This window comes from Miscanthus floridulus, unplaced genomic scaffold (genome assembly GCF_019320115.1).
Source record: "Miscanthus floridulus cultivar M001 unplaced genomic scaffold, ASM1932011v1 os_1020_3_4, whole genome shotgun sequence".
Classification (NCBI taxonomy): Eukaryota; Viridiplantae; Streptophyta; class Magnoliopsida; order Poales; family Poaceae; genus Miscanthus; species Miscanthus floridulus.
In genome coordinates, this window is record NW_027097474.1 from 1 (window position 1) to 60,000 (window position 60,000).

Consider the following 60,000-nt stretch of genomic DNA (forward strand, 5'->3'; position numbering starts at 1 on the left):
TAGATAATGACCTCTTCATTGTCCAATACTTGCCGCTCTACCTCGCGGAGAGCGCTTGAGCCTGGCTCGAGCACCTCCCCGCAGACAGCATCCACTCATGGACGGACCTCAAATGCATCTTCGTAGGGAATTTTCAAGGCATGTACGTGCGTTTTGGAAACTCCTAGGATCTCAAGGCCTGTAGGCCTGGCCCGAATCAAATCTCTCCTTGGGCTAGTTTGTGTACTTTGGGGTTGGGATTGGATTCTTCTCTCCTCCCAGACAAAACAGAGGCGGATAGACACCGACTTGGGTGGCACCATGCACAGTGCCGACCAGAGTCAGCGCCTCATAGTATCATGGGCCTGTCCAGCATCCTGGGGCGTCTCCGCATGGCTCCATCCTAGGCCCATCCTGGCCATGCGGCGTCCTCGGATTTTCCTGCTTGCGTCCACATGGTGAGCATTGTTCTGGCCGCACGTAAAAGTGAAAGAGAAGAAATAGAACAAAATAAAAGCAAAATAATATGTGATATTAGTTGAACACATGATCTTATATGGTTTAAGGTATATTTTGTTAAAAATTATTATTTAGTGATCAATTAGGGATTAATCCAAGGGGTGTCTTTTCACCCCTCTCTCATTCTGACTTGTAACCACCCATATAGGCCTAGTATATATGTATACACTAATCATTGGGAATACAACTAAGAATTTTTTTTCATCAACTCGCTTTGTCTCGTCGCTCTCTATTCTAACATGTTATCACGCACTTCGTTCTCCAGTGAGCAACTGCCGAGAAGAACAGGAGGCTACCGAGGCCATGCATCTGTTCTCACCAGTGACAACAGCGGACGTCCACACATACTACAACGCTGCTGGCCTGCCCTAGGCTAGCATCGTCAGTTGCATCCTGCATGAAGAAACAAAGATGGTGGACTGCATCAGCGATATGAACCGAACTACTGAAGCATCAGACTAGAATAAAATGCCACGGTGTCTTCGTCGAGGAAGGAATACAATAAGAAATCATGGTTATTCATTAATCTACGATGTTCTAACTTTCTAAGAAATCCAAGATTATTTCTTGTGGCAGAATCGCCCGAAATAACACACTTACGGAGTCGCTTGTACTAGACACTAAGCACCCCGAGAGCGAGCTATATCGGGCGGATTCTATCGAGCACACCCCAAGGGAGAGCCCAAATAATCCACATTGTCCCTTAGGATCCAATAATAAGAACGAGTTTACATTACTTAGTCCATTTCATACATCCAGAGTTCATTGAAATACATTATTATAGGACCAAATTCAGAGTGTGGAAATGAAACAACGGAATGAAAAGAAACATCTATCGACAGTATACAAGGATCTGTCTGTGCCCACCAGAAGAATCCTTCACACAACGGTTACTCCTCAAGTTGTACCTACAACAGGGGTAAATAAACCCTGAGTACACAATGTACTCGCAAGACTTATTCGACTAGTGGGAATAATTTTCTGACTCCAAGGGATGATAAGTTTTATGGTTTGTTGGGTTTCCTTTTTGCGGAAAGCAATACTAATAGTGAATCCTTATGTATGTTTATTATTAGCAGTCATGATTAGTTTATTATCTAACCATTCTATGTAAGCACCTATTCTACATTCAAGCAAGAGTTGAGCAAATAGTTTTATTTCACCACCACTCATCTTTCAGTTCTTACTATGATGCTAGACTGTAGACAAACCGTACAGAATCGCCCGGCGATTCACGAATTAATGTGCCCAGCTGGGTGTGGGGGTATTAACCCCTATACCCTTACGGCTAAGCTTGGGCTGGCCCGGATCGATGGGTTCAGTCCACCCGAAAAACGACGTGCGGCTCGGTCCACCTGATCGGAGTCCCGCACAAGGAATCAAGACGGATTTGGCGACCAAGCAGGATCCTGGTCGATTAGAATAGGAATCCTTGTCCGGCCACATATGGCAATTGTAACTGACTAGGATTAGTTTCCAGATCTGTAACCCTGCCCCCCGGACTATATAAGGCGGGCAGGGGACCCCTCTAAAAATCATCTCTCATTGACATACAGCAATACAAATCAGACGCAGGACGTAGGTATTACGCCTTCTTGGCGGCCGAACCTGGATAAAACCTCGTGTCTGTCTTGCGTCACCGTCTTGTTTGGGACTTGCGCATCTGTCTGCCGATAATCTACTACCTTGGGCATACCCCTAGGTAGACTGCCGACCATATTTCGTCGACAGTGGCGCGCCAGGTAGGGGGTGTGCGTACTGCTCTCCAAGCAAACAAGATGGTCATCATCTCCGGCTCCATGGCTACGCCCAACGGCCTCACGTTCACCGTCGGCCAGATCACCTGGACCACCGGCCCCGACGTTTCCATCGCCATGACCGCGGAGGAGGCGTGGATTCAACCCGCGCCGACGACTACTTCACCTGCATCGGCTACGGCTCCGACCACGGTGGACGCGGCTCCGACCACGAATAACGTGGCTCCGACCACGATGGATCTGGCTCCGACCACGGTACATCTGGCTCCGACCACGATTACAGCCACGCCGACAACCCGTCGTCCGCTTCCCCGCTACAAAGGAAAGCAGATCGACGACACCGACTTGCTCGACTCCATCGATCGGGTCGGCATCAAACTCGCTGAAACCCTAGCTCTGGTAAGTACGATTCAAAGTCAACCTAATGAGCAGGTAACATCTCCCCGCAACAGATCTATCCGACCAGCTCGGACCAGTCGTCCTGCACGACTTGGAACAGATCTTGTGGTCGTATCTACCCCTGAGGGGCGCTCCGCTCGTCGCCAGCCAGCCTTCGCGACGGGTCTCCGACTCTGCGAGTACGAGGTCCCGAAGGAGAACCACCAGGTCCAGCCCTACGGCCTGCGAAACGCTGCCTCCAGCTACGCGTACAACCTACGACGCCGCTCGGATCTGTGTCCTATACACCGATCTCGGCCGAAGCCATGCAACATCGTCAACATGGTCCGGATCGAAGATTATCAAGAAGGATCCGTCCACACAGTCCGAGAGGGTGATTCCAGCTCCTCATCCGGCATTGCTTCCAACGCATCGGTCCACACCGAGCTTCAGCGTCACGAAGATGAAGGCGTCAAATACGATCTGGATCTACCAGACCACGCCCCGGGTTTCCCCCAATTTCCGTCTTTCCCGCCAAGACGAGGGGATTTAATCCATGTTGTCAGCAACGACGAGCCGCCAGCGGTTGGCGAAACAGAACAAGAAAAGACTGCACGCGAAGCACGCAATATTGACCGGTTTAATCGCCGGCAAACCGAAGCTGGAGCAGACCAGGAGGCACGACGCATAAGGGTCCAGCCACGTGACCTCAACAATGCTTTCGACAGGGTGGGGGACAAACAAGTCTTCAAGACCCCAAGCGCCAACGTAGCCGTCGCTATGGCGACAATGCAGCGGCTGCCCAACACTCCCGAGACTCAAGTAATCCGTGATGACATACAAGCTTATCTGACGGCTGCTATGGCTCAAACCGCAGAGATGAACCAAGCCCGGGCTCCATCCGTTTCTGTCGAATCAAGCCACAGCCGCCAATACTCAAGTCGCTCACAGCCACTCAACCAACGTGGCTCGCGCAATAATGACCCATCAGACAACCGTCAAGGCGGAAACGGTGGTCGTGATGGTGGTCGGGACGACAACCGCCGCCGGGAGGATAACCGCCACGACGTTCGAGGCGACAACCGCCGAGATAACCGCGACAATCGCCGTGATAACCACGGTCGCAGGGCCAACCCAGATGGCAATCGAGATCGCCGCGATGGCAATAACGATCTCCGCCATCACCTCGGTGGACGTGATCTACGCGCTCGCATCAACCAGAGAGCCGACGATCGTGCATCCCATGAAAGCTATCGCCGTATGGAGTATGACACCGCCCACGGTCCGCCCGGCCTGAAGCAGTTCACTCCACACCTGCGCCAAGTCATATGGCCCAAGAATTTCAAGCTCGAGAAGCTTCAGAAGTACGACGGCAAGGAAAACCCCGAATTATGGGTCATGCTCTACGAAACTGCGTGCCGCTCAGCCATGGCCGACGAGCACGTCATGTCTAACTACTTCCCAGTCGCTGTTGGTCATGCAGGTCACCAATGGCTGGTTAGCTTGCCAGCGAACTATTTTGACTCTTGGCAGGAGCTCAGGCAGGCCTTCATCGACAACTTCATCGCTACTTGTGAACAACTCGGCAACAAGTACGATCTGCAGCGGATCCGAGATCGAAAGGATGAACCACTGCGCGAGTACGTTCGGCGTTTCTCGGAGATGCGCATCAAGGTCCCATCAATATCCGACAACGAAGCAATCGAGGCTTTCGTCACCGGCCTCCGTTTCCACGACGCCCTAAGAGACAAGCTCCTCCGGAAGAGACCCGAATCGGTCACAGCGCTTTTGGCCACCGCTAAGAAATATGCGGACGCTGACGACGCTAAAAAGATAATCGTTGAAGAAGCAGCGAGGGTTCCACGCTCCGACCACCCTCCACACCGCGACGATTACCGCAGTAATTGTGGTCGGAACGACAATTTTGACCGCCGCAACCAGCGCAACGACTCCCGCGACCACCGTGATCAACGTAATCAGCGGCGCAACCGCCGTGGCGATTACAGAAACAAGCGCGCTCGGGAAGACGACGGCGAGGTCAATACCGTGAAAAAGGGCGGCGGACGTCGTAACTACGAGGACGACTACGCCAAAGCATTGAAGGGGCCCTGCCAGCTCCATCCTAAGTCGAACCACACCATGGAGAATTGCCGCGTCCTCAAGACTATCTACACGGGTCAACAGGCTCCGGATACGTCCGACAAGCCTAACGACGCGGGGGAACAGCGCAACGAGGACAACGACGACGACGATGCAGACCCTCGTCACAAATACGTCAAGCCGACTGATCGCGTACACACCATCATCGGCGGCAAGGTGTCCATCGAAACCAAACGAGAACGCAAGCTGCTCGCCCGCGCTTGCATGAACGTGGCAAACACCGACAACCTTCTCACCGATCCACGGCTTCCTCCGTGGTCTCACCGTGAAATCTACTTCAGCAGGAAGGACCAATGGGCCGCCATACCCGAGCCAGGGCGTTTTCCCCTGGTCCTCGATCCTTGTATCAACAAGGTTCAATTCGACAGGGTACTGATCGACGGCGGCAGCTCCATTGATATACTGTTCAAGAACAGCCTGCCCGCTCTGAAAATAGCCCAGGCAGACCTGAAGCCGTATGAGGCACAGTTCTGGGGCGTTCTCCCCGGACAGAGCTCCACACCTCTCGGGCAGATCACGCTACCTGTGCAGTTTGGGACTCCGGACCACTTCCGCACCGACTACGTCAACTTCGTGGTCGCTGACTTCGACGGCACCTACCATGCTATTCTTGGTCGACCGTCGCTCACCAAGTTCATGGCCATACCTCATTACAGGTATCTGGTGCTCAAGATGCCTACTGAGAAAGGAGTTTTAACCCTCAGGGGCAACGTATACGCAGCTTATACCTGCGAGGACGACAGCTTCAAAATCGCAGAGGCCCACGACCTCTCTATTCGCATGGCCGAGACCATGCTCGACGCTAAGAAGACCCCGGCCGACCACCTGGAGATCCCAGAGCTCGAGGCTCCGCGCAAGAACATCAGATCCAAGGAGCACAAGACGATCCAGCTGGTCGAAGGCGATCCCAGCAAAACGGCCCTTATCGGGGCCGACCTGGATCCCAAATAGGAAGACGCGCTCGTCAGGTTCTTGAGGGGCAACGTGGGTGTGTTTGCATGGAAACCTTCCGACATGCCCGGTGTACCTCGGGACTTGATCGAGCACTCCTTAAATGTCAACAGCAAGGCCAAACCAATCAAGCAGAAGCTACGATGGTTCGCTCGCGACAAAAAGGAGGCGATTAGGGTAGAAGTTACGCGGCTTTTGGCAGCCGGATTTATCAAAGAAGTGTATCATCCGGAATGGTTAGCCAACCCGGTTCTTGTACGCAAAAAGAATAATGAATGGAGAATGTGCGTTGATTACACTGATCTCAACAAACACTGCCCTAAGGACCCCTTTGGTTTACCTCGCATAGACGAGGTCGTAGATTCAACCGCCGGTTGCGAGCTGCTTTCCTTTCTCGATTGCTACTCTGGTTATCACCAGATCGCTCTCAAAAAAGACGACCAGATCAAGACATCTTTCATCACGCCTTTCGGCGCCTACTGCTACACGACTATGTCGTTCGGGCTCAAAAACGCCGGTGCTACCTACCAACGCGCTGTACAGGCCTGCCTCAACGACGAGATAAAAGACGGCCTCGTCGAGGCTTATGTCGACGACGTAGTTGTCAAAACCAAGGAAGCTCATACCCTTGTTGACAATCTAGAACGCACCTTCGCAGCCCTTAATACGTTCCAATGGAAATTAAACCCAAAGAAGTGCATCTTTGGTGTCCCTTCTGGCATATTGCTCGGCAACATCGTCAGTTACGACGGCATACGCCCTAACCCGGAGAAAGTCAAAGCTGTCTTAGACATGAAGCCCCCGAGAAAGGTGAAGGATGTCCAGAAGCTTACCGGCTGCATGGCTGCTCTAAGCCGTTTCATATCAAGGTTAGGAGAAAAAGGACTACCGTTCTTCAAACTGCTCAAAGCGTCCGAGAAGTTTGAGTGGTCGGAGGAAGCAGACGCTGCCTTCACGCAGCTGAAGCAATACCTCACGTCACCTCCGGTACTTACTGCTCCCAGAGAAGACGAAACTCTCCTACTTTACATTGCGGCAACCGATCGGGTGGTTTCCACTACACTGGTGGTCGAGCGCGACGAGCCGGGCCACGCCTACAAGGTACAGCGGCCAATTTATTTCATTAGTGAGGTACTCAACGAATCCAAAACCAGGTACCCACAGATTCAGAAATTGCTCTACGCCATACTGATAACATCCCGAAAGTTGAGACATTACTTCGACGGATATCGTGTGGTAGTCATGACCGAGTATCCTTTGGGGGACATCATTCGCAATAAGGACGCGAACAGGCGCATCGTCAAATGGGCAATGGAGCTATGCCCCCTTTCCTTGGAATTTGCAAGCCGTACTACAATCAAGTCTCAGGCACTCGTCGATTTCATCGTCGAGTGGACAGACTTAAGCACGCCTGCCTCTCCGGGATCCGACGAATATTGGACGATGTACTTCGATGGTTCTCTCAACATTGACGGTGCGGGAGCAGGAGTTCTTTTCGTGTCACCATCCAAGGAGCAGCTCCGGTACGTCCTCAGGATTTATTTCCCAGCATCTAATAATGCCGCCGAGTATGAAGCATGCCTGCATGGTCTACGCATCGCGATTGAGCTTGGGGTTAAACGCATCCCAAAACACATGCCCCGCTTGTACTCCAGGCACAAGTAGGACCAACCCACCACTCTTCTGTCATAGGGTCCAGGTCCCCGGAAAACTTGGACTCCAAGCCCCCGCTCCTAAGTCCCAGACTCAGTGCGGTGCTTAGACCTCCACCATCCCTGCCTCCAATCAGTAGGTCCAGAAAGTGCCAGAACCCATGATAAGAGAGCACCAAGCCTTCCCTGCACCCATACAAAAGTATGTGCTCGGGATAATAAGTCTATGACTTGCCTAGAACCCAATGAAACGGCCGGTCCTTAACCGACATAGACAGAAAAATAGTATAACCAAGCTATGCTACATTGGCCGCAGGACACAACCTCTTATACCCACCAATACCCAAACCATATCCATGCCCGGTCTCTATTTTTTCTTTCACCATTTTTATCATGCGTGATAATAATAAGCACCTATTGTGAGTAACGGTAGGTTACTCATGCTACAAAATCTTGAGCATAGCAACTACTCGACCTATTCTAGTAGGACTCATGGGTAGACATATCTATGCATGTAGTTTCCATAAAATGCCTATAACGTAAATGCACATCACATATATATATTCAGATATAATTCAAAATAAGGGCTATGCACCGGGGCTTGCCTTGGGCAGGCGGGGTATCAACAAAGTCAGCAACTGAAGGCTCTAGGGCTCCCTCCTGTATGAGAATCTCCAGTTGCCTATCATTTCCACTAAACAGGTATGAAACATTTCATGTATTAACTTAGCAACTAAAGGCATTCTTACTCTTAATATCGATTTACTCTATACATGATAAAAACAAGGAGTACTAGCTACTCTATTTATCATCCTATTCTAAGGATACAAAAATTACAGTGAGCACATAATAATCTAATAGACCTACTGTAAAATTTTCATATCCAAAGCTATTACCAATTTGCCACAAGAATTCCTTCAATTATTAATCTAAATGATATTAGCACTTCCAAATGCTTTAATGGACCTTAGCATCCACACAGATATATATAAACTAACCATACTATCAGATAGGCAATATTTTTAGGAACTCAACATAATTTATTTCACAATTTTTAGATAATTATATGAATTGATATTAATTTCTAAAGTTCAACTTAGAATGAAAAATACAAAGCTATTTCTATCTTCTATAAATTGAAAAGTGAATTTAACCTACGTGGCCCATGAGCAAGCAACGCAGCCCACTCCCACGTAGCGTGCGTGCACGTGACCCGTCGGCGCAGCCCAACCGTGCGACAATGGCCCGCGACGGGGACGCTCGTGCGCACCGGGCACTTATGCGAAAACTCCCCCAAACAAACCGCTATTCCCCTGACTACTATGCGCCCTATTCCTACAATTGGGACTTAAGCAAACTAGCCCTCAGAATAATCCCTCTTTACAACGGCCATGTCCTCGAGCCACCCGCGCGTGCACCAGCGCGGCAACGACGACACTAGACCACCACGCCGGCCAACCAAGACCCGCTCCACCCTAGATAGCGAGCTGAACAACACCTACAACCCTAGAGCCTACCCTAGCCGAGTTTACAGGGGCAATGGAGTTTGTGGAAGTAGCGGCCACAACGCGCGGCCATGCATGACGGTGGCACGAGCACGTCAGCCACCCTAAGCCACCATGGGAAGAGTTGGCTAACTCTAAAGCTCCACTAACATACCCTGGTTGCTGCTGTGGTGATGGTTTGGCCAGGGATTCCTCGAACCGAGCTGACCACGTGCGACGATGGGATGCGGCGGCGCACTATGGTGACACCATCGCATCAGCGACCAAGGCAGGCTGGTAGCAGCAAGGCTGAGGTGCGCGGGGTGGAGGAAGGACCTAAGCGAAGGTAATGGTGCAGCTAATTGGCTAGCGAGCAATGGGCGAGCGAGCAGTCTGCGCCCACGGCCAAGCGTGGCCTTAACAGCTCGCCGACGTAGAAATGCCAAATTGGCACCCGACCGACCATCATCAAGGCTACGAGTGGCATAGGTGGTGAGAGGACAAGAGAGCATAGGTGTGGACGAGGCGAATTGAAGAGGGGTGACTTCTTTCTAGCGCGCTCGCAGGCATAAGGTGACGGTAGCGGCAGAGAGAGAAGTAGGGGCACGCGGGCAGATGGGACTGTTGCCGGACCCATTAGCCTTCTACTAGGGCGCGTCTTGGTGGGGTGCGGGTGCCGTGGCCAAGGGATCCTCACCCCAAACGCATTGGATGAGCGAGCACGTCGCGCGATAGGCCGTGGCCCACGCGCTGTGGTGCCATTAATGGCGTCGCGACGGCGTGCAAGGCCACGCGGACGTCACCCACCCCGTCAGACAGGAACAGTGCAGCGTAGCACAGACATGACGTGATGCAACATAAGGTAGCAACATGGCGAAGCAGAGTGGCTAGGCGGCAGCGGATTGGCCAGGGCATCGGGCCCTCGACGGCAACGACAGGGCACGGCGGGGCAGAGCGGCTAGGCCAAATGGGCCCCCAGCGTCCTGCCGAGCGTGGCCATGCCCGTGCGTGCGTCCGTGCACGTGTGCGTCGGATGGTCAACGCTGTGACACTGAGTGCCTGAGGCACAGTGACCGCGCCCACGTGATGAAACCGGCCGGGAATGTGCCACGCACACTTTTTAAAGCGTCCTAAAAATCCAATTTGATGATTCAATTACCAAATCACATATGCTGTACTTAAGAGGGCATGTTAGGCAACTAAAACAAGCCCTAATACCCCATCACTCCTTAACCTGATTGCTCTACAAAAATTGCCAAACTTAGCCTTGTCAAACCATTTTTCAGACTTACGAAATTGACTAAGTCTTGATCGGATTCGCATCACATTCGATTTCCAAGCTATTAGGTATGTTAGCTAGTGAATTCATTATTCGACCGCAGGTATTTCATCATCATCTATAAGGATCATACTTCCAACTTTACTAAAGTTCCATATATAAGTTCTATAGTGTTTTCGTTCAATAAAAATTCGCGAACATCCGTACTTGATAATTTTATACGCCACGAATTTCCTTTCGTTAAGCATTTCCATTGGTCGTTTTAAGTTATGTAAATTGATTCACACACTATATTACATACATTGACATATAACTATGATGCTCATGACATGTTTTAGCAAAATATTTTATAGTGTAACACCAAGGGTGTTACATTTCTTCCAACTCTTTTGCCGGCGAGGTCTGCTGTGGCAGCGTTCATGAGCCCCAGGTTGTTGGCCACGGTGCTTGCTGGGCCACGTGCGCCAGGCTAGTGGCAATGCTCCTATAATTGGCGCTCGTCGGCAGTGGCCGCCGATGGTTGCAGTGACCGCGTGCGCCCAGCCAGCGGGGGCAGTGGCTCCCATGTGCCTATGTGCAAGGCCAGAAATGGTGGCAGCGCACCTGGCCTAAGGCCAGCAGTGGTGCTCAGGTGCTCGGCCAGTGGTGGCTCACCTTTGTGGACCAAACTAGTTATGGTGTCCGCATGCCGATCAGCGAGCTCGCTACGAGGCTCGTGCGTCTAAACGAGCATGGTGGAAACAGATGCTGGCGGCATTCGGCACCAAAAATGGCGGTGGTGCCCGCGTCTGGCTAGCAGCGCCCATGGCTGGTGACTCTGCGATCGGTAGCCCTGTGCGGCTCCAAAGGAAGGTGGCCAGGCGACCGGCCTAACAGCAAAGCGGCTTAGAGACGGCCTCCCACGTGGACTCGTCCTCGCGGCAGGTGGCCCAGCATAGCCTGGTACCCACGACCGCCAGTGGTGGCTGGCTGCTTGCCATGGCGTCGACCACGCGACACTCACACCGGTGACAAGTAGCCCGCGTGGCCTCCACACTCACGGCTGGCGGCAGTTGTTGCACTCGTTTGGCCTTGAGGATGAGCAACGGTTTCGCACCGTCCGTGGCTTCGAAGAGAAGAGGATAAGATTGTGCCTTTTTTTGTACATAGACCTTTCCGGTTTCTGTGAATTACATGATAATTCTTATCAATTATTAATGTATTTTCATTCCTATGGTTTAGCCCACTCATTTTTAACGCAAATCACTACTACAATATACTACATTTATATTTGATGATATAAATGCTTGTTTTAGACCTAATGGTTTAAACAAATTATAATGCACATTATTTACTAGTGTAAATAGATTCTTTTTAAGACTTATGAGTCTTTAGAAATTGCATCATAATATTTTATATTGTGAATGATTTTACTATGTTAATGTTTAGACATATTTTCTGTGTCTATGATCTTCTGTTTTAGTCATGGACTCTAATAGTATTAGTATGGTAGAGTTTTTACTCCTATATATTGTTTTGTTTATAGACCAGAAAATTGATCATGCCTAAACATACATAGTTTGTTGTTTTTGTTGTTTGCCAATTACTTTTAATTGCAACAAAATCGTAGCCTCTTAATTAATTGATAGTTAATTAAGGATGGCTGGATTTAGGCTCATATGAGCCTAGTCCGAAAAAGAAAAATGGCAGCTAAACTATTTTGCTAATGGGGCTAACATAGGAAGTGGATTTTTTTCTTTGATCCTACGATTTTTGCATAATTATGCCACTAACCAACTATAGCACAATGTGCTTAGTAAGTTTCCTATTTTAACAGTATTAGTACAGTAGAGTGTTTATTTCTATACTTTGTTGACCTTGTTAATTTAGTAAATTTTCCATAATTTACATCTTAACAATGTAGATCATCTTAATTAAGCATTTCTTAATTAATGATAGATTATACAAAATTATTATATTCATATCTTGGATACATTCAGGATCATAACACAAGTGATGGAGTCCTAGGCATTGGCTACACTTAATTCATCTTGAATTATTCGGTCCAGAGACCATGCCTATGGCAGTGAGTATTCACCCATCGTTGAGAGGTCTACATCATGTTTGTTTAAACTTGATGATTACCTACAATGTGTTGTCCCAAAATAAATGTTTTGAAAATATGAGAATGGTATACCTTTATGGTGACTACCATCATTCATTATTAAAGACTATACATAGGTAGTAGAGTTTTAGGCATTAGCTGTGGTATATTCCTACGAATATATCAGCCTAGAGACCGTGCCTATAGCAGCAATTTATTTGCCTACTACTGAGAGATCTACTCTATGATTCTAACATAGAGATTATCTACAATGTGTGTACCAATATTAATAATGATTGTTTGTGAGGTCTACACATCTTGTGATTACCTCTAATTATTGTAAGGTTTACAGTTTTGTTGACTACCTCCAACAATCCCAAACAAAGTGATAAGATATGGAACCCCCTAAATTTTGCATTAGAGATCACAACATCATTATAGTAATTTTTAATTTACCTTAGGTGTAAATTAATTAAATCAGTGGTATGTCACATGTTGTGGATACTGACTTCAGAGGAGTCTAATGAACTCGCTCTTGATGGCATCAATATCCCACATAGACAATGGACATTGACATTGTTATCCTATGGACTAATGGAAGTATTTAATAAACCTCAATTAGGGGTTGCTTTCATTATAGATCAAAGAAAATGGTGCCTTATTGTTGTTAAGGTACTACATCCATAAATGACATCGATAAGATTATCTTGTGAAAAGAAATGCACATTCTTCGTGGCTCACTCTTTAGGAGTTTTATGAATAATAAATAAACTCATATAGCTTGAGCCTAATCATGAGTGGATCATGTCTCTAGTTTTTCAAACTATTGAAGACTATGATCATATTGCTCATACAATTTGCTTCCACTAGTAAAAGCAAAAGGCCTAATGTGCAATATGAGTGATGGCAATGTGAACCCAAGAATGATAAAGAGCAATGTCATATATGTGGTTGTGTTTAGCATAGCGCTAAACAATGTTGTACTCTTAAATTTGTAGTTGATCTATATCAACATTCTATAAGGGATGAAACAGGAGCTATAGAAATAAGATATGAAGGGTGCTTCAATCTTAAAATCTAGAGCTACATAGGAGGTTGGTTGTTTATGCTGGATCTTATGGGATCATATAACAACACTTCTCCTTTTCTCGTAAAGAGAACATCACACAGATGGACAACATGATCATCGAATATGCTTCGAATGATTTGTTTTGAGATTTAGGATAATCTCATGGTCCGTTGATAATATGTGATAATATCCATCGAAAATGTTGTAATACTTGTGTTGCCAACACATAACTATTGTGGGTATCATATCGATATATTTGATACTCGGTAATATTTATGGATTTCTATATATTAGATGAGAATCTCATTAAACTCTTGTCATATATAGATTGTACGGGACTCCTTCCAATGTGGAATGATATATGCCTAGTGGACATTTGTACCACAAACTCTATAATTAGGGAAGCAAAATGTTCCTGGTTCTTATGACAAGAAGAAGGAATAATTTTGGCCATCGCTGATGCGATGCAATGATAGTTTGGCCAATTTCGCACCATCATTCTTCCTATGGATACTAAGTTAGTGACTAAGGATATTTCTTATGTCCTAATTTACTTGTATCTTACTAAATTATAGAGATATCCAAATGTGTTTTCGTATTGAAACACAAAAGACAACATTGTATATGGCATATAAGTAATGAGATAAGTCTCATTTTGGTTGTATTATGCATACAACCATCCCCTTACAACATGTTGCGTATAAGATAATTTTTCACACTATTGATGCATTCTAGATTTGGAATAATCAGCTTGGCCATCCAAAGGGATGGGTGAAAAATTATTGGCAATTCTTTTGGTCATGATTTTCCCAAAGTATGGCTACGATAAGTGTCGCATGGAAATAGATTTTAAGACCCTCTTATCTTAAAATCAGATTGAATATCTTAGATTCCTTAACCATATTCAAGAGAATATATGTGGGTCCGATACAAAGATTGTATGGACAGTTCAGGCATTTCATGGTTGTGAAGATACATCTATAAGATGATCTAGAGTGTGTGAAGTATCCACACTCAGCCATGCATTCAGTAAATAATGGCTCTTGTTGTAAGCTCATTATCTTGAACACTATTGAACTTTTGTGCCTACAATGATGATTGTTTGGAATATCAAAAGTTTAGTTACATATCCAAAATGACAAATGGAATCTATGGGTATGACATCAAGGTCATAGCAGGACTATTGTTAGTGAATTGCTATTTGCCAACTTTGTGTTGGGGTTAGGTAGATTTACACACTCCTAACTTGTGATTACCTGCATATCCCCTATATGCATTTAGTACGTGGGAATCCATGAAGATTTTCTATTTGCGTAAGATTGGGTTACGTTGTATACGTACCAATCTCACCACCACAGCGTATATTCATGGGCACACATAGGAAACTAGGGATCAATGTGAGATTTCAATCTCCATTAATTGTTAAGTATCTAGGACCTCTTATGGAGGATCTATTTACGGCCTCGTACGCTGGTTGTAGTTAGATAATGAGCATTTTTAGGCATTAGGGGGAGATTTGATGTACCATATATAATGCCAGAAAATTATTTGGAATGCATATGACATTTCAAGCTCAGGATCACATACTAAATGAACTAAATTTTGAGTTCAAAGAATTATTGATTTGCATAATATTGCAAATAAACTGCCAAATACATTTGCTGATTACTAAGGTGCCTTTTAAATTTGTTAATCAGTTGCAAGTATGTGCCAGAAAGAGTGGTGGTACCAAGTAAAACCACTCAACTCCCAATTGTAAATAAGAGGGGAGAAGTATGGCCATAAAGCAGGATTATTCATACTAGTAATAGAAGGTTTTCCTTCTAAGATAGTAAATGCATGTCCACCTATGGTTGGCGACACCTTGTGGGTAAATATTAGTTATTACCTAGTGGATGGATATCATTCACAAACCTAGCTTAGAGGTGCACCTAAATGCTGATGCTAGAATATCGGAAAGCCCTGACTCTCGTTTTGGGAAGTCACAATGAGTCATTCAGAGTATTTTGAGTTTTGATAACCAGAGAATTATATCATAGAAAAGCTACATGTGTCGACATGTACTTCTCTGAATAAATTGTATACAACATTCCAAGTCATCCAGTCAATAAGACCATGGCAGAGTGCTTTGCTCACTCTTACTGAAATTTGTTGAGTGATGTAATACATGTAGAGATAGTCTTGCTCACCAGAAAAGAGGTCCAACACCTCATGGTACCTTTACTGTGGGTACAAAAGTGTTTTCGTCCTAGAATGGATTGAGAACAATGTGGTGGTGAGATCAAAGCAAGACTAGTAGCACAAGGGGTTTACGCAAAGCCCAAACATTGATTTTCAATGCAAATTATTCTCCATAGTAAGTTATAAATTCCGATACTATCTTTTGATTGATAGTACAAAAGCATCTATCATTGCCGTTGATAGTTGATAGATGTAGTGATTGCATATATTTATATGATCACTTGATTTGGTGTATTTGTGAAGCTTCCAGGAAGGAGTTCACATACCCAACCCTCATACATAAAATTGCAACACATATTGTGTATTGCTTAAGTCAATAATGGCTTAAAGCAGTTAAGTCGAATTTGGTACAATCGACTTTGTGTATTCCCTAAACTGAAGGGATACAAGATTGATTACACTTGGTGCTCATTTTGAAGTCTTTGATTGGATTTCATAGTGTTATATGATAGTTAATAATCTTGACATCATTAGTGATTAGTGATAAACACATGTTAATAGCATGTTGTAATTTAAAGACGGAGTTTGAGATGGAAGATACGGACTAAACCAAAATTTCATTTTGTGTTTATAATCCAAGCATCTTCTCTCAGGATTTTGTACAAAAGCTATATCTATATCCAAATCATATTGAGTAATTCAATATGAAGGTATCCTATGGTGGTTCCACCTCATGATAGAGGAAGATTGTTTTATGCCATAATGATTGAGATGAGATAATGGGACATGTGGTCCATTATCTCAGTGTTATTGATGCTCTAATAAATCTTGCAAAAGTTCCTAGCCAGATATTATTTTTGTAATGACTTTCTATCTAGTAGCATCGCTACTCCTACCAAATGTTGGTAGATTAAAGTTAAGAATATCTTTTGATATCTCAAATAGCACATGTGGTCTTGGTGTGGAGATTATGTGGATATAATGATTCTGGTTATCTATAATATCCCCAAATTCTAGATCATCGAAATAGGCTTTACATGAATATAGAAAGACCATTTTGTAATAGTCTTTAAATAGACATTTAATGGTCAATTCCATTAATCATTCTGACATTGTATTGTACAAGACTTCACATGAATGTGCATAGCTTAACAGAATGATATATCACATACTGAAGTTACGTGGTGTTGATTCTATGAATCAATGGTCATTATCTATAAAGGTAATGCAACTTGTGTTGTGTAGATGGAGACAAGTTATACTTAATGCAATATTTTGCACTAAGATGGTTGTGTTCTATAGGTGATATGGGCATATGAATATTTGCAAACTAAGTCTTGTGATAATCTTACAAAGATATTCACATAAATCTACCATACTCCACATTTCTTATGTGTTGAGGGAATTGGTATGAATTTATTTCAAGGTTTGCTTGTATCAGGGGGAGAGTCTCTCTGATTAATAACTTGTTGCAAACATCATATTGCACTCTTTTCTTTGTATGAGCTTTTCCCATTAGGTTTCTCATATAAAGTTTTTAATGAGACAATATCAACATAAGGTTATGTCATATTATCTATTTTTCCCCACATGGATTTTTGGAGGGTGATATTGTGACTATAATGCATTGCACTCTTTTCTTTATGTGAGTTTTCCATTTATGGTTTCTCATATAAAGTTTTTGATGAGGCAATATCAACATAAAGGTATATGTTGTATCATCTATTTTTCCCCACCGAGGTTTTTTAGAAGATGATATTTGAAGCATATTGACACTATGGTCAAGGTGTTTTTAGACTAATGCTTTGGGTTTATCTCGAAGGGTCTAATAACATTGGTGATTGTATATTATTGTGTTTCTCCTTATTTTTTCCACTGAATTTTAAGGAGTTTTGCCTAGTATACCGGTATTACTTTGGTTTTTTCCATAGGGTTTTTCAAAGATTCATAAAGATGCATAATAGACAAATAGTGAAGACTATAAGGAGTTAATTGATCAAGGGGGAGTGTTACAAATTATTATTTAGTGATCAATTAGGGATTAATCCAAGGGGTGTCTTTTCACCCCTCTCTCTCTTTCTCGCTTGTAACTGCCCATATGGGCCTTGTATATATGTATACACTGTTCATTGGGAATACAATAGAGAATTTTTTTGCATCAACTTGCTTTGTCTCGTCGTTCTCTATTCTAACATATTTTACTTACCAATACACCATATAGATGATTTGTGTTAGTTGTAAATTTTTTTATTAAAACTGGACCAAACCATTTAATGGTGAGAAAAAATATCCTATAGAGCATCTCATGGGTACTATATGAATACTCATAAATAATCATGAAACATCTTATTTATACTACATAAACATCCCAAAATACACGGTAGAACATCACATGTACACCACCCGCACATCACGCTTATACCATGGAATATGGGAAATAAGAAAAAGGAAAATAGGAAAAAATAAAATAATTATAGCAAAATAAATAAGAAGAAAAGGTCCAAATATAAAATAATAATAATGTGCTATGAATATATAAAATTAACTAAATAACTTAAATATAAAATAAGTTAATAAAGATTAAACAAAACATAAGGGGAACACAAAAATGAAAAAAAACCCACCAACTTGAACAATCTAAAATATATAGTAGAACATATCATAGATACTATGTGAATACTCCAACATAATAGTATAACATCCCATTTATACTACTAAACATCATAAAATATATCATAAAACATCGCATATATAGTTCATGAACATCATAAGATACATCATAGAACATAATATATACATTACGTGAACATCACATATATCCTATGGAATGTAGAAAATTAAAAAGGTAAAAGCAAAAACAAAAATAAAAATAAACTACTTAATTGAAGCAAAGTAACGAAGAAGAAATCTTGAGAAAAATTAAAACAACATCACATGATATTAATTGAACAATCTAAAATATATTATAGAACATATCACAAGTACTTAAAGATAATTGTAGAACATTCCATATATATATTACTTGAACATATCAAAAATACGTTATAGAACATCACATGTACACTTCGTGAACATCACATACATACTATGTACACATTGTATATATCTCGTGGAATATAAAAACTTAAAAGTCAATCATGGTAAAAATATTAATTAGAATAAAATAAAAAATGAAAATAAGAAAAACTAAAAAACGGTAAAGAAAAGGAAGGGAAAAAATAGAAAACCAGAAAGAAAGTAAAAAAAGAAGAAACTCATTCAGGTTTTAGACGTGAGTGTGGGCTGACAGATCCAACCTTGAGATGGTATATCCCACAAAAACCGAGCAGAAAAAAGATTAACATGAAAAACATGAAACACAGAAAAATAATAATTAGAAAAGAAAAACAAATAAAAGAAAATATAAGAAAGGAAAAGAAAAAATAAAAAGAGAAAACTAGCCTTGCGGACATGTATATATATATAGTAGAAATACTAGCTGTACGTGAACATGGTATGTGTCATAGAAGAATAAAGAGGCGCAGGGAAGAGAAAAGAAAAAGAAAAAGAAAAGGAAAAAGAATATTATATTATATATAAAAGAGAGAAACATGCATGCGCTAACGCTAGCACGCTCCTGTGGCTCGCAGCGCCCGCGCAGGTGGGCCGTGCTCGCTCGCGTACGTGGGCTGCGCGTGGGCCACACTCGTTGCAGCGCCGGTGCTCAAGCTTGCAGCGCGCTGGATTGCAGGTGGTCGGCGGGTGACTCCCTGCCACCTGGTCGGACCGGAAGATCTGCGGGACAGAACGGGCAGAGGGGGCGAGCGCATGGAGAAAAGAGAAGATGAGAGGAAGGGCAGCGGTGGCGCCGCCGGCACCGGCGGCTCGACTCCTGGGGCCAACCTAAGGGACCTGGTGTCGAGGGAATACTACGGCCACAAGAAGAAGGTAACACCTCTCAACGCCTCCGCAATATCCATCATAATTTCTTCTTGAGCCCCTAAAATCCAGAATCTGGCCGGAAGAAAGGTTTCGAAGTTCCTATCCGTAGGGTTGCAGTTCGTAGGGCGACGTCCTAAAATTCCGGCCGTACATGCAGAATGAGGAAACAAGGTGTGGAAGTACCGAAGTAGCAATCTTTGGGCCTTCCAGTTTGGTTCCTGAGAATATAGACGGGATCGTGGCCCTTTCTTGCTTTCGATTCGAAGCTACAAGCGAATTGGAGTGGAGATTTAGCTGTTTCTTCTCCTTATATATAGAACCTGTGAGCAGTCATAATGTTAGAGCTTGATGAAAAGGAAAATATTGCTGCAGCCACAGTTAGTTGCAAAGGAATTTAGTTGTCCTCTGTTGCAGCAAAGGAGCTGTGGTGCCTTTGCTTGCAGGGGGAGCAAGAGCGGTTGCCCTTTGGTTCTAAAAAGAAATTTGACCTTATCTTAGTACATGTTGGAGTATTTCTTTATTGTTAGTTTTTCACCTGTTTATGTTTGTTGTCTTTTGTCAGTGCTGAAAACTGGTTTACACATTACTAAGAAAGAAGATTGTCACTAATGATGACTTCTAGTGCTTTCTAGGGCTGTAAAGTTGCAATGAGGAAAAATAAGAAGGGATAATCTTCCTTTCAGAAGGAATATATGGCATGTTGAGGATTTTTTTTCTTTGTTTCTTACATTATGTTGAATGTGTTGCTTAATTGTCCTCAACTCCTCATAGCGATCTTCAAAGCAAAACCACTCTACCCTAGTACTTCGCAGTACAAAGTTTAGCTTGATTTGTGGGTTCTTGTTTTTGCCTTTTGTTATTCATTTCTCTGGTAATCTTATCACTGTGTTCACCATTCTGATAGTTTTTATCATTAGGTGCACTCTGTAGCATGGAACTGCCTAGGCACAAAGCTTGCTTCAGGATCGATTGATCATACCGCACGTGTCTGGAGCATCGATCCACATGGCCATGTAACTTCCTCTCCTTCTGTCATTGTTACCAAATTTACTTTTACAGAATGGGATATGCTTTTTGTTGTCACCTTCTCAAATCCCCCCTCCCTCTGTTTTTTTATTATGATAAGAGTCATTTTGGTCAATTTTAAAATTCTGCATAATTGGTATATTTCCTATCTTATAGAACTTAGATAACAAGTTATGACCTTGAACTTAAGAAAGCATTAGTTTGTGTGATATGCCAAAGAGAGGTAAATGCTTCACATTTGCACCATTTTAATTTCTAGCTTTGGCTTTTTGTCGCAGGTACTTTACAGTAATTTCCTGTTTCTATAGCTTGTGCACAATAGAATTATCTGTTCAGTTCATTAATTATTGGTGTAACTCAACATATAATGTTCTTAAAGTGCAATGAAGCTTTTACCATAATTAAGACCCCCCTCAAAAACCTTTTACCATAATTTGTAGCATGAAAAGTGGTTTTATTCTGAACAGATGGAATCTTTAGAGTAAGCTATAGAGTTTTGAATAAACTTTTAGCTAGAGTATTTCCTATTCTTAATAATAGCTCTTTCTATGATTTTGTATTTGGTAGCAGGGAGTCTAATTTCATCTTACTATATACCATTGAAAGTTTTAAATTGGAACTTTGGCTAATTTTGTTACAGTCTAAGGTTAAAGATATTGAACTGAAAGGCCACACGGATAGTGTAGATCAGCTTTGCTGGGATCCAAATCATCCTGATACAGTTGCTACTGCAGCTGCTGACAAGTCTATTCGTCTTTGGGATGCTCGAAGTAAGTAGCACACTTCTTCCTTGATGATACTAAAATGCACAGTTTTTTTTTAGCATTTCATAATGCATTTATCATTATCAACAACAACAAAGCCTTTAAGTCCCAAACAAGTTGGGGTAGGCTAGAGTTGAAACCCAACAGAAGCAATCAAGGTTCAGGCACGTGAATAGCTGTCTTCCAAGCACTCCTATCTAAGGCTAAGTCTTTGGGTATATTTCATCCTTTCAAGTCTCCTTTTATTGCCTCTACCCAAGTCAACTTCGGTCTTCCTCTGCCTCTCTTCACGTTACTATCCTGACTTAGGATTCTACTATGCACCGGTGCATCTGGAGGTCTCCGTTGCACATGTCCAAACCATCTCAACCGGTGTTGGACAAGCTTTTCTTCAATTGGCGCTACCCCTAATCTCTCACGTATATCATCGTTCCAAACTCGATCCCTTCTTGTAGGACTGCAAATCCAACGCAACATACGCATTTCCGCGACACTTAGCTGTTGAATATGTCGTCTTTTCGTAGGCCAACATTCTGCACCATACAACATAGCAGGTATAATCGCCGTCCTATAAAATTTGCCTTTTAGCTTCTGTGGTACCCTTTTGTCACATAGGACACCAGACGCTTGCCGCCACTTCATCCACCCTGCTTTGATTCTATGGCTAACATCTTCATCAATATCCCCGTCCCTCTGTAGCATTGATCCTAAATATCGAAAGGTATCCTTCCTCGGCACTACTTGACCTTCCAAACTAACATCTCCCTCCTCCCGAGTAGTAGTGCCGAAGTCACATCTCATATACTCAGTTTTAGTTCTACTAAGTCTAAAACCTTTGGACTCCAAAGTCTCCCACCATAACTTCAGTTTCTGATTCACTCCTGTCCGGCTTTCATCAACTAGCACTACATCGTCCGCGAAAAGCATACACCAAGGGATATCCCCTTGTATGTCCCTTGTGACCTCATCCATCACTAAAGCAAACAAATAAGGGCTCAAAGCTGACCCTTGATGTAGTCCTATCCTAATCGGGAAGTCATCCGTGTCTCCATCACTTGTTCGAACTCTAGTCACAACATTGTTGTACATGTCCTTAATGAGCCCGACGTACTTCGTTGGGACTTTATGTTTGTCCAATGCCCACCACATAACATTTCTTGGTATTTTATCATAAGCCTTCTCCAAGTCAATAAAAACCATGTGTAGGTCCTTCTTCTTCTCCCTATACCGCTCCATAACTTGTCTTATTAAGAAAATGGCTTCCATGGTTGACCTTCCGGGCATGAAACCAAATTGGTTCATAGAGACCCGCGTTATTGCTCTCAAGCGATGCTCGATAACTCTCTCCCATAGCTTCATAGTATGGCTCATCAACTTAATTCCTCGGTAATTTGTACAATTTTGAATATCCCCTTTATTCTTGTAGATCGGTACCAATATACTTCTCCTCCACTCATCAGGCATCTTGTTCGATCGAAAAATATGGTTGAACAGCTTGGTTAACCATACTACAGCTATGTCCCCGAGGCATCTCCACACCTCGATTGGGATACCATCCGGTCCCATCGTCTTACCTCCTTTCATCCTTTTCAACGCCTCTCTGACCTCAGATTCTTGGATTCTCCGCACAAAGCGCCTATTGGTGTCATCAAAAGAGTCATCCAACTGAAAGGTTGTGTCCATATTCTCACCATTGAACAATTTGTCAAAATACTCTTGCCATCGATGTCGGATCTCATCCTCCTTTACCAAGAGATGCTCCCTTTCATCCTTAATGCACTTAACTTGGTTGAAGTCCCGTGTCTTTCTCTCACGAACCCTAGCCATCCTATAAATGTCCTTCTCTCCTTCCTTCGTACTCAAATGTTGGTAAAGATTCTCGTACGCTCTACCCTTTGCCACACTTGCAGCTCGCTTTGCAGTCTTCTTTGCCACCTTATACTTCTCTATGTTGTCCACACTGCTGTCATGGTACAAGCGTCTATAGCATTCTTTCTTCTCCTTAATAGCCCTTTGGACTTCCTCGTTCCACCACCAAGTATCTTTAGCCTCACGTCCCCTTCCTTTGGTTACTCCACACACCTCTGAGGCTACCTTCCGAATGTTGGTTGCCATCTTGTCCCACATATTGTTTATGTCGTCTTCTTCCTTCCAAGAGCCCCCTTTGATAACCCTTTCCCTAAATACCTCTGACGTCTCCCCTTTCAGTTTCCACCACTTTGTTCTTTCAATCTTAGCTTGTTTATTCCTACGGGCACGCATCTGAAAACGAAAATCTGCCACCAAAAGCTTATGTTGAGAAACAACACACTCCCCTGGTATCACCTTGCAATCCAAGCATGCTCGTTTGTCCTTTCTTCTTGCGAGGACAAAGTCAATCTGACTACAGTGTTGTCCGCTACTGAAGGTCACTAGATGAGATTCTCTCTTTCTAAAGAAAGTGTTGGCTATCATCAGGTCAAAAGCTACCGCGAAGTCTAGAGCTTCCTCCCCCTCCTGATTTCTACTACCATACCCAAAACCTCCATGAACTGCCTCGAAACCTGCGCTTGTAGTACCTACATGCCCATTAAGATCTCCTATAAAAAGCTTCTTACTACTAGGTATAGCTCTAACCAGGCCATCTAAGTCTTCCCAGAACTGTCTCTTAGCACTCTCGTCGAGGCCTACTTGGGGGGCATACGCACTAATTACGTTCAAGACCATATCACCAACGACAAGCTTGACTAAGATAATCCTATCTCCTTGCCTTCTCACTCCCACCACACCATTCTTGAGGCTCTTATCAATCAAAACTCCTACTCCATTTCTATTCGCGACTGTCCCTGTATACCAAAGCTTGAAACCTGTATTGTCCACCTCCTTCGCCTTCTGACCCTTCCATTTAGTCTCTTGAACGCATAATATATTTACACGCCTCCTAGTCGCGGTATCAACTAATTCTCTTAACTTACCTGTAAGTGACCCTACATTCCAACTACCTAAACGGATCCTAGTTGGTTCGACTAGCTTCCTTACCCTTCGCACCCGTCGACTCTGATGCGAAGACCCTTGCTCATTTTTCACTACACCCGGGCGCCGATGTAGCGCGCCACTAAGGAAGCGACGACCCGATCCTTGGTTACTTGACACCATGCCCAGATCACGACACGGCGCGTCACGGGGGTGACGACCCGGCCCTTGCCCATTTAACACCATACCCGGGTTCCGATATGGCGCGTCGCTAAGAGGGTTACGCCCCAACGATTTTCTTTCGGGTTTCATCTCCATTTAAGTGGCTAAGTTTTTAAATCTGATATTCTTTCGGCCCTTGCCCATTTATCATTATACCTTTTTAAATCTATGGAATACATTTTTTACTTCAGCTGAGTTTGGATCCATCTAAATTTCCATAAGCTGGTAGAAGCCAAGTTCATTCGGCTTTTGAGATTGCAGAACCTGGCTTTGGAGTTGGTGGGTGTTTGGAGACCATCCTAGCTTCTACAAGCTTGATCCTGAAATCTGATATGATCCAAACAGGCCCTTTGTTCTTTCCTACATTATCCCACATTTACAACAAATTTGATGTGGAAAGATCTCTTATGTAATAACTTTATCTGGAAGCTATTTTGTCGTATGTGACATCTGGCTTTTGGATGATATATGTTGTATTTTTTGTTCTGTCTTGGTGGTAGTTTTTCTGTCAATCAAGTTATAATGTTTTTATCTTTCTTCTCATCAATGCTTCTTTGTGTTTTTTTCAGGTGGAAAATGTCAAGTTGTTGAACTTAGCGGAGAAAACATCAACATCACATATAAACATGATGGCACTCAGATAGCTGTTGGAAACAAGGTTCATACTGCCTAACTTTTCTCTGCTCACGCTAAGAATGGATACATTTATAACAAAACTGACCTATATTAATGTACTTAGGTTTATTTACAGTAAAAAAGATAGGTTACTTTCTTTTGGCTTATACCTTTCTCAGCAAGTACCTTGAAAAATTGCAGCCATATTGCTATTTTGGTGTTTCTTTTTTAGAAGTCCTACAGTTTTGCATTCCTGAATCCTGTATCAGTATCATTGCAATATAGAATGGAATTATGCACCTAAAGATGTACATATAAACATATTAATTAATCAATTAGATGGAGCCGTGACATGTTTTTTTTCTCTGTATGGTTATAGATAAATATTCTTGGCCTTGAGAAAGCAGTGCGAATAATTTATCAAATCAGGCATTTGGGGGGTTGGGGGGGGGGGGGGGGGGGGGGGTAGGGGGAGGGAGGGATGATTCATAAAAACTGTTCTCTATATGATTGTTTACAAATTACTGAAACTCTAATTTTATCAAATTTTTTATTTATGTCTACAATAACAGCTTTTGTAATGGTTTGTAGGAGGATGAGCTGACTATATTGGATGTTAGGACACTTAAAGTTGCTAAGAAACACAAGTCTACTTACGAGGTAATTATGAATTGAAGCTTGGCTATATGAAACATTTTCTAGCAATTCTTTGTTTGATCCAACTGTTCTTTGGATTAGCATGCACATATACATGTCGGTAGAAATAAAATGAGCAGCACTGTCCATGTATGCTTGTCTGAGACAAAATTTGATGTATGAATGTTTTCTATGAGTAAATGGGTACTGCTGTATGAATTGAATTTACCAAATAATTGAACGTATACTTTGTTTTAATCTATGTATTGCTGATTTATGTACCTTTGTGTTTTCAATTTATTGCAGTTCAATTTTTTTTCTTTACATTCTTTGGTGTGTTTTCCTTGGGTCAGTTGTTGCATAATTTGGAAGCATCGTAATGCTTATCTTCTCTAAGGAGCAAAACCAAGTGTCCACAACGTCTTACATCAATGAGGACGCATGGTTTTGGTGCATTGCAGATGCCAAAGGGTTGTTCCTATTGGTAGATTGGTAGAGGGTTTCATCTAGAACTAGAAACTAAGCGCGGCGTTGCCACGCAGCTGCCAGTGTGGCTATCCATACCTATCAGTGAAGGCAGTAAATTGCAACATTCAGAATAATGTAAATGAGTGGTATCCATTATTCTCATAACCAAGAAAAAGGCATTTATCATATTTTGAAATACTACACGTCATTGGTTAATATGGAAGTGATGTTTAGCCAAAAAAAAAAAGGTAAACCAAATGAAGCAAATGGTTCCCTTCACTGCAGCTGCATTGTATTAAGGAATGCATATGTCCCTTAAGAACTACACATTTATTTGATATACAATGCATACCCTGGTTTATTGTTTTCAGTTTGGCTATGAGGATGTTAGCACTTTGAGTAGGCAAAATTGAAATCGATTCAGACAACACAACAGCTGAAGAAAGGTGTGCACAACTGGTTGAAAGAGCCTAAAAGTATTATCCATGAAATATGAAATATGTGCTGAATTAGCTGACAAAAGTCATTCAAACTATTATCCATAACTTCGAAAAAACAAAACGACAGAGATTGTACCTTTACGGTGATTGCATGAACATCGTCATACAGGACGGGTGGATTTATAAGTGAACTCATAGGAAGGATGTCGCTAGAATGAGGTAGTGTACTCATAGCAAGGGTATTGCAGCACACTATCATTCATAGAAGTTTCTGCAAAGAGCATGACAAAGAAAATGATATGTGAATTAGAAGTCGCAGGAATAAAAGAGATTGCTAATTTTAGGAGGCACGACTAAAACCCAAGTACGAAAAGCAACGCTAACGGAGCAGACCTATGGGAAGCAATGGAGCAATGCTTCCTGATTTGTGAATCGTGCAACATTTAAGGCTTACGTTTTTTATGGGCTTCTCCAGTTGGTGCAGCATTTATTTACTGGCTTCGAGAGATCTGATAAAAACGCAGAGTGACTGCATTAGCAACCATGCAATGGTTAGGAAGCAAATAACAATAAAAATAGGTAGTCTGGAACAATAAGTGATATAGATTAGCATATGGCAAACATCAGTATCATTCCATTTGGTCATAAAAGTATTTATGACAATCTCCTTGTGGCCTCAGAAATGCAATTATGCATTTTGCAGGTCTACTTTCTCTGCACAGGTACAGGCAAGGGCTTACAGCAGTAGGTACAACTAAGATTAGAAGGGAATTATATGTTTTCATATGCTCTATTCCAGGAAAAAGGAATACAATGTGTCTCACCGTTTTCCTGTGAGCAAAGACGTGTATTTGTTCAAAAAAAGTCACAAATCACATTAGATATCCGAACTCCCTAGGTCCATAAGCGAGCAGCAACATGGACCATATCAGAGGCCACAATGCATGAAATATAAATAAATAAATTATTTCTTGTAATTGAGTGGTGACATAAAAGAGGTTCTGCTTCATTTGCAACAGTTGGTCCAATGCAACGGCCATCCTGGAGGGGAAAAAAAGATAGATGTGTTTCATGTCAGAAAAGTATGACAACAATTTTGCCTGCATATGGCTGATTGTGATTGAGCTAAAATAAACACATGGTACCAGGCATATGATCCCACATGTAGATTCATAGACAGGTGCAAAGGCCATTTGACTAAGCATTGTGTGGCATCATTCATGCACTAACCGCCTTGGTAAGGTTAGACTGAAATTAAAAATTTAGTGATAGAATGAAACACCACCTGATCAACAGGTATCATCATCAGGGACTTCTGTCTGATCAAAGATTCAAATGCTTCATTTTCCCGTCGAATGGTGGACTCAAATTTTTGCACCCCAGTGGAATATTCATAAAAAAGGAAGTAAACTTTTAACTTCCTTGATGAGCTGACTGAGGCATGGGAAACAAAATAAATACATAAGAAAATTTGACGTTGCCTAGAAACTGGCCAACTGCATTTGTATCAACAAATTGGCTTTTACGTATAGAAGTATGAGCATCGCCATGTTGACTATTGCTGCTGTGTCGGCAGGGGTAGGACCATACAACCTACATGAGAGGGAACAAATACTGAGTGTGGCTCTGTCAAACCTGTAACAGAATACAAGTAAATATATTTATAAGCGAAACCATAGATGATAGCATCTTTCATTGTGTAAAGAAATTGTTGCTCCTATGGTCTGTGGCAGCGGCCATGGTCACCGGCAGGCACATGTACGTAGATATTTCATGCCTGAATTAGTATCCACAATTTATACACAATCTCTTTCTGACCATGCAACATTTTTAACAGGCATCTATATGATGAGAGGAAGAGGTGAGTTAGGATATGTTTGCTGACTCAATTTGGGAAACAGAGAAACATGTTTTTACAGAGGTAGTGTGTCGGCAGGGGTAGGACCATACAACCTACATGAGAGGGAACAAATACTGAGTGTGGCTCTGTCAAACCTGTAACAGAATACAAGTAAATATATTTATAAGTGAAACCATAGATGATAGCATCTTTCATTGTGTAAAGAAATTGTTGCTCCTATGGTCTGTGGCAGCGACCATGGTAACCGGCAGGCACATGTACGTAGATATTTCATGCCTGAATTAGTATCCATAATTTATACATAATCTCTTTTTGACCATGCAACATTTTGAACAGGCATCTATATGATGAGAGGAAGAGGTGACTTAGGATATGTTTGCTGACTCAATTTGGGAAACAGAGAAACATGTTTTTACAGAGGTAGGAAAAAACATAGTTGGCATATCAAAGCTGAGGATATAAAAGCATATGTTTGGGAGAAAAATAAGGGGAGGTAAGCAACCTGGCATGTTGTGGACTAACCTTACTCCAACTTCAAGTGCAGGAATATTCATAGACCCTTTGAAATTGCAACTGTAAGAGGGGGGCATGTGATCCTGACAGCATCTACTATAATCTGAAACATATATAAACTTTGAAGACCATATTTGGATGACCCGGAAAATTGGGAAGGACATTAAAGAATGAAGATGCAAGTAACAGCAAGAGTGGAAACAGAGCCAATGCGGGACATCCGCTGCTCTCCTTCCCCCGACTGTTCATGTGTGCAGACTGCAGACCTGCAAGCAAAAAAGGAGGAGATCGTGAAGGCAAGAGACGGTGGGGCAAGAGACTCAAGAATGGGCAACAACATAGGAGATCTAACCTGGTTCGGTCGGTGCACTCACAGATCGGTCATGGAACCACTGGCCCGGTTGCGGAGGTATTATCGTGGTCAGGCTACACGTGGAAGAAGCACCTGCGATGCAACTCGCCACACATGGTGCTGGGCGACGGCGGCGGAGGAAACCTTGACCGGACGATTGGTGGGCGGCCGGATGTGGGCGGCCGCAGGGAAACCCCACCGCCGGCACAGCCTAGATCGGCGAGGACGGTTCCGTAGCCACCAGGCCTTCCTCCCCACCTGATCGAGCTCCCCACCATGAAAGATGCCTCGACGGGTGCGGAGGCGGCGCTCGGCTGGAAACTGCTCTCCGGGCTGGGAGGGGCCGGGGCCAGTGCGGCGCCCCTCGTAGCGAGCGCGTCAGTGGCGCGACCTCAGCGGGGGCCGGGGTGACGGTCGGCAGCGCGGCCTGGGCGGCGGTTGGGACGGGGGCGGTGCTCGGCGGGGTGGCAGTGGCGGCCGTGGCGAAGGCGCAGCCAGGCCCGGGTCTGCTGGGAGAGGACGTCGGGGCCTCCCGCCGAGGTGGCGCTCGGCGGCGCGGCCTGGGACGGGGACGGCGCTCGGCAGGGACGGGACCGGTGGCGGCGGCGGAGGCAGGAGCGCCAGCGTCGGCCCGGGTTCACGACGATTCGTGGGTGACCAGGTTTGCGGGTTGATGGGCAAGAGGCCCGATCAGACCCGCATCGGACGGTCAGTATTGCGTAACGGGTCGATCGAACGGCTCACAGGTTAACGGGTGACGTGGCCCTAGCGGGTGCCCGCGGTTTGGGTGCAGGATTCCTATAAGAAGATAGATATTAGCTGTCCTTGTTTACTTTTCTGATTTTCTCTTCTGTTACCCCTTGTTTGGTCCTGATTTCGGGGGGGGGGGGGGGGGGGGGGGGGGGGGGAGCTGCTTGGCCATTTTGGCCTCTCCCTCAATGTAATGATACACATTGTGTGTGCTTAAGGAAAAATGTTGCTTTCGTTGTTTAATGTTTGTGAATTGCGTTATTGCTTTGTTCCTCAGGTGAATGAGATTGCTTGGAATAAAGCTGGAGATCTATTCTTCATTACTACTGGGTTAGGTAGGATCTAAGATGCCTTTTCCAAGCTCACATTGATAATACTGAATAAATAAACACGGTATTTACATTTTGGCAGATTTTTGGTGCTACCATATTGTATCAATTAATGTTTCCACATGGTCTGTTGTTCATGCAGGACACGTTGAGGTGGTTAAGGATCTTGAGTTTTTAAAGCCCTGCAAACTGAATGCTCATACAGCAGGGTGTTATTGCATTGCAATGGATCCAGTTGATAGGTATTTTCTATTTTCTATTAAAGGTTCTTTATTTATTTCTCACCCCCTGGTACTTCTCTGGATCCCTTGGATTTGTAATTTATACTACTTCAACTGGGTTATCTGGTCTGCTATTTGACTTAAGATGTAAGAGTGAACTCTATAAATGTTTGACACTGATGCTTGCATGATTAATGACTTCAATTCCAATTAATATTGGCACAACCTATTCACCTATGTTCTCGCTATTAGAATACCAATATTATTTTTCTTTTTGAAAGACCAGACTAATAAGAATTATTGAAATTTTACATCCTAGCTTCATATCTAGGTAAAGAATAAATTGTTAACTAGCAACCTTTGGGTGAGTGATTAACTAGGACATTACCTACCTGTAAGTGAGTTTTAGAAGATATGATTACCTGTTCTGTCCTTACAACTACTGAATTCAGAATTTACAAAGAGGAGCAAATTAGTTTGCCAGTGGACCTAGATTGTTGTCTACGCGAGATATTGTGACCTGCAAACTGTGAGGCCAATATACCATCGCATAGATTGAGGTGGGGAAAATCGCCCGATGTGTGAGTCTAGACCTATATGGCAGCCTCATATCGTATGGTAATGGTATTTTCCAATTAGCCTTCTTTGTGATGATGCCAGGCTACTTAATTCAGAAAGCACTTGTTTTGAAGTTTTGGTCCACAACAATATGCAAGTAAGCATCATACATTTTGTAGTCGTCTTCTGTATATAGTAGTCAGTTGTCTGGTTTCCTGTTAGGCTGTTACTCTGATTTTGAGAGAAACTATAGTTGTTTTGCTGATGACAGTTACAAATTGTTATGATGCTAGGTATTTCGCTGTTGGAAGTGCAGATTCACTTGTCAGTCTTTGGAATGTCAAAGAGTTGTTATGCATTAGAACCTTCACAAAACTTGAGTATGTTCCTTTAGCTTAACTTTACTATGTAACATTGCTATATGGCAATAGTTTTGAATGGCTTTATATTCCTATAAACATGAGTTCTCAGTTGTCATTATTGTTCCTTTGCTGGAAGACTATATTTAAAGGTTTGAGGTTGGGGGGGAGGGGGAGTGCTTATTGATTTGGGCATTACACTTGATGTTTCCCCTCGCTTTTCTCCATAGTCTCATGACATGTTAGACTAAAGAGTGTAATATTTTACAAAAAAAAAAATGTTCTGTTCAGTCTGAATATGTTATGTAAGTGTAGGCAGAAGAAGCTATGGGATTTGCTTAACTTAGATCCTTCTTTTATATTAAAACATGTTACAAGTTGTGGGAAAACATGAAGTCGCCTTAAAGCCACCAGGTTTTAACTCTCCACATGCTATTTTTGTTTAGTGTCATCCATGTGATCATGTCATACAAAGTCCTAATGCCCCTCAATCACAGTTCAACACCAACTATTTCAATTGGTTTCTGCTACCATATGTAGTGCCATGTCCGTTAAGCCCCTAACATATTTCACTGAGCCATTTAGTGGTTGCTATCATCAATTCAGGTTGATGTGCAGTTGGTGGTTCAATGCCCTTGGCTAACTTCTTCGACAGAACCTTGTCTCAGGGAATTGGAGAAAATTGACCAAGGGTTAAAGTTATTTTAGCCCTGGACTTGTAACCCTTATATCCGTATTTGGCAGTGAGCGAGTCTCTCCACTTCTCCTGATTTCCAGTCAGCCTCCTTGCAAAATAAGCAACGGTTAGGCTGCCTAGAAATTACCTTCTGCAGACCCAGAGGGCTTTCAGCAATCGATGTGCCCTTTTATGAGAAATGATGGAAAAGTGTAGCAATGGAGTTATTTTGATGAAAATGCATTTTTTTACCGGGATTAGGCCGTTAGAGTGGGGTTGAATGAAGAAATGGTGATAAGCATTCATTCAAAGAAAAACCTTGATAAGCTGATCAAGTAATCCTCCTTCCAGTTTCAATAAGCTTACAAAGATTTATATCTTTATTTTTATTACTTTTTCTCATAGGTGGCCTGTAAGAACAGTTGGCTTCAATCATACTGGAGAATTCATTGCATATGCCAGTGAAGATCCTTTCATTGACATTGTGAGTCGTCACACACACACATAGTATACTTTCCTTTTTATTCAAGACTAAATGCTGTTAAAAGTACTGTTATTTTACGTTTTATTATGCTTCCATCAGGCCAATGTTGAGACTGGACGATCAATTCATCAGATTCCATGTAAAGCAGCTATGAATAGCGTTGAATGGAATCCTAAGTACAATCTCCTGGCCTATGCAGGAGACGACAAGAACAAGTACATGGCTGATGAAGGTATAGTTGCTGCAATTCACTCACTAGTTTGGTCTAGTGGTCTACTCATGCTGTTATTTACTGGCAACAATTGAAGATATAACTGATTTCATTAACATGAGTCCATCGCTACAGCAGCGAAGAAAACTGAATGTCTATGGTTGCTGCAATTCACTCACTAGTTTGGTCTAGTGGTCTACTCATGTTGTTATTTACTGGCAACAATTGGAGATATAACTGATTTCATTAACATGAGTCCATCACTACAGCAGCCGAAGAAAACTGAATGTCTGGTTCAGTTTAGCTTTTGGACCTTTCTCAGCCGCTGTTGTGTTGCTTTTATCTGATCAATCAGTTGTTGAATGATTTCACATTGAACTATCTGGTTTTCGACAAAACTGCCTAAAAAATAAGAATGGTTGAACGAACTATGAAAAGGGTGGAGCTGTATCATCTGCCTAGTTAATTATAGAGGATTATCTTGCTTTAAGGGATTCTAGTTCATAAAGCTCTGGTGGTATAATGATAAAAAGAATTGATAGGCCCTTACCATTTGTTGCTTTTGCAGGTGTTTTCCGGATATTTGGCTTCGAAACACATAACTGATGCTGACTTAGACTACCATCATATAGAATGGTTTGCATTGTAGATTCACTTTCGGATTTGTTTACACTGATACATTTTATAGACGTTCAGTGTAACTTCGATGCTGATCAATCTTCTGCCAGCTTGAACTGAACGTCATTGTTGTAGTGTATCACAGGATACCATGTGATTAACGTCTTTTCATTTTTGTGTTGTGACGAAGGATTATGTGGACGACGTTATCACGTAACTTTTTCATCTGATTAGAACCCAAATAAAATGGAGTATATTGAGAAAATAATAAAAACAAAATTACACAAAGATATTTGTGAAAGGGGAGAAATTCATGGGAGTTCTTAACATGTTCTCCCTTAGTTTCAATTACAAGACGTTTTGGCTTTCTTAGATACAATTGCTTTTACTATGTATGTAGACATAACGTATACCTAAATGCATAGCAAAAGCATCTATAAAAATCAAAACATCTTATAATTTAAAATTGATTCGATACTATTTTTGAAACTAAGCGTGCATGAGGGCTATAGTATGTCATTTCATTGCAGGAGAGGATCCTCAACAGAAGACAGACCTCACTTTTTGATAGAATGAGTGGACGTGCTGTGCTGTAGTTCGAAATAAGGTTATAGTGGTTATATGTTCTTAAGTTATTCTCGTGTTACCAGATCTGCCTCCCAATTGAACGCAGTTTTCCTAACCTGATAGCTTGAAACCAGAACCCTTAAAAGAATAAATAAACAAAACAAAGCTCAGTAACTGAGCGGCACGAGCAAAACGTAGTGGCAAAATACTTCACAGAAATGATAGGAGGCAGTCTGACATTGGTGGTAAGTTCTTGTCCTTTGCTAGTAAAATTTAATGAGCACAATTGGAGAAAGAACACATGCTAATTCAACAATGTGGCACAATGGCATTACTTCAAAAAAATAACTCTTGAACTTCCTTGCATTCATAATTGGCAAGCTCAATCAAATGTTGCTAGTTTTCCTTCTTCTTTTTTCCAATATGATCTGTTCACGTTCTGATTCACACAACACAAGCCGAATTTGTCAGACAACCCACACATTTCATGACAAAAAAAAGACATTTTACAGGGATTCAGATCCACACCAAAAGAAGCCAAAAACAGACACCACCCCTAGATGCTTGCAGGAATGCAAAAAGGAAACCAACAAGAATCATATTTCGCAGCTGATCATCAAGCTGTTTTACTCAGGCCCTGTACACATTGAAATGCTTCGCCCATCGCCGTGCCATGAATGGGTCATGGTAGTCCCGCCTCTCAGCGCAGCAGCTCCTCCTCTCACCGCCAATGCTCAGCCCCATCTCTCTCATTCCACAGTACCGGTTGTCGCCTTTCTCTTCGAACCCAACAGCGATTTCGCCTGTCCTCAGCTGGTCCTCTCTTCCACCCTCCAGGTAACTGTAACCAACAAGTATGAAGCCACAATCTGCCACAAGGTCGAGCGGGATCCTTCGCTCCTCACCACCCCTCAGCTCTCCAAACCTAACCATTCCCCCATGCTCCCCTATCCTCAGCTGGGTGTCGCCTATCACGCCGCCAAGCAACCGTGCAAGCAGCTCCTCAAACTCATGCATGATAAATCCAGTTTGCACCCCGAAACCGAGCCCGACATGGAACTGGTGAACTGGGATGTTAGAGTGGTTCATATCCACCCCAACACAGTTGCGGACTGGATGATCAGACAAGTGAAGGATGCAGTTGCTTGGGTTCCGATGCGCCCGGTCCTCCAGTATCTTCAGGCCCTTGTGTAAAGCCCCTACTGGATCAGTCCCACCAACACAGCAAAGGTGTTCAATGACCTGCAGCGCCATTCTTTTCCCATGGGATGTCATCCGGCGCAAGGGGAAAGCACGGGTTGCAGTGGTGGCATTCGTGACAATGGCTAACCGGTCAATTGCCCTCATGGAGAAGACAACAAGCGTCATTGCCTGCTTCAAGAGCCTCAGATGTGGTCCATTAGGGCTGGCAACCAGGACCAAGTCCATGGCTGGCTGTGGAGCAAGACTGACAGAGAGGTAGGCGCGCCGTTGTCCACTGGGTGAAGCAATCTGAGGCGGTGAAAGCATGGAGGAACCGCTGTACTGGAAGTGCTGTTGTAGTGGCAACATGTGTCCACAGGGGTAATGCCCGAGAATATGATGGTGAGCTGCCACTGGAGCCGGGATAAGGACGAAGCGAAGACATGGATCCACATGCTCAGTCAAAGTGAAAGGCTCTACTGGGTCATCATCATCGTAGCGGGCAGCACGGATGGAGGACCTTCTGTTAACACGGGATGATGCAATACTGTCATCCAGGATGCGAAGAATTGGATCCGACTGGTTGTGCAGCAATGGTGGAACCTTCAAGTCACGTGGCAGCTCAGACCATTGTGCACGGCAGATAGGGCAGCTGACATTGCCATGCCGGATGTTGGAGGCGATGCATAGGAAGTGGAAAGAGTGGGAGCAGTGCGCTGTGAAGATTGCTGGCGTCTCACCATTGTCAACATCACTGCTGCTGGTGCTGAGGAGTTCCAAACATATTGCACATAGATTCTGAAATTCAAAAGCACAAAATATTGCATAATTAGAAAGTAAATTCCATGTCCATGAATGGCATAATTAAATACGCGTGAAATTTACAATCAACTTAAAACAGTGAAGTCCTTATCTGGAGGGAAATCCTTTATTGTTCTTGCTTCACTTAATCGTTATTTAGCCCCCTAAGAGCTACTTCCATAGCCTCTAAAACTAACCAGACTTGAATCCTGATCAGAGACATCGTTAGAGATGCTGACAGGACAGTACAACCCAATTATTGCACGCATTGCAAGCTGGCATATGTTGAACACATAGGACTGCCCATCAAGAAAAAGGAAAAAAAGACTTTGCCAAACTCTAAATGGCTTGTTAACTCCGATGCATCTTGTTTTAGGAGAATTTGTTTGGGTCAAAATTTTGCTTTAATATAAATTGTGTAATGCCATTGCAACCTAGCTAGCAAACAGATGTACATTGCACAAACATAAAAGAACATTGGCAAACGTCTTTTCTGATCTTGCATTATAACTTCTCATAAATATTAGTTGAAAATCTCAAAAGCTCTACCTGATTGTCTTAGTAATAGTAATTATAAAATGATTTCAAAAGGCATTAGTTTTCTTTTGGAGAAATGAGTAATATCAAGATATTCCCCGGTGGTCACTGGCTACCATGATATGGTGCTCATAAGTGACTGCTCTTACTTTTATGTGCCATTAGGGACACAGGCATTATCACATCTCTCAGACCACATAAGTGTCCATGAAGAGTAGCTAAAAAGTACCACAACACCATATTACCAAATTATTGAAAAGGAAACATGATTACATGAGCCACTTTGGATGTGAGATATCAGTGTGGACAGTCATGAGACATTGTGTGCACTAAATGAATATATGCAGCCTTTTTATATACTTGCAATTGCAACAGTCTTCCACTAGCCAAATTTCAAGCTGGCTCAATCCACTTTCATTCTTGTGGCTTGGAGAATCTGAAAACATCAGAATGAATGAATGATTGTGTCTTTAATGGTTCAAGTCGAAGAATCATGGCTCCGCTGCAGGCTGTCACAGATGAATGCATCTTGTGGTGCTCTGCTGGAGCAAAGGCGCTCCAGGAGCTGCTGGTCAGGTCATTTGCTGGGGGGTAATAGTATAATACTCCTGGTCTTGGTAGCTAGTTGGTCACCTGCTGTTGAAATGGGCCATTTGTTTCTTGTTTTCTCCTGTTTGTGGTGGTTGTGTCATCATGAGTTTTGGGGGTGTGTTTTTTGGGAGACTTTGTCCCTCTTGTGTACTCTCTTCTTTCTCAGTAAAATGATACACAACTCTCTTACGTGTTCGAGAAAAAAACAAAGTCTCCTTTCAAACTATAAGATAGAAAGCCGTTGAGTGAAAACAGAAACCCCAGATGTATAGTTCACCAATATCTGAAAGACTATTAACATACTTGATCTGTTTTAAAAGTCTTAATCATTAACATAATCACCTCATAAGTACTTTCCTTTCAAAAAAATAACTTGTCATGGAGGGAACAAACTTCACTCCTGAGCATTCTAGAGAGGGATTAGAGTGAAGAGCACAATATCCTAGTCGCCGCTTACCACAAATTTGCCTTTTAGTTTGTTACAGCTACTATAACTAACCAGTTTGTCTCTTGTTATCTAATCATCTGTTTTTCTCTTTCTATCTTAGTCATTCTTAGGTAAGGATGCTACTGATATCTTCATGATTTCGTTTGTTAGAGAAAAGTTTCTTGCTTTTTTTTAATAAAAAAGCTCTGTTATTGAGATTGTCTAATAAGAACAGTGTTGGTGGTCCAAATAAAAATCGTACATTTAGAAAGAAAATAGAAAAGGGAGATGTAAGTGGACATATAGCTGGTACCTTGTCAGCCACTCTGGTGCTGGTGGGTTCCTCCATCTTTTGCTGCTCTCCATCAGTACTGTCTGCAGGTGCATTCAGTGCCGAGCATGAGATCTGCATATCAACACATAATGTGTTATGGAGTAGGATACATTTGTACACTGCAATACAGCTGCATTCAAGATACTGTTCAGATGGCAAAGGACAATAAATACGCTTCACGAGGAAAATGTAGAAATAAGAAAGAAAGAAAGGCTGCTGGAGTAGGATACATTCGTATCGTTGCTGGTTCGTGAAGAAGTACTGCTGACTGATTTGTGTGAGAGAAAAATACTGTTCCGGCTGGAAATTTACGATCGTTTACGACAAGCCACAGCCAAACGAACAGGCTGTTGTCCTGTCTTATATTTGTGTACTTCCATATACTATTTTCTATCAATGATATCTGGGACACATGTGGGTTCATAAGGAAATTCACACATCTACCTACCATATGGTCATTCCTTACAGTGCTGAAAGCCTGAAACATTTGCACTACTAACTGCTAAGTGCTAGTAACAGTTAGTTTACCGCATAACAGGTCAATCTACAGTTCCAGGGGAACTGAATGTTGGTAAAGGGAGAAAAAAAAGATGCCCAATTTCTAAAGGGGGGAAAGGGTAAATTTAAGGGAACACAAACTACCCTCATAAAAATACAGTATTCGCCATATGTAGAGCAACTTGCAACCACTAGCAATCCTGAAATGGGGGAAAGGGGCCCAATACCCAAGAGAATGCAGAACCTTTCATCAATAATAACTGAAACAAGATAGCCTTGGGAAAATATATGCAAAAGGTAACATGCGCAGAGTTTTCAACCTTTGGCCATGTTTAGTTACCCCAAATTCCAGACTTTGGCACTATGCAAAAAGAAAATTCCTCGTCACATCAAACTTGCGGTAGAGTACTAAATGTTAACAAAATCAAAAACTAATTGCACAGTTAGGTTGTACTTTGCGAGACGAACGTTTTGAGCCTAATTAATCAACGATTGGACAATTTTTACCAAATACAAACGAAATGCTACAGTGCTGAGAATTCCGGCGGCGCCGATTCCGGAGGCAAACTAAACGCGGCCTTTGTATAGATGCCCGGATCAGAAGTCATATTTTGAGGGAAAATAAATGACCGTAAACATGGTACATGGTGCACAATGTGGAGGGTGCATCAAGATTTGAAATTTGTGCTCATATTTCTCTCAGGGTACCAGTACAAGGGGGTACCGTGGGAGAAATATTAGCACCAAATTATTGCTATTGCTCTCTCATTAATGGATGAAGAGTACGAAGAAATACAATACAAACCAGGTAGGTCGACAAGCCACTACCACTACTAATACTTTTAGTAAGCAACACCTAAGAGAAAACAAGGGCAAAAGGATTGTCCAAGTCAAAGTATCAAAGTGGGCATAGGGGTGGTTCTTGTTAAAAATTCAAATCTAATCACTGCTTAGTATTTACAGTTTGTTTGCAGTAAAAAAGACGACACAAAAACCAACCAGGAAGTAAGGCATTTGGAGCAGTCTTTGTGATGGGATGAGACGAAATTTAAGAGAGGCAAGGAGGCAAACGAACTTGTGCTTTTGATGTAAGCACGCCGCAACAACCACACACCTAGACTAGAAACGAAGGGGTGCAAAAACCCAAAATGCAGTTGAGAAAAGGGGTGAAAGGGACAGATGAAAAGGAGCAGGCTAGAACAGAACATGGACAGATGCATTGATTTAGCGGGTGGAAAATCAAAATTAACTCGATCCAATAAAATGATGCCCTGAACCTTGCCTTGTTATAATGCCACTGCAATCAACCAGGAACTTGCACAGATGTATATAGAATCTTGTTTTCGCAAAGATAAAACAGAGGGGACCCCCAAAAGAAAACACAGCAAGTCTGATGAGACCGAACAATGCAGTAAAAACGAGCTGTTTCTTGGGCCCTTTTCGCGACGAACAGCTGCCCCAAAGCACCTAAATCCTCGTAAGGAAGACGGGAGAGAGTGAATAAGAGAGGCACATACAGTCTTGGAAGAAGGCGGGGAGGGAGAGGCGGCGTAGGAGAAGAAGGAGGCGCATGAGAGGCCGATCCGCTTGGCCGCCGCCCTCCGCCACCTCGCGAGCGTCCCTTCGGCGGCGCCGTCGCCGCCGCTGACGCAGCCCCCCACCATTGCTCCTCCCTTTCCCACTCGGCTGCCAGCCTACACCGGCATGGCCTCTCTCTTGCTCCACTCACCTGCTGCTGCTTCTTTCTCTCTCCAATCTCTGGCCTTGCCTGTCAGGGTGTAAACGCTACGGCGGGCTCTCGCTGCCTTGTGGGCTTGGCTTTGTACAAGGAGCTGCTAGCTGGGCAAGCCGCAAGCGAGACCACGCATTTCTTTCTCTCTCCAATCCCTGTCTCTCTCTCTCTCTCTCGCCTCAGCAGTGGGGAGTGGGGTGAGGTGAGCAGGAGTTTGCAATCGCGATGTAGCCCTTGTCATTTTGCCATTTGGATTTTGGGCCCACTCTCCCCACGAAAACAAATGGACAAATGCTGATTCATTACTGGATTGGAGTGCAATGTACTGGGTCAGGCCACATTTTAAAATGCAGGGTTAATGTCAACCCAGGGTTAACTCACATCTGCCGGTTTCGTCCATTATAAACAATAAAAATGCCTGTAACTTATATTTCCTCCGTTCTAAAAAATATATATACAATCCTATAATTACACTAAGTCAAATTGTCTTAAGTTTCACTAAGTTTTTTATAAAAATATTAATATTTATTTGAAACGACATCCGTTATTCGACAGGGCCATGGGCCTTCTTTTCAGAACTTATTCTTTGTCATGAGTTATATACAAAATCAAGGTTATCTGTTGTCAAGATTTTCCATGTCCTCTATTCAGTGTTTGCGCTATCGACGTTTCAACAAACAAAATAATTATGGTCATCGCCAGAATGTTGTTTTCGGAAAACAGATACTTAGAATGTTGTACAATTTCGTTAAGAACATTAATATATCTTTCAAACCCAGCCCTATAGTAATTCTGAACATTTTCTGGGATCTGCATGCAAAGAGAGACCTCTGCTTGCAGATTGCAGAATACTACTGGCAAGCAGGCGAGCTGCCATGCAATAAGTACATTCACCGTGGTCCCACTCGTGTGCTGGCCTTTTCGCCTTTGGGGGTGGGGGCATGGGAACAGCAATTTAAAAACCTTTTGGTGGCATGTCTTTCAAGGCAGTCCCAATGAAAGAAACTAGTAGTTTCTATAACATAGGATATCACACAAAAAAAAGTACTGTTTTCCAACTCATAGTTTCTATGAGGAATAACTATTTTCTCTTTCTCTCTCCCAACTTTATCTTTTCCTCCAATGAGAGTGCGACACGAGCTCCCTAGAAACTGGTGGTTTCTCCTCAATGGCGATTTCATGGTTTCTTGGTGCATTGGGTCAAGAGTAGACCTGGTTTCTTCATGAAGAAACCATTTCTATGATTTTTGCTCTCTTTCTTCATTAATTACGTTGCCATGTCAGCATTTTACCTACGTGGCAAGTCATTTAATGAGGATAGAAACCATCATCAATGCACCATCGGGACTGCCCTCGTACTACCACCATACGGAGCGTCCCATCTGAGCCGTTGGTTGGCCGGCATGCCTTGCCACTCAAGCCGATCGCAGCCGCTCGTCACACTGCCACGGCCAGTGAGAGACTGACTGGCCAGCGGTCAGTCAGTCAGAGCGGCACAGCGCCCAAAATGTTCAGTTGAGGCCTCATCTTTTGTTTTGTTTTGTTTTTCACTCTTTATTTAATCTAGGGGTATATTTCATGGCAAGATCGAGCTGAGCTTCATAGGCTATTGGAATGCACAGTAATATATGGTGGTGTGACCGTGTGAGAGGAAGGAGACGACATAATAATATGGGGCATTGATGCCTAGGAGCAGCAGTTGCTGGGTTAGTTGCAACCGGTTACAAAAAGCGTGGATTAGTACTACTAACCCAAAAGGTGATAGGACTACTGGTATTTATTTGGTTAGAAACTAGTAGGTGGGTTTCAGTTTAGAAATGAAGGCCGAGATGTGTATGTTACGCGGACTCAATTCATTGATCTCAGCCTCTCAAGTCGCTGGGTCATCTTTTTTTCTAGATCAGTGGGTGAAGCCTCCGTGAAGAAAAAAGTGTTGTCGCCTTATCGTTTGTTACTATTAAATGGTAACCAATGTTTTCAATGGTTGGCCGTGAATGTTTAGTGAACCAAGCGTACAACTTAATGCTTGTGTCATTTGCACGTACTGATCTCAGCAAAGGAGGCACACATTTTTATTATCTTACTAGTATTATGTTTTAGTTCTGATAATGGTCATGTTCGCTTCTCTTATAATCCGTCTTTTTCGGCTTGTTTTTTTAGTCAGAACAGTGTTTTTCTCTCACAATAAATCAGCCGGAACAATGATTCGGCTTGTTTTTTCAGCGAAGCGAACGGGGCCAATGTGCCCTGTAAGGGCTTGTTGGGTTTGGAGAGATGAGACACCTAAGTTCATTTCCCCCACATATAGTAACTTTTCAATCTCTAAGAGGAAGGTTAAACCGAATAAGGGTCTCAAGCCTGGTTTGCAATCATGCCAATAATAATATAATAAGAAAAGTTCATGACCAGCCCTTCAACTTGATAAGATATGTCACCTAGTTAGGTCCCTCTACTCTTAAAATGTTATTTCTAGGTACATGAGCATGGCTCTAGGGAACATCCAAGTCCAAACGGATTCTAACCCGCTCTGTATGCTGATGTGGCAATGTGATTGTGCATTGACATGGCCCCTACATGTAATCCTTCAACTTGATAAGGGGTATCACCTAGGTCCCTCCATTGTCAAATGTTATTTCTGGGTCCATGAACTTGGTTTTGGTAATGTAGGTCTAAACGGTCCTAATTCGCTCTGTATTATGACGTGGTACACGGACTGCGCATTGATTTCTTAGTCTTTAAAGTAATGAAAGGTAAGGTAATCAACAATATTTACATGCCAACACTTGTTACTACTTTTTGAAAGATTAAACTTATCACTAATTTTGCACTCTTCTTTTTAGTCTTTAACTAGAACATATGGAGACTTTTGTGTTGAATATATGCAAGTATTTTCATTAGGAATACATTTTTGTTAAATCTTACAAATTGCAAAACAATAATATTCTAAGGCACTTTTTCTGAGTGGATGTATATAACGATATATGTTACACCAAATTCACTCGTTATTGTGGAGCACAAAACTCAAACCAAACAGAAATTTTCTAAATTTGCCTGGCTAGGCAAAAGCCATCAATTTTGCAGGCAGCTCCTAAACAACTAGGGCCTCTAACCCACCAGACCTTCTTCATGCGTGGAAGCAAGTCTCTCTTTTGTTCGTTGACTGATTAATCACGATGAAAAAGCATAAGACCATTAAACTGACGGTCACTTTGCATGGAGGATCCAAGGCCATTGTCCATGCTGCTTGGTTGTTGAGCTGGGATATACTTATCCTAAGATAAGAGGAGAGGTGTGAGAAATCGCTGGCTATAGCAGGCAAAACCAGCAAAAATCCATGGCTTTCGGTTAACAACGCCTATTGGAGCACACATCTTGTCCTCTTGGAGGTTTGCTGCATGGCTCGACGGCTCGATGCAGTCGACAACTGCACAACGACCAAAGGGGCGAAAAATGTCCTTATATACTCCTTTGGTCAAAAAAGAATGTAATTATGGGATCCGTGCCAATCAGATGCCAAGATTTCGTGTGGTGGACAGGGCCCATGACAAGGTGCCGTGCCTCAACAGCACTTGATGGATCTTGCTGGTACATTCCTAGTTCCAACCACGTCCAAACAAGCGGTTACCACGGCCCAAATCCAAATTGAAATAAAGCTCGAATAAATCCCCCTCCAACACAACACTTGAAATAAAGCTCCCTCCATCACAAGACAGAGCATAAAGAATAGAGCAGGCAGCCATGAGCCATCACAGGGCACACCACCTGAATCCGTACACCACCGCCTCGCCTTCACCCAACAAAGCCACGTCACCACGGACGGCCCCTTTGTCAACAAGAGCGAGAGAGAGAGATGCAAATCTAGGGCTGCAATAAACAAGGAACTAAGCACCAGGTAATACGTATAGCACAGAAAAAGGCCATCATTCTTCATCCGTGTCATGCCACTACACCCCGTTCGGCTTACCTTATAATCCGCACTATTCAACTTGTTTTTTCAGCTAAAACAGTATTTTTCTCTCACAACAATTCAGTCAGAACAGTGTTTTCAGTTAAATTTCAACAAGCCAAACAGGGCCTACGAGCGAGACCAGAGGAATAAATCTGCTGCATTTTAAAATGCCGTTCAGTGCCATCATCATACTACGTACTTCTACCCAAATCTCCATGCCATGACAACTTTATAGGAGTAGCAGTAGCATTTAGCAAGCAGTGACTGGGGAGTAAAACAACAGCCGCCTTGGCATGGCACAGTCATGCTCTTTAGCAGACAGGCCGGCCATCCATGGCAGAGAGCAGCATAAAGCTGATGCACTGAAACAAGTGCCGCAATCATGTACTACACCCACACAAAGGTGAAAGCTCAGCGAGGATTAAAAACTGGGGAAGAAAAAGGAGCTGCTCTGAATCTGAAGCACCTCAGCATCAGAGGACAGTCATGAACTAAAAGATGTTCCATGGCGGCAGCCAGTTTCGAATGACCAAAGATTACACATCACGAGTCACGCCAAGCTATACTTTACCCCGTTGCTAACATGCTAAACAGCTAAAGCAATGTCAAAGGTAACAAGAGGCTTCACTGCCTTTAGAACACATATCCATAGTGTGTGACAACAACTGTCGGACGATTCCATGCAAACATCTGAGTAAGATGCCTTATTTACCGTCTGATACTCAGATGGCACGTCAGGGGGTCACAAGGCTCTCTAGGTTTCATGTAGCAATGAACACCATCATAAGGATCACTACGAATAAAGGGGGCACAAGTAAACAACGAATTACGCAACACCTGATGATAAGGTGGCAAAAATTGCAAACTTGGGGTGAACATCCATAGTAAACTGCAGTGCTATTGTTACTAAATGTTAGCCATACCATCATACCCTCTGGAAACAAGACAGTCAATTAGGCTCCACCATCTATACCAGGCAAACAACAATGCAGACAACAGCTAATGTCTATACACCCTCCATTCCAAATTAAAATATGTTTTGACTTTTCTAAATACATCGATTTTACTATGTAACTATATCTAGACATTGTATATCTAAATGCATAGCAAAAATTATGTATGCAAAAAGAGCCAAAACATCTTATAGTTTGGAATGGAGGGAGTGGTTTACAAGGAAACCACTCATCCTAAAAATTCACATCACAGGAGGTGATGGTATAAACCACAGAAGTATGTAGTCATCAGTTTCAAGCTCCTCAGATCAGAACAAAAAAGGATGCCACCATATGATGATCCTTGCTGCTAGACATTACCAATACCTGCCATAAGATGTGATACAAATCGTGATGAGTATGAATTGCTGAAAAGTGCAATCAGTTTCCCTGTTTTAAATAAATGGCGAGAATCAAGGGCTCGTTAGCTTGCAATTAGGTTATACAGACCAAATGATAAAAGGCATAAGAATAAAGAATTAATGCAACTATCTTTCCTAGTATATTGGAACCATTCTATACAACTTCCAAAGCAACTCCACAAACATGTTACTGTGGACTTCAACTAGGGATATGCACCTGGGCTTCGGCTGGCACACAGCTGGGCCAATCAGCTACCCACTCGCATAACCTAGATGTTGGCATAGGATGAAAGTTACATCTATTTTCACTGGGTATACAGTGTGCCACCATCTGCTTTGAAGGTATGTGATCCACTGATAACTGATAGGAAGAGGTGCAAAGATAATGCATCTCTTTATCTTCAGGATCAGATCAGATCACATCTTCAAAAACTCGAAGTTTCCCTCTATGGCTCTATCTCTATGTTAAATAACAGGATCCCAAAGAAAAATACATTTTCTACCAGACAGCAAATACATTTTCTACCAGGCAGAGAAAACTTAAAGAGTTTTGACTAAGTAATGCACAGATCCTGCAGCAAATGCACTGCTGCAATATGTTAGCATAAGCAAATAGGAAATAAAACTCGGCCCTTAGGGTAAAGACCATCATCCCTGGGTACTATGCGAAGAAGAGTCTTTCTTGCTGTAGGACCGAGCAAACACCCTGGAACATCTGTCCAGGAGCAGCCACATATCTCTGCAACTGCGTCACTGGAACATCAGCAGGCAAGGGGTGTTTTTTTTAATTAAAAAAAATAGCCCCGGAAATTCACTCCCACTAGGAATCAGACTCAGGCCACTGGGGTGCTAATAAGGCCCTGCAACCACTAGACTACAGGCCCATTCACAAATGGGAAATCAATACATATTCTGCAAGCAAATGAAAAGAAAATTTTGAAATAGATTTCTGAGAAATAATTACCTTACATCTATTTCTGGCCACCAGGATTTGACTGATTTTGTATCTGCTTAAGCAGGGTTGCTGCCAATTGCAGTGTTGCTTGAAGGCGCTTTTGAGGATCTCCATCAAGGTCCTGAGCAGGTAGTTGTTGGCTAGATTGCTGGCCAGAAGTAGCTAAAGGCTGCACTGTGGGAGCACTTGATGTTTGCTGCTGAAAGGGTGGAGGACCTTCAGGAAGTGGAGGAACGAACGGTCTCATTGGCATGGAAGAATGAGCTGGGTTGACCAAAGCATGAATGGGTGGCATAGGCAAAGTGGTGTTACAAAGTATAGGAGCACTGGTCGGAAGCGCATTGAGTGGATTTGCAGGTAGCGAGCCTATTGGTGGCACTGGCACATGGGCACGTAACTGTTGCATAGACGGTGGAACAGGTGGCAGTGAGTTCTGGACAGGGATGGAGCCAGAGTTGCCTGGCATCATTGTAGCATGTCCATGAGGATTGGAATTCTGTATGAATCCAGATTGATTGTTTGAGCTGTCCACAGGCAAACCAACTTTTCTAGGTTGGTTTTGTTGTGCAAGAAGGGCAGCCAGCTGTGCAAGTTGATCAGGTGGCAGTGATACTGGAATAGTAGGTTGATCAGATCTAGCTACCTGCTGTGAGTTGGGTTGCATGGAAGGCCAGGACATGCTGTTGTATGCTTCACCTGGTGCATACCCTGAAGCTGTTCCAGTTGGTACTACTCCGGAAGCAAATGTGTACGGATCCTGTGTCCTGTTATTTAGCGCACGAGAGATTACACCCTGCTCCAAACTGAAGTTACCAGAACCTGGATTTGGATCATCCAGGTTATTGGACCATCCTGAGAGCAACCTGTTTGGGAGTTGCTGGTGTTGGCCTTGTACAATACCCATAGGGAGGTCCGCTGGTGGCCTTTCTTGCGGTAATTGAGAGACAACATATGGAGGAGCACTCTCTGGCTTATAGGGTGGAATAAAATCTGCACTTGCTGGGGTATAGCTTACACCTGATGAGCGGACATAATCTGGACCCTGTGGGAATGTGCTGATATCTGGAGGATTGAGCCTTCTCAGTGCATGCAGATCTTCACAATTGCTTACATCAGTGTTGAAATTACTTGCAGAAGATTGGTGAGCTCTCTCCAATGATTTGCGATTCGGCGAGCTGTAATCTGGATTTGACTGCTGAAACTTCAGAATGACTCCAGATATGCTGACATTTCCAGGCACTCTCAGTACTTGCTCTGAGAAATCTGAAGGTGGAACAAGAAACAAGGTGCTCCTCTCTCCAAGCTTACAGACTGCTGCACGCTGCTTATCACCTAGGTAACTCATGAAATCATTATAAGCTGTCATGTCCGCATCATTTTCTGGGACAAAAAATACAACCCAGCTGCCAGCAGCTTGATAGTAGTGCTTAGAAAGCATATCTAGACTTGTCCTAGCAGTGCAATCCAGAAACTCAGGCCTGAAAAGTACAAAATTAACAAAAAGAACATCAACACTCAGTGTTCGAACAAAAGATGCTCAAATATGGAATGGTGTAAATATAGAGAACAGATATCCAAGGGATTGCACTATGGGCAACATACCAAAGCATGCAGTAATGAAGTATAGATATAATGACTCGACTACAAAAACTAAGAGTCACTTGTGAACGGAATCTTAAGTGCATGCTAATCTTCCCTGCTGTAGATGCTGTGTTGTAAACTGTAGCTACGACAGAACACAGAAAATATAGGAATATAAGAATGGAAACTTACAGCATGAAGTTAAGGACCTTCCCAACAGGGAAGCATCGAGCTCGGCAGATCGGTGTGCCTCCCTTTGCTATTGTACCATTCCATTTCCATTCATCCTTAAGAGCAGGTTCATGATGGTCAGGAGTAGATCTATCCATTTTCCCTAAACGCCTATCGAAACTCTCTTGAGCATGCCATGGTTCATGTTTATTTGTAAGTGGAGTTATATTCTTTAAAGGATGAACATGATGTCTATCATGCATATCAGTAAACGAAGAGGTTCTAGAGTGTAAACCATCTTCTGAAAGATCATGATGGGGCCTCCTTTGGTACTCAGGGTAAACTTTTCCTCGATCAAATTCTGAGAAAGGATATTCAGGAAGTTCAGTATCATGCACTTGAGCACCCTTCAGCTTCTTTGAAATAAGATATGAATTGTCTTCAACGTCCCAAGAAGCTTCCATTGGTAAGGGTCTCTGAGGTCTGTCAAAAGGAATGTTGTTCCATGGCTTCCATGGCGCATCACTCCTAGCAGTAGGGCTTTGTCTATGGGGCTCATACAATTCCTCAGCCAGCCTTCTTTCTTGACCCAGCTCCCGTGTTCTAAAAGGCTCAATATTAGACGCATGGCCAAGCTCTATTCCAGCGTCCTGTTCAAAATAATTACCCTTGCTGAAGCCAACATCATCAGCATCTCTTGACAACCTATTAGGGCCAAAATGTGGTGTTGACATGCGAAAATCTCTTGGAGGGCTATCAAAAGGCCTAGCCCTAGGAAAGTCTTCAAAATCATGGTCTCTGATGACAGGCCGAGCACTAGGTTGGGGGGAATATGGGGCAACAAATGATCGTTTCCCAACTTCTGGCGCAGCACCTTCATTTCGAGAAAAGCATATGCTTACTCGTGGATTATTGAAAAGCTTTCCCTGAAGTGCTTCTTTTGCTCTGCAGGCTGCTGCAACACTAGTGTACTGGACAAATGCATATGTTCGGCCTGGGAATGTTGTTACCCTGAGAACCTTCCCAAAAGGAGAAAAGGCTTCCCACAGATGAGCCTCATCTACCTTTAAACCAGGAGGAAAGCCTATCCATAACACCTCGCTAGGTTCTGTTGACCTATTTCTTTTATATTTATCTATTGTGTTTTCAGGACTCAGATGCCGTTTTCTCCCACGTTCAATAGAATGCCGCTCATCAGCATGTTGTGTATATCTGTCATCCATTGAGCTACCTGAAGCCTTATCCTGAAAATTCAAATAGTTCAGGTAACCTAGTACCACTTGATGTGTGCAACAGTGTAAAAGTAGGATAATGGGAAATCCGGACATACAAGATTAAAGCATAATAGACAAATTAAACTGAACGTTGTTTAGCCCTGATCATAGAAAGATGAATTTAAACGAGGCAAACTAGCGATAAGGTACACCTCCATGGCAGTGGAGATAACTCCACTGGCTACAACAGTATTCTTATTCTTAAACTCCAAAGTACTATAGATACCGAGGTTGTCATAGAGAACATAAATTCCTCAAGCTAACATGATCAGGGGAAGAAAGCCCCAACCCAATAACCCAATGACCACAAGTATTCTGTCCTACATGTCATTGTTTCCTATATTAGGGGGAGAACAGTAGCAAAAGGATGAAGGAATATGTGGCATCTAGTCTTTGTAATAGTATAGGCAACCAATTCAAGGTTCCGACGTTCAGTACATAATGAGTTACATCAAACTTGGTGAGCCACATATAACGGAAACTTAGTTGTCTCGTCTTTTAAGGTTTTGAAGACAGCAGTCCAACAAAATTATGAGCTTGACTAGACACTCATTGAACACTGAGAGATAGCCAAATTTCCAGTTTCACAGCATTCTACACCAAGCCAAAGAAGCACAGAGACATATCCAGCAAAGATGGGCTAAGTGTTGCGAACTAAGAAATTTTGTTGCAAAGGAGTTCACAAATATTGCGAACACCGAACATCGGATGCTGAAAAGGTTGAATATTGAGGCTACCATAACATCTGGTCCTCACAACATTTGCAAACACTTTTTGCAACAACGTTTTCAAGTTTCAATAGTTCCATTTTTTCCATGATGTAACCCAAATGCTATACAATTTTCTGAGATAGTGCTTAGCGGACAGCCATTTGCAGGACTTGTCACTGTCATTTTTTGGCATACCATATTTCGAACAAGGGTTACAGTGCCTTGCCTGTGTCAATTCTTGTTATAAACAGCTAAAGCCTGCATATACCAATGCTTCTGGAAACTTTCATGTCTGCATCCGTAGTTCTGAGCATGTATCAGATGCGGATGCTGATATAGAAGGTATTTGTCTGGTCAAGTAATGAATTTTTAAGTAGGAAACCAGATACAATGACACAATATGGCTGCAAGCCATGACAACCAGTTATAGTTCTCGATTTCCCGTCCAAGTATAACTAATTTTCTTGACCTACGTCGGTTCAAAATATGGTATTACTGAAGAAATGTATGAGTTGTTCTTGGCTCAATATGAATCAACTATCCTTTACTCTTTGTATTGCTTCAAGATATATGTAGCCATACAACCATATCAGTAGTTTTGAAAAAAAAATATTACTTCCCTATCAGTTTTTATCATTGTGCAATATATTGCCATGTGCTGCATAGAGAAAAGAGAAGGATATTCAGTTGTTTCTTTACTCCACCAGGTTTCCTACCATACCAACTCTGGCTGTCCATTCGTAAAGTTTGGCAAAAGGTGCTCCTCTTGTCAGAAATTACTGTACCTACCATACTTGTCTACTTAATTGTGTTTTGATGTTTCTTAGTTGTGTTCTTTAATTTCAAGTACCTAAAATGGCGCAAGTCATCACAAGCATTCCTCTATTGTTCTTGATGATTCCTTTGAATTAACAGGTCAAAATAGCTGGATTGGTGTAGTTTTAAAAAGTATTCATGTATGTTCCTTTTTGAAGGCGTTCATGTACGTATTTGCGTTCAACTTGTCATAGCATCATGAGTCAGCACATCGCGAAGGAGGTGAGTCCAGTAACATCAGTCCATCAGCAATCAATCAAGGCGTCAGTACCAGATGGATATGGCAATATTTCTATTAGTCAAAATATTATGCATGGAAATTCAATCAGTCACCCATTTTTTGTGATTATACGTCCAAAATGACTGATAACATGGCATGCCAGCTAATTACAATTAACCCAAGAGGCATAAGGGCAACTGTTTAATGCTTATCCAGCTAAGTTCTACTCCTTCCATCCCGAAAATAATGCAATTCTAGCTGCAGTACTAAGTCAAACCATCTTCAGTTTGACTAAAATTATACAAAAAGGATAATAATATTTATGATATAAATATGTATCATTAGATTCATCATGGAATATATTTTCGTAGTGCACCTATTTGGAATCATAGATGTTGATACAATTTTCTATAAACTTAGTCAAACTCAAAATAGTTTGACTTTGATTAGATATAGAATTGCATTCTTTTTGGGACAGAGGTAGTAGAACACAACTGGATCCATGAATAGTCAATGATGTAGACGTCTGACACATGTGCTTAGATCAATCATTAACTCAGGAGTCAAGAGATTTCTGCTGTTCCTATGGTTCACCAATACTTTAGTACACTTGAATCCAAGACAATCAGAAGTAGAGTTGGTGCGATTAGCAGTACCAAAAAGTCTGACATTACATAAAAGGCTTTAGAGATAAAAGAGAAAATATATGTCTACATATGAATGATGATGCTTTATCCTTTTGGACATTTACTTTGACAACATTAAACTTACAGGTAGTTGCCCGTTTGTCCAGAAAGCAAACAAAACGTCAAACAGATAAAACTAATAGGGGGTTCATATAAAGCAACAGTGTGCTGCACTGCTGCATTTAATTAGATTGACCAGGCCTGCATGGATTAAGTGTAACAGAGGTCCTTGCAATGTACCTTAAGGTTTTAATATTCATTCCATATTTAGCCTAGTAAAACAAGCTACATATTGGTTCCATGGAACTTAATTTCAAGCCGCACATTATATTTCTGGCATCTTTCACATCACAAATAAAAAGGTGTAAGGAAGCTCCATAGGGCAAAGAGTTGAGAAAGGGTACTTAGTGCTGAGGAAATTTAGTGTGACATATCGATAATATTGATGCATTGGATTTGCAGCAGTCTCTCTCTGATGCTTCATAAGGGATAACATATTTCATCACTTTTGCCCCCCAAAAGAGTGTCCTTGTAGGTTTCACATTCATTAACAGTTTCCCTGATTATTCAGCATCACAAGATGCACTATATATGAAACAGCTGAAGATGTCATCATCAATTGAACACAGGATTTTTCAAGCCATGAGGATGCACATTTGATCTTTGATTAAATATAAGGACGCCCCACAAATGACCTTCTAAGAACCGTCTGTTAGAGGTTTATTACTAAGAGACAAGAGTTGCCCTAAATAAATGGAAAAAAAATTACTCAGTCCCTCATAGCTATTGGTGAACTATTGACATGAGACAGCAGGAACATATTTATCACACTCAAGCAGGTACTTTCTAGTATTGATGATTCAGAGTGCAGTGGCAAGAGGAAGATACATGGCAATAATCCTAGCTATGTTCCGCCGAGATGGCTATCGTTTGCCCTTTGCAGGACATCTGACAACTAAGGGTCACAAATGCTGAGACACTGTGGGTGTAATTGTTCAGATTCAGTGAAACCTGTGACCAATGGTGCTGACTAAATAAATCCTGCACTGGTAGAATTTCACACAGGTGAACAACATTGAGATTCATCATTAGCCAGGCCCATGAAACAGCCTAAAACTCTGTTCCGTCACATTTCCGGGCATACCTGTTTTGAACCGATTTGACACTGGGGCAGTGCTGTGAACCCTAAATTTAACTCTTGTGATTCAGCATGTCTTGAAACACTAAGGTTTTGTACACAAGATAAGAGAAGAACACCGCACTGATAATTGCTTGGAGTCAAATTAAATAAATATATAATGAACAGAGGATGTTCAACACTAACCCCCTTGGAAAACTCGATCCTAACAGGCGCCCCAGCAAGGCGAGCCCCCTGGAGCTCCCGCACCGCGGCAACGGCGTCCCCCTCCCGCAGGAAGCTCACGAACGCGAAGTTCCGGCCGGGCTGGCGGGCGACATCCTCGACGTCGCCGCACCGGAGGAACAGCTCCGACAGGTCGGACGCCGTGACGCTGGGCGCCAGGCCGCCCACCCACAGGTGCCGCGACGGCGGCGCCACTCCCCAGCCCGACCCCCGACGCGGGAGTGGGAAGTACGGATCCTCCTCGACGCGGACGCCGTGACGGACCGGCCGCTCGTCGCCCGGCGGCCCGCCGCCGAACCTCCCCCGTCCACCCGGCCCGCGGCGGTCCCTCGCCATCTGCAAAAAAACGGTCGAGATTGGTCAGCGCAGCTGCATTTCCATCGCAGTAAAAGGATGGAGCTGTACCATTGGCGATTGGCGCCGGCGTGCGGCGGCGATTGAGAGGTTAGGGTTTGCGGTTGGATGGGACGGATGAGGAAGCCCAATGGCTTTTCTTCCTTTCTTTTGAAAAAAAAAATGAAATGCCGATTTTCTCGCAAGCTGATATTTATATTTAGGTGTAGAGCTTTGTCTCTAACCGTGTGTTCGGTTGCAGGGAGGAAGTGGGATGGAATGAGATGACCTGGGATGAGCTGTGTTTGGTTGGGAGGTCAGTAGGGTTGAGGACATCCCATATGTGAATATACTTATTAGATGTCGGGCGTTCCTGTTCCTAGAAATTTCACGGACGGGGATGCCCCAAGTGGGACGAGCCGCGAGCGCACACTGTCGGAAAGAAGAGCGACGCGGAGAAGAGAAGAGAGAAGGCCGTGGCCGGGTGCGGTGGAGGCCGGTAGGGGTGGAGGTCCATGGGCGACTGAGGTCCGGCGAGCTTCGGAGGTGGAGATCTGGCGAGACAGAGATCCACAGGCACCGCGCGCGGCCATGGGAGCAGAGCTCCGCCCTGCACCGTCGTGGTCGGCCTCGGCGAGCTCTGCCCCTGGCGTCGGCATGCCCGGCCCTGGCGAGCTCCGCCCCTAGCGCCATCGTGCCGGCCCCGACGAGCTCTGCCCCCCGCAGGCACGCAAGCTCTGGGCTAGCCCTACCGCCGCGGAGGAGGAGGCGCCGTGTGGCTCGCGGCCAGGCTCGCCGACGGGGTGGCGCGCGGCTGAGCTCGTGTCGTCGGCGCGACTCATGGTGGAGGTGGATTGCGGCCTGGTGCGAGCGGCTGTTGGGACAGGAGGATAAGAGGAGAGAGAGAGGAAGAAAAACGAAAAAAAGGAAAAATTATACATGGGTCCCATTTGTCAGTGACAGATCTCACTTTTGAGCTCTCCACACCAAACAAAAAATGGAATGGCTCCATCTCTCGTCAACCAAACAGAAAATGAAGTCATCCCATCCTATGAACCAGGGTTGGGACCATCCCACCCCACCTTATCTCCGAACCAAACACTACCTAAAATGGAATCTATAAAGTTTACTTGGCTTTTTTTATATATATAAGAAAGTTTACTTGGCTTAGGTGTATACTTCCTATGTATTTCCAATGCGTCTATCTTTGTTATATATCTATATCTATATCTACGTAGAATATATATATGCTTGTTTGGATATTTTTTATCGTGTAAACTGGCTTTTAAAAGCGGTTGCTAAAAGATAGATTATATAAAAGCTAGATTGGTAGTTGTTTGAATTCATAGTTTGTATAAGTTGGACCAAAAACTAATGTATCACGACATTTGGCGGAATTGCTAATCCAGGTGCCACAAAATGCACGGCCCTCTTCAATATTGTTTCAAATATTGTTGTTGAAACATCATTTGGCAATGGGGAGTCAACTAAATTTTGGTTGGACAGATGATTGCCAGGCACGACAATCTCTAAACTCACACCTAATTTAATCAAATTGATCTCTAAAAGAGTGTTGAAGCATGATCTCCAATGCGCCTATCTTTGATTGCCATGGCTTAGACCTTGGACACTAGGTGTTGTGTCATGACCCGGCTTTGCATCTTTGTTTAGCATAAGCATCATCAAAGTTCATGTTTTGAAAACTAGTCAAGTAAAATTGCACATTTCTAGCTCTATTGTGTCATGACACGCTCCGTCCAGTATCACTGGTCTACCAACACATAGCTAGTTCATCCTAAACAAATACCAATAGACAATTTATCAACGCTCGACAGATAGCCCAATAGAGCGTAAACATATAGGAATTTGCGTTGTCTAGCTCTCCCTCAGCTTGGGCCCACCCATAAGTCAATGTGGCACTCACACCACACCCATGGACCTCTCAAAGCTCTCACACCCACTCTCTCTCCCTAGCCTGTGGTGCAAATTTGAGGAGGTGGATAAACATATTGCAAACTCACGAGGATTGCAAACAATAGTTCTAATCTCTAAAGTAACCCTAAATCACAACAAATTGAAAAGTGGGAATTGGGGGAACCAAAGTCACAACCCATGTCATGACCCTAATCAATATGCCTGATGCAATCCTAACTAGTATGCCTACTCTAGCCCCAATTAGTTCGTCTACTGCAACCCTAATTGGTATAGGTGATATGACACCTAATCAATATGAATGATGCAACTCTAATCAATCTGCAAGAGTATATATAACCCGTATTTGATTCTAAAAGGTACCAACTTGGAAGATGATAGGGCAAACCCAACAACCTTAAGCAGTACGCCTATTGAGGCCCCTAATTCATATGCTCACAATAACCCTAATCGTTATGGGTGTTGTGACCTCTAATGAATATGGATGCTGCAACCTTAACAACTATGCATGATCATACAGTATCCATGTTCGAGAATTCTATAAAGTAGCAACCTGAGCATGCGATAGAGATTGTCCTAGAACCCTCATCAGTGCCCCTGTTACAACCCTAATCAATATGCATGTTGTAACCCTAATTGGCATGATGAAAGGTCCTAATGGCTAGAGGGGGTGAATAACCTATTAAAAATTTCTACAACAACACCTTACAAACCGGTTAGACAATTATGAGGCGAAGCAAGTGTTGCGCTAGCCTACTAAAAAGCAAGCCACCTACCACAATTCTAGTTTATATAGTTTCTATCCACACAATAGCTATGACACTACACTAAGTTAGTATGCTCTCAAAGGCTAACTAAAGAGCCACACTAACCAAACTAACAAGCTCTCACAACTAGCTACACTAAAGAGCTTGACAACTAGTTTGCGGTAAAGTAATGAGAGTGAGCAATTTATTTATACCGCCGTGTCGAGGAAGAAGCCAATCAATCACAAGAATGAATACCAATGAAGACCAATCACCTCGAAATCAAATGATGAACACAATGATTTTTTACCGAGGTTCACTTGCTTGCCGGCAAGCTACTCCTTGTTGTGGCGATTCACTCACTTGGAGGTTCACGCGCTAATTGGCATCACACGCCAAACCCTCAATAGGGTGCCACACAACCAACACAAAATGAGAATCACACGAGCCACGAGCAATTCATAAGAGTACCTTTTGGCTCTCTGCCGGGGAAAGGTCAAGAACCCCTCACAATTACCACGATCGAAGCTGGAGACAATCACCACCCTCTGCTCGACAATCCTCTCTGCTCCAAGTCGTCTAGGTGGCGGCAACCACCAAGAGTAACAAGTGAATCCCGCAGCGAAACACGAACACCAAGTGCCTCTAGATGCAAACACTCAAGCAATATACTTGGATTCTCTTCCAATCTCACAAAGATGATGAATCAATAATAGAGATGAGTTGGAGGGCTTTGGCTAAGCTCACAAGGTTGCTATCTCAATGTAAATGGCCAAGAGGGTGAGCTTGAGCCAGCCATAGGGCTTAAATAGAAGCCCCCACGAAATAGAGCCGTTGTATCCCTTCACTGAGCACAACACGGGGTGACCGGACGCTCCGGTCATATTGACCGGACGCTGAACCTCAACGTCCGGTCACGCGATGCGTGCCACGTGTCCCCTCTGTTCAAATGTTGATCGCCCGATCTCAATGGTCAAGTGATGACCGAACGCTGCAGCTCAAAGTGACCGGACGCTGAACCCCAGCGTCCGATTGTTTCCAATAAGCATCCAGAGATGACTTTTCACGACCGGACATGTCCGATCATGCTTGATAGGACACACCCAGCATCCGGTTACTCGGTGACTCCTCTGTGCATGACCATGTCAGTGTGACCGGACACAGCCAGCCAGCGTCTGGTCGTTTCAGTGCCAGCGTCCGGTCGATGACCAACGCTATGCTTTTTCTACTGCTACTGACCAGACGCGTCGGTCCTTCAGAGACTAGTGTCTGGTCACTTACCGTGACCTCCATCTTTTCTGTCTAGGGCGCCGGTGGCACCATCAGACTGTCCACATACTACGGGCGGACACTTCGCTGGTGAAGTATCTTAACCCTTGCTCAAATGTGCCAACTACCAAGTGTATCACCTTGTGCACATGTGTTAACATATTTTCACAAACATTTTCAAGGGTGTTAGTACTCCACTAGATCCTAAATGCATATGCGATGAGTTAGAGCATCTAGTGGCACTTTGATAACCGCATTTCGATATGAGTTTCACCCCTCTTAATAGTACGGCTATCAAACCTAAATGTGATCACAATCTCTAAGTGTCTTGATCACCAAAATAAAATAGCTCCTACCATTTATACCTTTGCCTTGAGCCTTTTGTTTTTCTCTTTCTTCTTTTTAAGTCCAAGCACTTGATCATCATCATGGCATCACCATCATCATGTCGTGATCTTTATTTGCTTCACCACTTGGAATGTGCTACCTATGTCATGATCACTTTATAAACTAGGTTAGCACTTAGGGTTTTATCAATTCACTAAAACCAAACTAGAGCTTTCAATCTCCCCCTTTTTGGTAATTGATGACAACCCTTTCACAAAGATATGAATTAAAATTCAATTGAATCCATGTTGCTTGCCCAAGCATATTTACCATGTATAAAAGGATATGGATAGGTTTCATGAACCCCATATGGTAGCAATTGCTCCCCCTATATATGTGCTAAGAGTTTGGATTGTAGCTTGCACATATGCTTAGATAGGAAATATAAGAGACAATGTCTACCAAATGATGCTAAGGTGTAAAAGATGGACCTTTGAGTGTGATACCAATCGAAGTGCACCATTATACCATCTTTAGCACCATGGTTAGCTTGATACCACTTGGAAATACTTGGAAATGAAATCATTAGATATCCTATGCATGCTAGTTTTTCATTTATCATTCAAACCTACAACTAGCATACACCACACAAGCATGGATATTAAAATTTAAAACTTGTGTCATGCAAGCAAACATATGAAATGCATATTCAAATGCACCATACAAGTTCATGAGCTTGCTCCCTCTACTTGTGTGCTCAAAATTTTAATTGATCTCTTTCCTTTGTCATATCTCTCCCCTTATGTCAAGTTCTCCCCCTATCACTTGTATCTTTATTTCTCTCCCCTTTGTGTTGTCTTTTCATTATCTTTGTGCACTATTTCTCCCCCTTTGTCATCAATGACCACAAAGGTTCAAAATATAGATAGGTAGAGATTATCAATGTCAATCAATGGTGTGAGGATCATATTTCCAAATTTTATTCAATCTAGATCATTTGCCAAAGATATTTAACTCGATTTGATCCAAGGACAAGCTTCTTCACACCTTCAAATAAGGGTTATCTTGTACCATGTTGAGCTCATTTTCTAGATCAAACACTAGGTTTACAAGCCCACAAACATATCATATGTTACCACTAGATCAAAATAAGTATAGAAGCAATAGTGGTACCATACAATCATCAAATTCATTTGATTTTCATGAATGAGCCTATTAAATGTGAAAGATGCCTAGATGCACTAAACATGTCCTTAGCAAGGATGTATGCCACGCCAATCAACTTTTACCTTAGATTGCTCAAAGGAGAGGCATGTCGTATGAGTGGGGGTGCATCAACACATATTTGAGAAATCCAATATGTTCAACTCATTCCTTAGCTTGCAAAATCTTTTCTCATCCAATGGCTTGGTGAATATATCGACAAGTTAATCTTCGGTGCCTACACTCTCAATGCAAATATTCTCTTTTTGTTGGTGATCTCTTATGAAATGGTGGCAGACATTAATGTGCTTTGTTCTTGCATGTTGAACTAGATTGTTGGTCAACTTGATTGCACTCTCATTATCACATAGCAATGGCACTTTCTTGAACTTGATTCCAAAATCACTCAAAGTGGCCTTCATCCAAAGTATTTGTGCACAACAACTATCGGCGGATATGTATTCGGCTTCGGCGGTTGATAATGCAATACTATTTTGCTTCTTTGATGACCATGAAACAAGTGATCTTCCCAATAATTGACATGTGTCTGAGGTGCTCTTCCTTTCAACATTGCATCCCGCATAATCCGAGTCAGAGTAACCAACTAGTTCAAACTTTGCTCCTTTAGGATACCACAAACCAACATTTGGTGTATGCTTCAAGTACCTCAATATTCTCTTTGTAGCCTTCAAATGACTTTCTCTTGGTGAGGCTTGAAATCTTGCACATATGCATACACTAAACATGACATCCGGCCTTGATGCGGTCACATAGAGTAGGCTTCCAATCATAGACCGATACAATTTTTGATCCACCATATTTCCACTTGTATCACTATCCAAGTTGTCATTTGTTCCCATTGGTGTGCTAATGGCTTTTCTATCACTCATGCCAAACTTCTTGATCATGTCCTTGATATATTTGCCTTGACTCACAAATATACCATTCTTTAATTGCTTGATTTGAAGACCAAG

At 42.9% G+C, this 60,000-nt stretch overlaps 3 protein-coding genes and 2 long non-coding RNA genes across 7 annotated transcripts; 2 read left to right on the forward strand and 3 right to left on the reverse strand.

Annotated features, from left to right (window-relative positions):
• Nucleotides 1–19,099: 19,099 nt before the first annotated feature.
• LOC136533627 (THO complex subunit 3) lies at nt 19,100–33,663 on the forward strand. The gene is made up of 11 exons (XM_066526178.1): nt 19,100–19,419; nt 20,331–20,426; nt 21,080–21,209; nt 24,947–25,035; nt 25,584–25,652; nt 30,290–30,347; nt 30,484–30,583; nt 31,414–31,500; nt 32,561–32,639; nt 32,739–32,871; nt 33,419–33,663. The coding sequence occupies exons 1-11, from the start codon at nt 19,300–19,302 to the stop codon at nt 33,454–33,456; spliced, it is 999 nt and encodes a 332-aa protein (XP_066382275.1). The 5' UTR covers nt 19,100–19,299; the 3' UTR covers nt 33,457–33,663.
• On the reverse strand, nt 25,667–30,123 carry LOC136533628 (uncharacterized). The gene is made up of 3 exons (XR_010778512.1): nt 28,920–30,123; nt 26,991–28,129; nt 25,667–26,807 (listed from the first exon to the last, which is right to left on the reverse strand). It is a non-coding gene; the product is annotated as an uncharacterized lncRNA (long non-coding RNA).
• LOC136533629 (uncharacterized) lies at nt 28,129–28,461 on the forward strand. Its single transcript, XR_010778513.1, has 2 exons — nt 28,129–28,294; nt 28,374–28,461. It is a non-coding gene; the product is annotated as an uncharacterized lncRNA (long non-coding RNA).
• A 729-nt stretch (nt 33,664–34,392) lies between the features above and the next one.
• Nucleotides 34,393–40,261, reverse strand: LOC136533630 (E3 ubiquitin-protein ligase WAV3-like). The gene is made up of 3 exons (XM_066526179.1): nt 39,923–40,261; nt 37,887–37,979; nt 34,393–36,015 (listed from the first exon to the last, which is right to left on the reverse strand). The coding sequence occupies exons 1-3, from the start codon at nt 40,067–40,069 to the stop codon at nt 34,666–34,668; spliced, it is 1,590 nt and encodes a 529-aa protein (XP_066382276.1). The 5' UTR covers nt 40,070–40,261; the 3' UTR covers nt 34,393–34,665.
• A 4,027-nt stretch (nt 40,262–44,288) lies between these two features.
• On the reverse strand, nt 44,289–53,768 carry LOC136533626 (flowering time control protein FPA-like). Of its 3 annotated transcripts, none has more exons than XM_066526175.1 (5): nt 53,622–53,768; nt 53,178–53,552; nt 48,169–49,391; nt 46,410–47,873; nt 44,289–45,405 (listed from the first exon to the last, which is right to left on the reverse strand). In XM_066526175.1, exons 1-4 carry the CDS (start codon nt 53,622–53,624, stop codon nt 46,412–46,414), a joined length of 3,063 nt encoding a protein of 1,020 aa, XP_066382272.1. In that variant the 5' UTR covers nt 53,625–53,768; the 3' UTR covers nt 44,289–45,405; nt 46,410–46,411. The 3 variants fall into 3 exon arrangements, with proteins under 3 accessions (XP_066382272.1, XP_066382271.1, XP_066382273.1); XM_066526174.1 differs by having other exon boundaries at nt 44,290–45,405; nt 46,405–47,873; XM_066526176.1 differs by having other exon boundaries at nt 44,290–45,405; nt 46,405–47,873; nt 53,178–53,742.
• Between the last annotated feature and the right edge of the window lie 6,232 nt (nt 53,769–60,000).

Bases quoted from the DNA above. Each gene is read 5' to 3' on its own strand.
- LOC136533627 (XM_066526178.1), top strand. From the start codon at position 19,300: ATGGAGAAAAGAGAAGATGAGAGGAAGGGCAGCGGTGGCGCCGCCGGC. The intron at 21,210-24,946 runs GTAAGTAGCACA...TGTTTTTTTCAG, and splicing joins TCGTCTTTGGGATGCTCGAA to GTGGAAAATGTCAAGTTGTT. The intron at 25,036-25,583 runs GTTCATACTGCC...AATGGTTTGTAG, and splicing joins AGATAGCTGTTGGAAACAAG to GAGGATGAGCTGACTATATT.
- LOC136533630 (XM_066526179.1), bottom strand. From the start codon at position 40,069: ATGGTGGGGGGCTGCGTCAGCGGCGGCGACGGCGCCGCCGAAGGGACG. The intron at 37,980-39,922 runs GTATGTGCCTCT...GTTGATATGCAG, and splicing joins CCCCGCCTTCTTCCAAGACT to ATCTCATGCTCGGCACTGAA. The intron at 36,016-37,886 runs GTACCAGCTATA...TTTGAATTTCAG, and splicing joins GCACCAGAGTGGCTGACAAG to AATCTATGTGCAATATGTTT.
- LOC136533626 (XM_066526175.1), bottom strand. The intron at 49,392-53,177 runs GTTAGTGTTGAA...TTGAATTTTCAG, and splicing joins GGATCGAGTTTTCCAAGGGG to GATAAGGCTTCAGGTAGCTC. The intron at 47,874-48,168 runs GTAAGTTTCCAT...TGTACTTTTCAG, and splicing joins AAGGTCCTTAACTTCATGCT to GCCTGAGTTTCTGGATTGCA.